The 68,718-nt window shown below is 37.9% G+C and overlaps 2 protein-coding genes across 2 annotated transcripts; one reads left to right on the top strand and one right to left on the bottom strand.

Moving 5' to 3' along the window:
* Window positions 1–15,134: 15,134 nt before the first annotated feature.
* SERP1 (stress associated endoplasmic reticulum protein 1) lies at window positions 15,135–19,649 on the bottom strand. Its single transcript, XM_081235283.1, has 3 exons — window positions 19,201–19,649; window positions 18,833–18,908; window positions 15,135–17,662 (listed from the first exon to the last, which is right to left on the bottom strand). The coding sequence occupies exons 1-3, from the start codon at window positions 19,282–19,284 to the stop codon at window positions 17,622–17,624; spliced, it is 201 nt and encodes a 66-aa protein (XP_081091409.1). The 5' UTR covers window positions 19,285–19,649; the 3' UTR covers window positions 15,135–17,621.
* Window positions 19,650–19,891: 242 nt separating this feature from the next.
* EIF2A (eukaryotic translation initiation factor 2A) lies at window positions 19,892–57,988 on the top strand. Its single transcript, XM_081235278.1, has 14 exons — window positions 19,892–20,018; window positions 29,546–29,615; window positions 34,527–34,601; window positions 37,646–37,764; window positions 38,901–39,000; window positions 39,358–39,440; window positions 42,371–42,444; window positions 42,588–42,732; window positions 42,935–43,051; window positions 46,006–46,577; window positions 50,348–50,461; window positions 55,969–56,097; window positions 56,898–56,963; window positions 57,586–57,988. The coding sequence occupies exons 1-14, from the start codon at window positions 19,967–19,969 to the stop codon at window positions 57,649–57,651; spliced, it is 1,782 nt and encodes a 593-aa protein (XP_081091404.1). The 5' UTR covers window positions 19,892–19,966; the 3' UTR covers window positions 57,652–57,988.
* The last annotated feature ends 10,730 nt before the right edge of the window (window positions 57,989–68,718 follow it).

The following is a 68,718-nucleotide window of genomic DNA, read 5'->3' as shown; positions in this document are numbered from 1 at the left end:
TCTGAATAATAAATTTTATGCCCTGTAATTATTATGGATTATGTGTAAATCCCTAGTTTTGACTAGTCTGTGAACTGATCAGAGGCTTCTTGTATTCTCCAGCTACTGTGATGTCCTCTCACAGTTTTGCTAAAATTCAAGGGAGGCAGGGACTTCCCTGGTGGTCCAGTGTCTAAGACGCGGAGCTTCCAATGCAGGGGGCCAGGGTTCAATCCCTGGTCTGGGAACTAGATCCCATATAACTCAACTAAGACCTGGTGCAGCCAAATAAATAAATAAATATATATATATATATTTAAAAGTTCAAGGGAGGCAGAAATCTGCATTTGATATCACAATGCATGGCTCTTTTTCTCATATTTAATAGATTTTTTAAACTAATTTTGATCACATACATTATTTTTATAGTCTTATGTTGCCAGCATAAAGAAATCAACAAAAAGTTATTTCCAAATACAGTTGGGTTTAAATTTGTAAGATTAGCAGTTGCAGAAATTGAACACTGGGTGGCACCGAATCATCATCAAAAATTTTAATGTATTCACTTTTTTTACTTAATATGAATGGAAATTTTCACACAAAAAGAAACTTTCTTTTAAATATTTTGATAAATATAGTTTAAATTTTTTTCTTTATATTTAGAGTTCTCCAAACATAGTTTTAAATATTTTTTCTTTAAAATAATTTCAAAGTTATAAAACGTTGCAAATATAAAAATAGTACCAAATCAGTCATATACCCTTTACCCTGATTTACCTAATATGAACATTTTATATCATTCGCTTTTATCATTCTCTCTCTCTTTCTTTCCAATAACTCTTTCTGTCTGTAATTATTTTCCTGAACCATTTGCAGAAAAGTTACATACATAAGGAGTCTTCACCCCTAAATATTTTAGTGTATATTTCCTGATAATAGGGATATTCAAAAGAGTCTCTCTGGGGGCTTCCCTGGGGGCTTCCCTGGGGGCTTCCCTGGGGGCGCAATGGTTGAGAGTCCGCCTGCCAATGCAGGGGACACGGGTTCGTGCCCTGGTCCGGGAAGACCCCACATGCCGCGGAGCGGCTGGGCCCGTGAGCCATGGCCACTGGGCCTGCGCGTCCGGGGCCTGTGCTCCGCAGCGGGAGGAGCCACAACAGTGAGAGGCCCGCGTACCGGAAAAAAAAAAAAAAAAAGGCATATTGAGTGAACTGATGAAGATGATTATAATTTTTGTGACTTTCTGTTTGAATAAAAAAAAAAGATATTGATTCATACTACAAAATAAATGAACCCTGAATACATTGTGCAAGTGAAAGTAGTCAGTCACAAAAGGCCATATATTATATTATTCCATTGATATGAAAAGTCCAGAATAGGCAAATCCAGAGAGAAAGAAAGTAGATTAGTGTTTGCCAGAGTTAGGGGGAAGGGAAAATGGGGAGTGACTGCTAACTGGTATAGGATTTCTTTTGGGGAAGATAAAATATTCTGAAATTAGATAGTGATGATAGTTGTCAACTTTGTAAATATACTAAAAACCACTGGCTTGTACAGTTTAAAGGGTGAATGTTATCATGTATTAATTATATCTAATATTTTTAAATGTTTTAATCTTATCAGTAGGAAGAGGCAACAGAGTAGAAAGGGTAGGAATAGACACTGGGTTTCTCTGAATGTACATTGTTTAATAGATTTGACTTTAGAATCATGTAAATGTGCCACATAGTTACAAAATCAAACTAAAAAATTAGAAAGCAACCCCCAGGGGTCTATTTCTGGCATGGTAATGTGAGGATCTTCATGGTCCACTCCACAGTAAAACTGGTGAAAATCACTTTAAAATATTCAATTCTCTAGAGATGGTCTTTAGGCCGTGTAGCAAATGCAAAAACATTTATTCAGGAAAATTTACTAAAATCTGGTAAGAGCAATGAGAATCTGTGGCCTCGGAACCCGCTCCCACCCTTCTCCCAACTCAGGGTGATGGAATCTTCACTCCAGATGGATGGTGCCAAGACATAAGGCTCCCATCTTCCACCCACCTCCCACTCATGGGACAGAGGCCCTACCTTGGGTCTGGCACACTGAGAACACTAAGGTCTGATTCCCCTTGCTCCAGCTCATTCATAAAGCAAAGGTTCCATGCTCAGACAAGCAAGCCAAAAATACCAGTGGCTATACAGCAGAAATTAAAGGAGTAGAAAATAGAAAAACAATAGCAAAAATAAATAAACTTGAAAGTTGGGGACTTCCCTGAAGGCGAAGTGGTTAAGAATCCGCCTGCCAATACAGGGGACATGGGTTTGATCCCTGGTCCAGGAAGATCCCACATGCTGCAGAGCAAATAAGCCTGTGGGCCACAACTACTGAGCCTGCGCTCTAGAGTCCGCAAGCCACAACTACTGAGTCTGCGTGCCACAACTACTGAAGCCCACGCACCTAGAGCCCATGCTCCGCAGCAAGAGAAGCAATGAAGACCCAACACAGCCAAAAAAAATAAATTATTTTTTAAAAAAGTTGCTTCTTTGAAAAGAACAATAAAGTTGACCAACCTTTAGCTAGATTGATCAAGAAAAAGAGAGAAGGCTCAAATGTAAGAGGGACATTACTACTCATCTTACAGAAATAAAAAGGATTGTGAAAGAATATTGTGAACAATTGTATGCCAATAAATTAGGTAACTTAGATAAAATGGACAAATTTCTTAAAAGACATAAACTGAGTCAAAAAGACAGAAAAGCTAACAAGTAAATAGATAGAATTTGTAATTAAAAAAAACTATCAATAAAGAAAAATCCAGACCCAGATGGCCTCACTGGTGAATTCTTTTCTCCCTGCAGCTTTTAAAAATTAATTAATTAATTAATTAATTAATTAATTTTGGCTGCGTTGGGTCCTTTCGTGCGGGCTTTCTCTCATTGCGGCAGCAGGGGCTACTCTTTGTTGTGGTGTGCAGGCTCTTCATTGTGGTGGCTTTTCTTGTTGTGGAGCACAGGCTCTAGGTGCTCGGGCTTCAGTAGTTGTGGCATGCTGGCTTAGTAGTTGTGGCGCACGGGCTTGGTTGCTCTGTGGCATGTGGGATCTTCCCGGACCAGGGCTCGAACCCATGTCCCCTGCATTGGCAGGCGGGTTCTTAACCACTGCACCACCAGGGATGTCCCTTCCCTGTAGCTTTATTGAGATGTAATTGACATATAACATTGTGTAAGTTTAAGGTGTACAATGTAATGATTTCATATATGTATAAATTGCAAAAGGATTACCATTCACTGGTGAATTCTACCAAACATTTAAAGAATTAACACCAGTTCTTCATAAACTCTTCCAGGAAATAGAAGAGGAAGGAACTCTTCCCATTTCATTCTATGAAGCTAGTATTATCCTATCCTGGTTATACCAAAACCAGACAAATACATCTCAAGAAATGAAAACTCCACCCAGATCTCTTATGAATTTGGATGCAGAAATCCTCAGCAAATGCATTACAAAAGCCCACAGCTGGGGCTTCCCTGGTGGAGCAGTGGTTGAGAGTCCGCCTGCCGATGTAGGGGACACGGGTTCGTGCCCCAGTCTGGGAAGATCCCACATGCTGCGGAGCAGCTGGGCCCGTGAGCCATGGCCGCTGAGCCTGCGCGTCCGGAGCCTGTGCTCCGCGACAGGAGAGGCCACAACAGTGAGAGGCTCGCGTACCGCAAAAAAAAAAAAAAAAAAAAAAAAAGAGAGAGAAGTAAAAACCCACAGCTAACATCATACTTAATGGTAAAAGGCTGAATGCCTTTCTTCTAAAATCAGGAACAAGATAATGATGTCCACTGTTGCCACTTCTAGTCAATACTGTACTGGAGGTTCTAACCAGAGTAATTAGACAAAAAAAGAAAAGACATTCAGATTGGAAAGGAAAGAACTAAGATTATTTTTATTTGCAGAAAACAATCTTGTACGTGGAAAATCCTAAGGAATCCCCCCCCCAAAAACTGTTAGAATTAATAAATGATCATAGGAAGTTTGCAGGACACAAGGCAATATACAGAAACAAATCATTTTTCTATATAGTAGCACTGAGCAAACAAAAAATGAAATTAAGGAAACAATTTTGGGAATTCCCTGGCAATCCAGTGATTAGAACTCTGCACTTTCACTGCCAAGGGTGCAGGTTCAATCCCTGGTCGGGGAACTAAGATCCCACAAGCCCTGGGGTGTGGCCAAAAAAAAAAAAAAGGACAAAAGAAAACAATTTCATTTATAATGGAATCATAAAGAATAAAGTGCTTAGGAATAAATTTAACATAAGTGCAAAACATATACTTTGAAAACTACAAAACATTGTTGAAAGAAATGAAAGAAAACCTAATAAAGGAAAAGATATCTCATGTTCATGGATTGGAAGAATTAATATTGTTAAAATGGCAATGCTTCCCAAGCTACAGGTTCAACACTATCCCTACTAGAATGCCAGCTGACTTCTTTGTAGAAATTAACAACCCGATTCTAAAATTCATATAAAAACTCAAGGAACACAGAATAGCCAAAATAATCTTGAAAAAGAACAAGGTTAAATGACTCACACCTCCTGATTTCAAAACTTACTGCATAACAAGAGTAATCAAGACATTCTGGGACTGGTGTAAAGCTAGTCGTATAGATCAATGGAATAGGACTGCAAGTTCAGAAATAAACATATATATATAAACCACCTGAGGGACTTCCCTGGCAGTCCAGTGGTTAACCCTAACCCTAACCCAATGCAGGGAACACGGGTTCGATCCCTGGTCAGGAACCAAGATCCCTCATGCCCACGGTGTGGCCAAAAAAATAATCAATTAATCAATCAATTAATCACCCGAAATTCCTCTCTGTGATTATGCCACTAATTTGTTACACAGTTAGGTTCATTTGTTCCATTTGATTTTGATTTTCAGGCTTTTCTTTCTTTCTTTCTTTCTTTTTTTCCTAACAGCTTAATTGAGATATAATTCACATACCATACAATTCACCCATTTTATTAAAGTGAAAAATTAAGCAGTTTTTAAGATATTCAGAGCTGTACAACCATCACCACAATCACAAGATTTTTATCACCTCAAAAAGAAATCTAGTACCCTTTGGCAATTACCACTCAATTATCCCCCCTGACTTTATAGCCTAAAGCAATCACTAATATACTTTCTGTTTCTATATATTTGCCTATTGTAGACATTGCATATAAATGGAATCATTTGATATGTGATATTTTATGACTGGCTTCATCCATGTTGTGGCATTTATAAACACTTCATTCCTTCTTACAGCTGAACAATATTCCATTATGTGGATATATCATATTTTGTGAATCCACTCATGAACTGATGGAGATTTGGGTTGTTTCTACCTTTGACTATTGTGGATAATGCTGCTATAAACATTTGTGTACAAGTTTTTGAGTGGATGTACGCTTCCATTTCTCTTGGATATATACCTAGGAGTAGAATTGCTTGGTCAAATTGTTAAGTCTTTGTTTAACTCTTTTGAGGACTGCCAGATTGCTTTCCAAAGCAGCTTTACATCCCCACCAGTGTATGAGGGTTCCAATTTCTCTAAATCCTTGTCAACATTTGTTATTATTGTCTTTTTGATTCCAGCCATCCTAGTGGGTGTGAAGCGGTATCTCACTGTGGTTTAAGTTTGCATTTCCCTGATGGCGAATGATTTTCATGTGCTTATTGGCTGAGTGTGTATCTACTTTGGTGAAATATCTATGCAGATCCTGTGCTTATTTTTATTTTATTTTATTTTAGTAAGAACATTTTAAAAATTGAGGTATAATTGACATACAACGCTATATTAGTTCAGGTGTGCAACATAATGATTCAATATTTGTATATATGCTGCAAAATGATCACCACAATAATTCTAGTTAACATCCATCCCCATACATAGTTACAGATTTTTTTTTCTTTGCGATGGGAACTTTTAAGATTTACTTTCTTAGCAACTTTCAAATATGTAATACAGTATTATTAATTATAGTGGCCATGCTCTGCATTACATCCCCATGACTAATTTATTTTATAACTGGAAGTTCGTACCTTTTGACTCTGTTCACCCATTTCACGCACCCCACCCACCACTCCTTGCCTCCGGTAACCATCAGTCAAAGAACATTTAATATGAGATCTCTTTTTGCCCATTTAAAAAAATATTTATTTCTTATTATTGATTTGTAAGAGATCTTGATATAATTCTAGATACAAGTCCTTTATCAGATATATGATTTGCAAATATTTTCTCCCAGTCTATGAATTATGTTTTTAACTTTCTTGATAGTGCCTTTTGAAGCACAAAAGTTTTAAATTTAGATGAAGTACAATTAATCTACTTCTTTTGTTGCTTGTGCTTTTGGTGTCATATCTAAGAATTCATTGCCAAATCTAAGGTCATGAAGATTTATGCCCATGTTTTCTTCTAAGGGGTTTATAGTTTTGACTCTTGTATTTAGGTCTTTATCAATTTTGAGTTTATTTTTATATATGATATAAGGCAAGAGTCCAATTTTTTTTTTTTTTGTGGTACACGGGCCTCTCACTGTTGTGGCCTCTCCCATTGCGGAGCACAGGCTCGGGATGTGCAGGCTCAGCGGCCATGGCTTACTAGGCCCAGCTGCTCCACGGCACGTGGGATCCTCCCGGACCGGGGCTTGAACCCGTGTCCCCTACATCGGCAGGCGGACTCTCAACCACTGCGCCACCAGGGAAGCCCCTGGCAAGGGTCCAATTTTATCCCTTTGTTTGTGGCTATTGTTGTCCCAGCACCATTTGTTGAAAAGACTATTATTTTCCTATTGAATTTGCCTTGGTGTCCTTGTTGAAAACCCAATTGACTCTATCTCCCTCATGAAATATTGCCCAAGGACAAAAAGAACTGCAAAGAAATTTTTTATTCTTTTTGTTTGTTTGTTTTGTTTTTTCTTTTTAAAATTTTTTTTGGCAAAGAAATTTTTTAAAACACTGCTTTCAGTAATCATAGTGTTAATAAAATTATTACCACATTTTGAAGCTAGTGTAGATTTAGTAGGATAAAGTAACTAAATAATTACATTAATGTTCTCAGGAGCCAAGGTTTTCAATTTAAGAAAAAAAGGATACAAATATAAAATTTAAGAAATATGTGCGCAAAAAAAAAAAAAAAAGGGGTCTTCCCTCATGACACAGTGGTTGAGAGTCCGCCTGCCGATGCAGGGTACATGGGTTCGTGCCCCGGTCCGGGAGGATCCCACATGCCGCGGAGCGGCTGGGCCCGTGAGCCTGCGCGTCTGGAGCCTGTGCTCCGCAACGGGAGAGGCTACGGCGGTGAGAGGACCGCATACCGCAAAAAAAAAAAGAAATATGTGAAAGCCTGTAATCTTAAATTTTAGTTGGAATAAATTCATGTTGTATTTTCTCTTTTGTTTTCTATCTTTTGTTATCTTCGTTTTATCATATTTTCTATCTTTGTTCACTAAAAGTCTTAGAAGCAATGAAAACCCAGGGGCAATGAGCATCCATAGACTTTAGGTTGTGATCTCTAAATACCGTATCCTGGTACAAAGAACTCTTTGAGAAAATGGCCAATTCCATATCTAGGGCAGGAAATATCTCAGGTGAATCTTGGGCATCTTGTTATGCCAGTCTCTTTTCTATGTGCTTTACATGTGTTGGGCTGTACCCCTCAGGCCTAGAGCCTGGAGTCAGCAGCAGAGACATCAATGGTTTAATGGATAAGGGGGAGCTTACATGTCTGAAGCAAAGTCGTGGAGCGACATCCCACCATGTGTGGCAGACAGTGAGCAGGACATGGTGGCAGTCTTCGCTGGGTTGGGGGTGGGGGCAAAATTACCAGTTACAGGGGAATTGACGTCAGGTAGGCTCATTAGTTACCAGGGAGATGCGCAGAGGAGCGTGCCCTTCATCACACCTTTGATCAACTGTCACTGGGAATTCCCTGGAGGTCCAGTGGTTAGGACTCTGATAAGCTTTCACTAGCTGGGGCCAGGGGCAACTACTAGGAAGGTCAGTCATATGTGTAGGGCAGAGGTGAAGCAGGCGCTGGTTGGGCAGGGGATGTACAGAGAGCAAGAGAATGTCCATCTTGAGTGGCCTGATCATGCAACATGCATTAGCTCATTTAATTTCATTTTATAGTTGCGAAAATGGGACTTTAAATAGATTGCCCAAGGTTACACAGATACAAAGTGATAAAAAACAGATACAAACCCAGGCTTCAGAGCCAGCATTTGAAAAGTTGCTCAGCCTTGCTAGGAATTAGAGAAATGCATATTACAACAACACTGAGACTATTTTCTTATTAGAAGGGCGAAAGTTAATGTCAGATAAAATGACATTTTAGGGAGCACTTGAGGATATAGGAACTCTTACACATTGCTGGTGTAAATTTAATTTTTTAGAACCTATTTTGGATAATGATTTCACCATACTTAATACATTTGAAGATGTACATACCTCATACCCAGAAGTTCCACTTCTAGACTGGAGAAATTCTGTATACATCTGTACAAGGAAACAATGTGTAAACATCCACGTTCTTTACAGCCCTACAAATTTTGAGAAAAAGAAAGCTGGTGACTTCCTGCCACGTTAAATATGGAGGCTGCCTTCTTTTTGTTTTCGATGAGGAAGGCCCCTTACCCTATCAGAGATCTCTTTGTTTTTGCGGTTGACAAAGAAGGGGAATGTTATTTGCATAGAGTATTTTTAACTTTTCAAACTGCTTTAACAGTTGCGTGTGACAAGAGGGTAAGTGTTTCCTTTTCCTTAGGCCAAGAAACTTAGGGGATTTAAGCCCATAGATCGAGAACTCAGAGCCCTCTTCAAAACTTCTCAAAGTTTAATTTTCATACACATCAGCTGGCGGTCCTGTGAAAATGCAAATTATCTTTCAGTGGGCCTTGGGTGAGGCCCGAGATTCTGCATTCCTAACAGGTTTCCAGGTTACTGTGGGTCCCCTGGCCACGCTCTTGAGTAGTGGAAGATTAGACCATTGACACAGGCTGGATATTAAACTCCACTGGTCCACTTTCCCTGTCTGTCCTTCGCAGTGCAGATGGATTTTAACGTACTGTTTAGCAAAAGAAAGGGATCTCACCTTGAAAAAATCCTGATGTTGTTCTCAAGCAAGCAGAAATGACTTTAAGATTTCATGTTTTCATTCTCTCTGGCACCTTTCTTCTTTGTGTAATTCATTTGTAATTAATAGGTGGGCCATGCACGGGTAACCAAGACTGGAGCTAGGCAGAAACATGCTTGGGTACTTCCAGTGTTTATTTGTCATTATGATTCAGGCTTTGTCAGAAATTATAGTCTGTCTCAGTCCTGGATGCCTTTCCACCTTAGAATCTGCAATTGTTTATTAACTGATGCTCAGTGTGTCAAACAGAAAACAAACCTGCAGCAACTTCGTGGTTCACCCGGGTTCCCCAGCACTCCTGGGTGACAGGAACTAAGTGCTCTTCTGGAGCCCTGAGTGGGAACACGACTGGCATTTACCCAGAGGGGCCCTGTGAGTCTCCTCTGCCCAGAGTATGAGATCTGATTTGGTAACCACACCACACCCTAAATGCTTAACAATGTGGTACGGCCCTGCTGTAGGGAATTCCTCTGTGAAGAGAAGCAGCTATTCTCCCAGGGACTGGATCTGGTTTGGGGGTACAGAGCCATTCTGGGTTCCCAGTCTGGTGTGGAGAAGGGTGTCCCAGTGTGGCATCCTTGCCCCTTCCTGTGCCCTAGAATGGGGCTGGGGACAGAGGGCAGCTGACAGCCCATAGGCACCTGTCCTAAACAGCAAGTGTGGTGGTTTGACTCTTTCCTTATAACTGGAAAGACTGGTATAGTGAGGTATCAGCTTTCTTTGTGAAGCATTTTTTGGTTTTCTCAATTACAATTATTATGAATGGTTATTATTATGAATGGTTCTCAGACGTGACTAAAGGACAAATACGGCTATTGATATATTTCCAACTATCAAGCTTCTCTTGGGAGAGTTTGTTTCTAAGGTAGTCTGAATTCTAATGCTGAGGCCAGCCATTAAGCAGAGGTTGCCACGATTGGAAGTATCTGGGATGCATGTTATTCTGGGGTTAGATGATCTTACAAGACACGTTCTTACTTTAAAGATGATTCTGATATAATAGCGTTCTCATCGTTCTCCTTCACTTTATCACTTAACTCAAATGTTGGTCTCAGGACTTCCCCGGTGGTCCAGTGGTTAAGGATCCACCTTCCAATGCAGGGGAGGCAGGTTCGATCCCTGGTCTGGGAACTAAGATCCCACATGCCGCCGGGCAACTAAGCCCAAGTGACACAACTACTGAGCCCGCCTGCTCTGAAGCCCATGCGCCACAGCTAGAGAGAGGCTCCTGTGCCTCATCAAAAATCCCTCGTGCCGCAACTAAGAATCAATGCAGCCAAAGATAAATAAATATTTTAAAATAAATAAATAAAATGTTGAGCTCCCCCTATGTATGTAAAGTTTCACACTAGCCTTTGTGGTGGTGAGAGTAAATGAAAAAGAATGAAAAAGAAAGATATGGCATTTGTTCTTTTTTTTTAAAATACATTTTTAAATTTATTTTAGGCTGCATTGGGTCTTTGTTGCTGTGCACGGGCTCGCAGGCTCTAGAGCACAGGCTCAGTAGTTGTGGAGCACGGGCTTGGTTGCTCCACAGCATATGGGATCTTCCCAGGCCAGGGCTCAAACCCATGTCCCCTGTATTGGCAGGCGGATTCTTAACCACTGCACCACCAGGGAAGCCCCTGGCATTTGTTCTTAAGGACTGCATACACTAGCTGAGAAACTAAGAAACAAAACTAAGAATTATGGGAACATAATAAACACTAACTGGTCCAGAGTCATCAGTTCCAAAGAGAGTGTTTCTGACTCCCATAGCAAGGAAAAACTTCACAGAGGAGGTAAAATTTAAGCTAGACTTTGAAGGCTGTATAGCATTGTAATGTAGGAAAAATGAGCAAAAACACTTAAAAGTGCAGGTTATCTAGAGAACAAATAGGTGATTGCCAGACGGGAAGGGACTAGGGGGAGGAGAGAAGTAGGTGACAGGTGAGGTGGTACAAAATTCCAGCTTCATAATAAATGAGTCACAGAGGTGAAATGGGAAAATAGTCAATGGTTATGTAATGTCTTTGTATGGTGAGAGATCATAACTAGACTTATCATGATGATCATTTTGAAGTGTATAGAAATACTGAATCACTATGTTGGGTACCAGGAACTGACATAGTGTTGTAGGTCAACTATACTTCAAAAACAAATCAACTAACTAACTCAGAGAAAAAGAGATCAGATTTGAGGCAGTGGTGGAGCTGGGGGGGGGGGGAATTGGATGAAGGCAATCAAAAGGTACAACTTCCAGTTATAAGAAAAATAAGTATTAGATGTAATGTACAACCTGATAAATATAATGAACACTGCTGTATGTTATGTATGAAAGTTGTTAAGAGAGGAAATCCTAAGAGTTCTCATCACAAGGAAAATTTTTTTTCTATTTCTTTAATTTTGTATCTATATGAGATGATGGATATCACTAAACTTATTGTGGTCATCATTTCATGAAGTATGTAGGTTAAATCACTATGCTCTAAATCTTAAACTTACACAGTGCTATATGTCAATTATATCTTAAGGAAACTAGAAAAAAACACTCAGTAAAGTGAACAAATGCTGTTGGAAAAATGGTGCTTATAGTTGACACTGGGTTGCTGCAACCTTTAATTTGTAAAAAATGCAGTATCTGTGAAGCACAATAAAGTAAGATCTGCCTAAGCAGACATTGCTTTCTTTTTTTAAAAAATTTATTTATTTATTTATTTATTTTTGGCTGCATTGGGTCTTCGTTGCTGCGTGTGGGCTTTCTCTAGTTGTGCAAGCGGGGCTTACTCTTCGTTGCGGTGCATGGGCTTCTCAATGTGGTGGCTTCTCTTGTTGCAGAGCACAGGCTCTAGGCGCGTGGGCTTCAGTAGTGGCACACGGGCTCAGTAGTTGTGGCTCGTGGGCTCTAGAGCACAGGCTCAGCAGTTGTGGCACACGGGCTTAGTTGCTCCGTGGCATGTGGGATCTTCCCAGACCAGGGCTCAAACTCGTGTCCCCTGTATTGGCAGGTGGATTCTTAACCACTGCACCACTAGGGAAGTCCGCTCTTTTTTTTTTTAAGACAGATTGAGTTTTTGTGGCAACCCTGCATTGTTAGATGATTGTTATCATTTTTTTAAAAATTTATTTATTTTGCTGCGCCAGGTGTTAGTTGCAGCACATGGGATCTTTAGTTGTGGCATGCGAACTCTTAGTTGAGGCATGTGGGATCTAGTTCCCTGACCAGGGATTGAACCCAGGCCACCTGCATTGGGAGCTCAGAGTCTTAGCCACTGCACCACCAGGGAAGTCCCAATAAAGTATTTTTTAATTAAGGTATATTCATTTTTTAAAGACCTAATGTTATTGCACACTTTAAATAGACTACAGTGTAGTGTAAACATAACTTTTATATGCACTGGGAAATCAGACAATTCCTGTGACTCGCTTTATTGTGATATTCACTTTATTGTGGTCGTCTGGAACTGAACCCGTATTATCTCTGAGGTTTGCCTGTATATGGGGATCAGTTTTCTCTTGAAGTTCATTCTTCCTTCTAGAGGAAAAAAAAATGATTTTAATGCTAACCAATTCCACTAGTCAAAATAAAAGTAATGCAATAGAGCTCATGTACATTGAACCTGGATAATATGAGCCTTTCACGTATTTGTGATTTTAACAGAACCCCAGGGAGAAGACAGTATTCAAAATGGTAAAATTTTGAGCCCAAAACCAAGAGTTAAAGAATACTTTTTAGTTGTTTTCACTTTTATAACCTCCCTCAAGTCAGAGTGTGTAGGAAAGTCGCCATTTTATGTCTCTATTTAAGATCAATTCTGTGTTTGTTCTTTTTCCACATAAATGAAAAGAATTAGTTACCATGTCTGGAATGCTGAATCTGAAAAAATTGAGGTACAAGAACCTTATTGTGAATTATACAAATAAAGGAAGTAAGCATTAAAAAAAAAAAAGCACAAGGCATCTGAAAAATGAAAGTAGAGTCTTTGGGCTAGAGTGAGTTTATGACAGGAAGATGTTGGGACAAGGCTAGGTTGGGCCATGTTGTGAAGTGTCCTAAAAATCAAAGCTAGAGTTAATGCATCCCCATGGCAGTAGGAAGCCATTGAAATTTAGTTAATCCTCAGATTTTACCTTTATCAAACACTCAAGGGGGTTCATGAGATTAATATATCATCTTCTAAGGTAAGAGGAAACATTCCTAAAGAATTATAATTCTTGGCACTCAACATACTAAAGAGCCAGTTTGGTCATCCCAAATCCAGTTTTCTAATCCTTGCTCTGCTACTGGTTCACTGATGATGGGAAAGATAACTTCTCTAGGCCATAATTTCCTCAAGTGTAAGTCAAGATCATTTGAAAAGTTCCTTTTAGCTCCAAACTCAATTATTCTCATTCTCCTGTTTGACTTTCTCCATAACAGTGAGAAAATAAGAAAAACCTGTTACTAACCCATTTAATGATATTGAAATCATGGTTTTAATTTTGTACACTGGAAGTCACAAATGCATTATTCACTGAAACTTGTATCTGTGGAGAGCACATATGTGTATTTTTTTGACTACTGGGCTATCAAAAATTATTTTTCAACATCACAGATAAAAAAGAAATTGAACAAAAAAAACTTTAGCCAAACTACTTTTAAAAATATGCTCTGGAATATGTGAAAGTGAATAACATTACTGATTTGATCTTTGTTAATTTTGTGCTGTACAGGAAATAGTAAATTTGTCACAAATTCATTTTTTAAAAAAAGTTGCATCCATAAAAGGACAAACTTTTTTTCTTTCTTCTTTAAATTGGCAACATGAAAAAAAATTTTAGCTTTCTAAAAGCAGAAGCAAAAAGCTCATGAAAACAGAAGTGTCCTGTGTGGGTATTTTGCAGTCACTCTTATGGTTTCTAGATGGTTAAGTGAGTCAGGAAATCTTGGCTCTAGTTTCTACTCTACCTCAACTAGTTCTGTGAGGCCAAATCCACCATTTATCTGGTTTTACTTTTCCTTTGAAAGACTTATCACAATTATGGTCATTTTCATCGTATTGTCTTTTTCCTCACTACTGGACTGAAAGATACCTGAGTGCTGAGATTCTGTATTCACATATCTGTCTCCAGATCTGGCACGTAAGTTACTCAATATTCACTGAATAAATGAATTTTTTACTTATCTGTAAATGGAGGCAGTTGTACTAAATTTCCCATCATTTAAAAAATATAATAAATTTTTATTTATTTTTGGCTGCTTTTGGTTCTTCATTGCTGTGCGCGGCTTTCTCTAGTTGCAGCGAGTGGGGGCCACTCTTCGGTGCAGTGCACGGGCTTCTCATTGCAGTGGCTTCTATAGTTGCGGAGCACGGGCTCTAGGTACGTGGGCTTCAGTAGTTGTGGTACGTGGGCTCAGCAGTTGTGGCACATGGGCTTAGCCGCTCTGCAGCATGTGGGATCTTCCCTGGCCAGGGCTCAAACCCGTGTCCCCTGCATTGGCAGGCGTATTCTTAACCACTGCACCACCAGGGAAGCCCTCTATGTCATTTCTATCTTTGATTCTTTGATATGAATTTACTTTGAATTATTTAAGTCCAGACAGTTGAATTTTTCCCTTCAGCTTGATTTCTAGCATTTTATTGCTCATTAGCACTCTTTCCAGATTTGGACATTTTTGTTCTAACTTGAAGATAAAGTGGTACAAGCAGCTAGAGTGGGACTGTGTTTAGACAGGAAAGGGTTCTCTGAGGGAGTGTCATAGAATTTGCTATTGAACCCAACTCCTACCTCTTAACGTTGTGGTTTGCATCTAAAATGACAAGTTAAAAAAAACAGTACGTAGGTAAATGTAAATCAAACTTAAGAACAATTTCTAAGTGGAAAATCTGATGATGTCCTAAATTTTACAGATGCTAAAAGCATAATAAAATTTTGTTGCTGAACCTCCCAAGAATATAATCCAGCACTACATGGTAGTCCTTTGTGCCAACAAAACTCCAGGAACCTCAGTGACAATAGCCATGGCCTCGCAGTTGAGTATATACATTTCTTTAATGTAAATCAAAGCCTATTACAATGCATTCCGTTACAATGAAAATCTTCACTTATTTTGGAAGCCCACTCAGTCATTTTGAGCAACATTATATACAACCCAACAGATACAATGATATCACTGACAACTCCTTGAAACGTTATAGCTAAATTACAAAGAGTAATTGGATAATGTAGACAACCCCGATAAAGTATTTATTCTCACATTGTGCTCAACATTAGATGACATATAAAATTCAACTGGGAAAGGGAAATCAAAAAAAGAAAAAAAATTGTGCTTTTTCCTTGAACCAGACTCAAATAATGAGATGAGGGTAAACCCCAGTTGGGAAAGTATTTAGTTCATTGTGCTTTTATATATTTTTCTTGCTACCTATTCCCAGTTAAAACCTTAAATTTGTGCTTCTGGGTACTATTTCTTTTAACTCAAGTACAACATACCAGGCATTCCTTAAAATCATTTTCTATTAAGTATAAAAAGTATACTCAGATAAGAACACTATAAAATCATTTCCTTTTAGAAGGCATCAAATATTCAGGGATCTTTATTTTTAAAGGGTAAATGAAATGACATAGCTTTCATTGACCCAAACATGCATAATCCATCCTTAAAAATGCACCCAATTGGTAATGACACGATATACAAAGGGAATGCAACTTTACATATGTAAAATGATTGCCCACTATGGCAATTTGACAGTCAAATTAACAGACATTGTACATTTAAAAAAAAAAAAAAACAACAAGCCCTCAATGTCTTAAAGCCAGTTATCTATAGGAAACCAAGGGAAATTCTGATATGGAATAGTTTGACTCAAAGCAAAGAATAAGGCACCTGCTATGAATTTAGAACAGTAACTTTCATTTTTTAAGTTACAACAAAATAGAATTAGTTAACCAAGACACTTGTTTCCAAGAGGGAGACAAGTACAGGGGTTGACTTCCTGGGTGAGAAAGGCAGGTAACAATGCAGATAAAAACCTGCTGGCCCAAGGTCAGCAGATTCCTTTCCTATTGTAGTCAAGTTCCTAAACGTCCTTAACCACTCCTCTCCTTCATTCTCCCCATACTTAGGGGTATCAGAAGCTCTGAGGTTCACACTGTATATAGACTAGGTAGTAGATTTCCCTTCTGTTCCTCTTAAAACAGCTTATTTTCAAGAGGTATCCTGAGGCAATTAACACAGCAAACAAGCAGCTTTCTTTCCAATTCATTAACACATAGACACCTCTCGGGCTTTTTTCATCATTATGGCTAAGAATTTAAATAGCCAATACTTGAAATTTTCAACAGTACCAGAAAACTCAAAACCTGCCTTATCACTCACCCTTACCATTAGTAAAAAGAAAGTTTGATCAATCATAACCTATAAAATCATACAACAAAGGGAAGACTAAAGACTGATCCTTATCAGTAAATCCATTTAATTTCACATGACACTTTAGTCTGATGTATCTAGTACCCTAACAGAATTTTAATCATAAATCAAGAAAAAGCATTTCCAAACTAATTTGCAGTTGATGTGCCTTTTTGGTATTAAAAGTGCTATTAACATGCTGTCTTACGGCACACTGGACTCAACAGTATGTCCTGATGAGGCATCCATTTTTAGTACTGTTTTTCCCTAAAATGTTGTAATAGACCCCTTTGATATATTAAAGTAATTCTGGTGAAATCAATGGTGATATAAAAAACCTTCCCTGACTTTACTCCACCATGGCTGCTTTTAGTGAAACCGAAGTGACTAAGTTATAAAATGCTCAACCAAGTTGTTTTCTTATGGCCTCTTACGTTAGTATATTCACTCATGCAAAATCCAAGGTAGTGTAATAGAAATAATATTGTTAAAATAGACGTTGTGGCTATAAGCATCTCCCTTTATATTAGGCATGTAGAAGCTTTTTAAAATTTTTAGGTGCTAAAGATTTCGGGAAAACTAGGCTAACTGTGTAGTTGTTCCATTTATAAGCACCTTATTACAGGACGGTTACATGACCCTCTATGGGAGTGTGCTTTCAAGAAATAGTAATAAAGTGCCTAGCTATATAAAAACCGTAGGATTCCAAATTTTAAATTAAGCTAATTGCATTTATACATTAGGGCTAACAAAATCTAGACCCTGTCTACACAGATTCAATCTAATTACCTATATTGTATACTGTTCTAATAACCACATTAAAAAAAAAAAAACCTTACTCTTTACTGACTGAATAAGTAGGGTCCACTACTGTAGCTTAACAAATTTTATTGCTTTATTCATGTGGTGCTTTTGCAAGGCACTGTGGTATGGACTAGAAAACTTGGAATGACTTGTGAAGAAACCTTGGAATGACACATGAAGGATGATATGAAAAGTCATTCTGAGGCAGGATGCTTTACTTAATTGTTTTTAACCAGGGTATCAAACATCAGGAATGAGTTCAAGTTAAAATTCACAGGAGAATGGAAACATCTTAAGGTCAGTCACTTCACATGCCCATCCTGATACTTTGAATAATCTGGAAAATTGCTGTAAAGAGAAAGAGCAAGTATTAAAACATGCTTGGAATAAAACAGGCCTGGCAACTGACAAATATTAAGGTAGTTCAAGAATCCAAGAATACCCTTACAGTTACCTGCAAATACTATGTAACTTCATAGTAATATGAACACAGGCCTACCGTAATAATACAATTTTTTTATGCCTCAGCTTCCTTGAAGTTTATGCCAAAATGTCTAGAGAGTTACCAAATAAGCAGTGATTTTTAGAAAGAAATTAAAGCACCAAAGCAAAAAGGTTTTCTAGCATACAATTATTTGGGTTTAACCCTAAACATTAGGTGTACTTGGCCTGTAACATATGCACATTTCCTCATTCTCCCAAGACTGAAATTCAATCATCTTTAGGTTACATAAATTGCTTGGCTCTTGGCCATTTATCAGGAAAGCTTCCAATTGGTATGTTTAGGAGACAGGCACAGTGAAATGTTTAAGAGAAACCTCAGTAACTTTAAAATGTCAGAACGTGTAAAACAGAAACAAGTATTTCCATATTAACAGCTTGCATATTAAGATGAAGAGAAGAAGGCATTCTGTAATCCATCTCCACGGGCAAGAGTCTACTACTCTAACAGCAGTCTGCCCTGATAACTATTTTTTCCTACCATATGTCAAACATTTCTTTTATTAAACTAAAAACATTTGTCTCGCACGTTAAATTGCCAATCAGGTACAAGTTCCTCTACAATTCTCTGCACTAGCTTTACTTTATAAAATATATCCAATTTTGACATAAAGACATTAGATTTTGGAACATGTTAAATTAAGTTCGAACATCCGCATGTACATGATGTTCATAAGCTTCTCTTTCGCAAAGGCTGCAAAATATTCTACATTCTCATTCTGGGAGGTGTTTCTGTTTTTTGTTTTGGTCTAATATTTGTCAACTCGATCATTACTAAGGACCTGACCTCCTTTTCTGCTCTCTGTGAGCTCAAATCAAACGGGGAGAAGTTTCTAGAGCACCACCCTCTGTGCATATGTGGGACAAGTAATTGGGTTCAGATAAAACAGAATTATGTGGAGCTCCTGGCAGGTGGATTGAGAACTATGCGGGCAGGATTCACCACTGATGGATCACCACGTCATCCCCAACCCGTCATCCAACACCCTACCCGATGGTCGCCCCCAAAACACTTACCAGAACCACAAACAACAAAAATGAAGAGAGCCAATAACCAGGGTCCTACAGACGCCTTCTCTTCGGGAGCATTTCTCTGCAAAAAGGAAAATCCACGGTCTCCAATACAAAAAAACCACTCTGACCCCGGGCTCTTACCCTGCACCCCGGGTCACGTCGCCGGGTCCCTGCACCTCACTGGTCTCCCCTGCGTTCCCGAGCCGCCCGGCTCCGGCACCCACCTCCCTGAGCTCCCAACTTAAAGAGTCCGGCTCGCGGCCTCGGGCCCTTGAGTCGCCCGGGTCTGGGGAAGAGAGCTCGGCGCGGCCCCGGGGCCCGGGCCTCATACCCGGCTGCGGAACCGAGAGGGGCGCCCGCTCTTCCCTTACCGAGGTCTTGGCGACGTTGCCGCGCTGGGTGATGTTCTTGCTGTGCTTCTCGTTGGCCATACGGATCCGCTGCTTGGCGACCATCTTCGCGGCGCAACCACCTGCCCCGGCCACCCCTGGGCCTCGCTCGCTCACTTCTCCTCGGGCCGCTGCGACCGACGTTCCGCTCCCGGTGCCCGCGCCGCCAGAGCGAGGAGGCTCTCAGGTGGGGCGCTAGCTCCGGCCGCTGGGCCTGGGCGCGGGGGCTGAGTCCTTAGCTGGGCGCGGGCCGCCGGCTGACTGACGACGCCGGACCGTCCGGCCGAGCGAGAGGGGCGCGCGGGAGGAGGAAAGCAGGCCGCCGGGATATTCTCGCGTTGCCGCTGTGGCCTCCGCCGGGAGCGTGGAGTGAGAGAGAAAGGGAACGCAACGCTACACAACGCAACGACCGAACGGTGCAACCCGTCGCCTCGAACTACTTCGGGTTCGGCTGCCAACGTCAGCATTGGGCCGACTCCGCCCCGCGGAAGTGCACGCTCCGCCTGCTGAGGAAGAGGGAGAGGGAGGGCGAAGGCCGGCACTCCAGCCTTAGCCCCGCCCCTCCACGCTCCGTAAAGTGTTGCACCAGAGCTGCGCGTGCGCGTTCGGGCCCCTTTTTCGCGTCTCTCTCCGACCGGAAGTGAATTGCCCCCGAGGCTGGCGGCCCCGGAAACACCAGTTCGCCGTCTCGCGCCGGAGGAGACGTGTTGGGGCCGGGTTCGGCTCTCTTGACCTCTGACCCAAGCATATGAGTTTCTCTTTCCGGGACAAGATGGCGCCGCCCTCGCCGCTCCTTACAGGTGAGCTCTGAACGAGCAAGGGATTATTTCTTTAGAGCAATAATTTTTGTGTCTGTAATCTTGGGCACCACCCGAGAAGCCTTGGAGTCCGATCCGCCTTTTCTTGTGGATTGTAGGAGAGCCGGAGGGCCTTTTGGATTCCTTGGTGTAGCGTGGCAGTCGGAAATTAGGCTCTAGCCTCGGGGCTCCAGCATTCCCCTTCCCTTTTGCTCGTCCATCATTCTTTCCTGACACTTCAAGTTCTACAGGAAGAGAGGAAGGGGCATAAAAACGAAGAGTGCTAGTGGGATTTGTTACTCTGGATCTGCAGTACTGGTGTTACACTAGCGCTTACTTGGTGACAGGCCCCGTTGACAGGGTGAAGTCATTTAGCTCTGTAATAAGAAAAAAACGTAAACGTGTGACTCGGTCTACTAGAATAACCACGCACATTAAATACACCTGAATTTAAGTGATACCAAATCCTGCACTCCTTGCTTTAATGAAATTTGTGGGACTGCGTAGGGCGAGTGGAGCTGCGGTAGTGTAGGTTTTAAGGGGATGAGAGTGTGGTCTGGGGTGGTAGCATATAATGAACATTATAAAGATAAAGTAGCAACGTTAGAACATTACAGGATTCCTCAGGTTTCGAAGCTAAGGCAGAGTTTATAATGTTGGAGAAGGTAATAAACTTAGTCTTAGACAATGTCGGCGGTGACTGGATTAGAGTAATGGCTGGAGTCTCATATATGAGCATCAAGTAAGGAGAGGGGAGTTGGGAGGGAAAAGAAGGATGTAAGTTACCAATAACTTAATAACATATTAAGGAAAAAGAAGCCATTGAGAGAAAGGTTGTCTCCTTTTGAGGAAAGGGATCATTTCCCTCTGAGACTTGGAAGGAACCTTAAAAAGCTTTTGCACTTTTCACCATTCTACATTTTGAGATCTTTGTTATTAAGCACCCTGCCCATTCATATTCAGTCTGGCTACCACAGTTCATTCACCACACATTTATCAAAAACTGGCTAATTTGATAGATAACATGCCAGGCGCATACTGCTTAAAAAGTAACTAAATGAATTTATTTCTGTAGCTTCATAAAGGTAGCTTGTATGTTACTTATAATTTTGGAATACTAAATGCTTTTTTTGAACTTTAATTTAAAAACTGGTACATTTTAAAATTTGATCATTTTTTTTCCCTTTTAAAATCCTTACAGTGACTGCTTGCAGGGTAAATTCCGTCCTGTTTAGCAGAGCATATGGAACCCTTTATAATCCTTGAATAGCTCTTGTCATTCATTTTACTCCTTGCCATCCTATCCTATTTTGTTCTCCATCAATACTGAACTGCTCATAAAACCCTTGAACAACCTATTTCCTCAGTCTAACACTACCCTCTTCCTCTTGATTTGACTAACGTCTTTTTATCTTTTAAATTTCCTTTTAGACATCATTACTTTGTGAGGTCTTTCCTTACTCTTCCCAGATAGTTTTTCCCCAGCCTGTTTTGGTACCTCATATATACTTGAGGTTTTTTTTTTTTCCCCACTTATCACATAAGATAATTATCTAGTAGTTTAGATGCTTTTCTCCCCTGCTGGACTGTGAATTCCTTAATGGCAGGGGCAGAGCCTTATTCATCCCTGTCTTCTCAGTACCAAGTACAATGCCTGGTAAACAATAGACACTAAGTGTTTAATGGAAGAATAAATTAATGAATGATAACCACTTTATTTGTAGTCAGATTAACCAAGAGTGACAGTTTTCTTACAGTTCTTAAGATCAAGGACTTCGTAGGAGCTTAAGGGTTATCTAGTCCGTGTGCTCCAAATAGTCTCATATTTATAGCAGCTCAGAGAAATTCACATTGCAAATTGGCAGAGTCAGGATTATATTCAATCATTCAACTCCATGGCCCATTTTTCTTTCACTAGAACACACTGATTAATCTTTTAAACATTCTTAGTATAGGTATTTCAGTCAATAATAGATTCTTTTACTTCCAAAACCTTTTTTTTAAATATAGACTTATGGGACTTTGGAGTTGTGTATAATTTAAAGATTATCCAGTAAATTTTATTAGTTATGACTTTTAATTGGAAATGACAAAAAGCTAAAGCAGGTAAAAAGGGGATTTTTAAAAAATTAGTTTATTTACTTTTGGCTGCGTTGGGTCTTCGTTGCTGCGCGTGGGCTTTCTCAGGTTGTGCGAGCGGGGCTTACTCCTCGTTGCAGTGCGCAGGCTTCTCATTGTAGTGGCTTCTGTCGTTGCGGAGCCCGGGCTCTAGGCGTGTGGGCTTCAGTAGTTGTTGCACGCAGGCTCAGTAGTTGTCGTTTGTAGGCTCTAGAGCGCAGGCTCAGTAGTTGTGGCTCACGGGTTTAGTTGCTCCGTGGCATGTGGGATCTTCACGGACCAGGGCTTTGAATCCATGTTCCCTGCATTGGCAGGTGGATTCTTAACCACTGCACCACCAGAGGAGCCCCGAAAAGGGCATTTAAAAAAAAAAAAAAAAAACACCTCATGTAACCTTAAAGCTTCTAGTGTTACATCCAGGTATTCACATGACTCCAAAAATCTGTTTTTCTTCCTCCTTCAGCTCTTGCTTTCTTTCCGATTAAACTTATTGTCAGGCTGATGTTCTAATCGGGAGCTCCAGGTTTACAGTCAACCCGCTCAACAGCCCCAGAGGCAAGTGCACATCTGTGCCAGTCTCAAGGCTTGCTGTCTTTGGCTTGCCTCATGCTCATCTTTGAATCAGTCAATTTTTAATCAGATCACCAGGACCAAATTATATTCTCACCCCTGAATATTTCCCAAAGGAAAACTAAAGTCTCCTAAAAGGGGGGCCTGGATGCTAGGCATGTAAAACAACAATAGCCCTTACATGAAGCTCATATTGTCCAATCAGCTTGCCTAGTTGAAGCCATTGAGATAATCAAGACTGAGTCATTTTCTTAAATTGATATATACTTCAGTGGGTGTAAGCATTGGAAAAAGTACCATACTATAATGATCACCATATCCCTGGCATAGGACCCTTGTTTGTTGAAGTCCAGTAGTTTTCTCATATTAACTCAGGCTTCGAGCAATAAATAGTATGTGAGTATATAGAAAGGCTCGTAAGTTTTTAAAAGATACTATGTAGGTACAGTATTTAATGTAATTGTTGTTTTTAAACAGTTATTCTGTGTGAAACTCTGGCATTTATTTGTTGCTTTAATGAAAAGAACTGTTAGCATTCCAGATTTTTCTTTCCAATAGAACATATTGCTGATCCTTTTTGATTAAAGGGGAAAATCACTAAAAATAAGGAATCATATCAAGTGTCAGTACACTATGTTAAGCTATCCCCACATTTTACTCACTGTTTTACATTTAGTCACTTCTAATTAAAATGAATTCCTCATTAGAAATTCATATGTAGAAAAAAAATTGTTTCAGTTATTGAAAAGAGTTTGAGTCCATATTTATTTTTGCTTTTATTAACTTATAATGCAGTTTATGTTCTGTTATGAACCTGATTTTGTGTTTCTTCTGATAAACTTTGTATATTCATGTATTCAAGTTTGTATAAGAAGTTGCTCAAACTAATAAATCCAGTATAGTATCTTAGTGGTTCCAAAATGTCTTACAGCACTTTCTCATAGTTATGCTTCTATGTAGGGAAGTGTGAAAGAAAATATTTGTTTTAAATAGTGGTTTACATGTATGAACAAAACTGTAATGACTCAATATGACTTTTATGATGAATTTAATTGATAATTAGTTCACATATAACAGACATCTATTGTAAAGCATCATGTACAAAGGTTGTCTAATTTAATGGGAACCAACAGTATCATCAGTGTATGAAGTAGCTTTGATATGTACTTTTGTCTTGCAGAATATGTTTTTATCTTAGTACAAAAATCTTGGTCTATTCGATTTTTAATTTTAATTTAACACCTCTGTCCTGTATTCCCAGGCAAATCAGTTCTTGAGAAATGTTGACAGACTTTTGATTGGTTTTATTTCTTGCCGTATTGTGAACAAAGTATTACCAAAAAGGGATGGGCTTTGAAAAAGCCTTTTTATTTTGATATAAATTAAGACTTGAAAGAAGTTGCAGAGAGAATAAAGAAAGTTCCTGCATATCCTTTATCTAGCTTTCCCCAATGATAATATCTTATAGTATATTAGCCAAACCAGGAGATTGACACTGGTACTGCTCTCCTTATTTGGATTTTACTAGTTTGTGCATGTCTGTATTTTATCATGTATAGATTCATGTAGCCACCACTATCAGAATATAGAACTGCTTTATCACCACAGAGATGTTACCCATTTATCATTGGACCCTCCTTCGAACTCTAACCTTTGGCAACCACTGATCTGTCCTGTATCATGATAATTTTGTCATTTCATGAGTTTTATATATCCTGGTGAAAAGCCAACCATTTTTTTTGAGTAAGTTTTTATAGCATGGCTGAACATAATGATTTGTGATAAATATTGAATAGCAACCTTAGTATAATACAAAATTATTGAGACTACCTAGTGAAATTATCTTGATTATTATTCAAGGGACAATTGAAATGTACTTCTAAATTTCAAACAACAACAGTTTGCCTTTTTTTCTCCATCTCTATGCAAAATACAAATGTATTTTCCTTAAAAAAAAAGAGTGTTATATAAATGGAATCATAGACTATGTAACCTTTTAATTTTTGTTTTCAAAATGTTCTTTATTTAGAATGTGAATATATGCATGTTGAAAAGCAGTTGATTAATTTGACTCAAGATTTTGCTTCTCCAGAAACATACTAAAACCAGTCATTGAGAGCCACATGAGACTGAATGCTACTTGAGCAAGAAAGACATGGCACTTTTCACACTGACTTTTCTGTCGGTGTTGCCTTCTGAGGTTTTGGGGTAATAATCTGCATTATTAAGTTAAGTGGGAGTTTTACTCCCCTACTCCTGTCTTAGTCCATTCTGGCTCCTGTAACAAAAATATCATAGACTGGGTGGTAAACAACAGAAATGTATTTCTTACAGTTCCGGAAGCTGGCAAATCCAAGATCAGGGCACTGGCAGATTCAGTGTCTGGTGATCACCTGCTTCCTGGCTCATAGACAGCCATTCTGCACTGTGTCCTCACATGGTGGAAGAGACAAGGGACCTCTTTGGGGCCTCTTTCATGAGGGCACTAATCCCATTCATAAGGGTTCTTCCTTCATGATCTAATTACCTCCCCAAAGCCATCCTAAATACCATTAGGGATTAAGTTTCAACATACGAATTTGGCGTAGGGGTACGTAAACATTCAGTCTTAGCAACTCTTTTGGGATCTTCTACATGTCTTAGTTTGGGATGTAAGTATGAAATAGAAATTTTGGAAAAGGAAAACCTTGTACCCATACTGGTTGCCCTGAATACCCTGAAAGTTCCCACTGCTGTGGCCAGAAGGCTACCTTCATGGGTTCTGAGGTACAGCTGCCACTTTAATATAACGTACGAAAACTTTGAATTATCACCAAGTAAACATTGTGGTCGGTAATAACAGCAAAGTCAACAAATACAGAGGACCGAGGTCACTAGGTACAAGTGTCATGAGAACACAAGAAGCTGAGATGAGCTAGGGAAAGCTTTTTTTCTTTTTTGCCAGTCACTTCAGGCATTTGTTAAGGCAATAGAGCATGGCTTGATTGCATCATCATATGGCACATTTTAAAAGTATTGCGGCTTCATTGGGTATACACTGATAATGTACCGTTTTGTTTTCCTAGGTAAGTATGAGAATTTTGAAAGAGCGATTAGTGAGTTAAATTGTCACTGCAGCTTGTGGGGGGGACCTCATTAGGCTAACAGAATTATATGCAACCTAGCAATAACGTGTAACCTGACAACTACAAACCCCCTAGTTTGGGAAATTCATTTTTTATTAATCCCTCAAATAAATGTTTATTAAAACCTTAACTGTAGTATTAAGAAAAGAATGGCTTGTTTTCTTCTAAATCATAATGTATTATACATTATATTGCAGCAGACGATTGATTTGGTGACAAGAAACAGCACAGCTTTGCCTGTGTAGTAAGAGAATTTTGATGCAATACTTGATTTTAGCCAGAACGCCAAGAAGCAGTTGAGAATTTCTGATGCTGAAGAATTAAACTTCATAGTTTTCAAGTCTTCTAGGAAAACATTTCCTGGCACAAAATGTTTACTAAATGTATTAGAGATTTTTAGAGTAGATATCGTCAGTGTTTCATTCAAGGTGTAGCAGTAGACTGAGCTCCTTTTGAAATCATCATTTTGAGTGTAGTGACGGACTCATTTTTTAAGATCCCTAATGCCTAGCACCTGGAGCTGTGCAGGGGCCAGGTATAGAGCCTTGTAGGCAGTAGTGTGAGGAGTTTAGATTTTGATATATGTAGAACACTTTGCTAGACTCCATTCTATTCAAGGGCAAACTACCCACAGCAGTTTGGTGACTCAGTTTAGTATATGAGGAAACATGGTATCCAGTTGTATACTTGTGGATATCTGACCAGAAACTCATTATTCAATTACATGTTTACTCCCTTATTTTTCATCATTTCCACTAGAATGGAAGCTCCATGAGTACATAGATTTTTATCTTGTTTGTCAATGGTTCTTTTACTTTCATTCTAACTTAAAACTAGAAAATTTATTTATTTATTTATTCATTCATTCATTTTGGCTGTGCCAGGTCTTAGTTGCGGCATGCGGGATCTTAGTTGTGGCGTGCGAACTCAGTTGCGGCATGCATGCAGGATCTAGTTCCCTGACCAGGGACTGAACCCGGGCCCCTTGCATTGGGAGTGTGGAGTCGTATCCACTGGACCACCAGGGAATTCCCTCAGTCTAACTTTAACTTATTTACTTTGGGAAGTTAGATTATATTACTTTCAATATCTGAAGATTGAGCTAGTTAATTTACAGGTAGAAAATTGATGTTATGAGAACTGTCCCTTGAGAAGGGATAGGAAATAGGGATCAGAGTTGGAGCCAAGAGTGGCCCCTAGCTACCAACTTTGCTGCTGAAGAGTGGGAGATTTGTGAATAGCTGGCAGAAAAGGAAGGAAGTGAAATTGTAGCCATGGACTTCAGTAAAACTTTTTCCTTTCTTCAACTCTTACCCTGTTGCTGCTAGCAAGAGTTCTGGCTGATAAAATAGTTACAAATCACCAAGTCCTGTCAGTTTTCTCTCTTGAATATTGAACACTTATTCTCCACTGTCCATTTCCACTGCCCTACCCTAGTCCAAGTTTTGTATTGTTTTGTTTTTTTGTGGCCGTGCTGCTCGGCTTGCAGGATCTTAGTTCCCTCCACCAGGGATGGATCCCGGGCCCCTGGCAGTGGAAGCTTGGAGTCCTAACCACTGGACCACCAGGGAATTCCCGAAGTTTCTATTATCTCTTCTGTGGGACTACTGCAGACCATCCTGAGTAGTTTCTTCACATCTTACTGCCTTCTGGCTCACTGTCTGCACTGTACCAAGTTGAGCTTTTCAAATTGCAAGTCTGGTTTTAAAAATCTGCCTAAAACTTTTTTGAAGCTTCCCAACATTCTTAGGCTGCAGTCCGACGTTGCCTAACTTAAGCCACAGGATCCTGCTTGGTCTGAGCCCTATTTTCTCCTCCAGATCCACCTCCTTCCAGCCACGCAGGCCTCCTTTCCATCCCTGTGACACTGTCATCTCTCTTGTCACGGAGTTTCTGCGACTGTTACTGTTCTCCTTGCTTGTTAACTGCTATTCGCTATTCATCTTTCAGATCTCAGCACACAAATCACTTACTCAGGGATGCTTTCCCTAACCTTCCATTCTTTTTTTTTTTTTTTTTTTTTTTGCGGTACGCGGGTCTCTCACTCTTGTGGCCTCTCCCGTTGCGGAGCACAGGCTCCGGATGCGCAGGCCCAGCGGCCATGGCTCACGGGCCCAGCCGCTCCGCGGCATATGGGATCCTCCCAGACCGGGGCACGAACCCGTGTGCCCTGCATCGGCAGGCGGACTCTCAACCACTGTGCCACCAGGGAGGCCCCTTAACCTTCCATTTTTAGATTAAAACTCCATATTATTCACTCTAGTAGCCTCATATCTTTCCTTCGTAGCACCAAATGCAGTTAGAGATTTCCATATATTTGACTAATTATCTGATTAGTGAGGTCAGGGACAGGCTGATTTTCCTCCCTATTGTATCTGCAGTACTCAACATAAGGTTTTGGCGGTAGTTTTTTTTCCTCCAGTAAGCATTTGCTGAATGAATGAATCATTTTATTTGGTTCAGCTTTAGAAGCTTCTAATTCAGCCATTTTAAAAACGTATAATCTAGTTCTGTACATGTTTCTGCTTATTTAATCTTGAACTTTGTTCCCACTTAATTGTTTAGAATATTACTATCATTGGGAGCTTAGTAAATGAATGTGTCTCATCCTGCTTGTTCTCTTAGCTTGCTTGAGAAATTGTAAATATATTAATAATGTCATATTTTTAAGAACTTTGAATGAATTTATACTATATTTTTATGTTATTATTTTACATAAAGCACACAGTATTTTAAAGTTTATATTTTGCTGATTGGGCACAGATTCAGAGGTGGTGATGCATCTAAGTTTCCACAGTCAGATAGGAACTGAGGTCTACCTTTGAGTTCATGTCCTTTCTACTATAGTACAACTGCCTTTCACTGGTGACAGTTACAATTTTGAGTTTTTAATTATAAAAGTTACTTGAGAGAATAAGCTGATACAAAGAAGATTTAACTTAGACTCAGCTTCTAATTCTGTTTCCAACATCCATACATTTTGAAAATGAGATTAGAAAATAATGTGAAAACAATACTAAGATCACTTTTTTCCATTTGAATGAAGGAATATAAGTATGAATTCTGTATCTCAATGCAAATGCATAGATTTCTTGTAAGATAGATAAAAGTGGATTTATTGAAGTAGTCTCCTTAGAGACTAAATGAATATGCTCTGTAGGAAAAGAAGTAAGAGGAATATTACCTGTCTCAGTCAGTTCAGGCTGCTATAACAAAGTACCACATACTGGGTAGCTTAGAAACAACAGAAATTTATTTCTTACAGTTCTAGAGGCTGGAAGTCTGAGACCAGGGTGCCAGCATGGTCAGGTCTGGTGAGGACCCTCTTGTTTGTTGACTGCCAACTTATTGTATCCTCTGTGTTTTTCTTGTAAAGGTACTAATCCCATTCATGAGGACTCCACCTTTGTGATCTAATAACCCCCCAAAAGGCTCCACCTTCCAATCCCATCACATTGGGATTAGGGTTTCAACCTGAGGATTTTTGTGGCGACACATTCAGTCCATTGCATTACCTATTTATTTCTCAGCGGTTATATGATTTTATGCAAAAGAGGAAGAAAAGTGTGCCCTTTTAATGCTGATGTTTGATAGTTCTATGAAATGTTTAATGATTTCATTAGTATTTTGACTGAAAGCTTTTTTAAAAAAAACATTTGTGATAACTGAGTATTTATTAACAAAGTAATGGTGGTTCTTTCCCTCTTTTTTCTTTAGTCCAAGGGTCAGAAGGACTATACATGGTGAATGGACCACCACATTTTACAGAAAGCACAGTGTTTCCAAGGTATGGTTTATTTTGTCAAGTAATGTTATAGAGAACTATACAGTGCATTCTAAAGTATTTTTGTTGTTATATTCTGAACAAAAAAGAAAAAGAACAGATAAGCTAGTTTCTTGGGACATATTATATAATATTAACAGAAGATGGAAAGAATGAAAGAATGCATATTCTCTATCAAGAAAAATGATCTTTAGATTTGAAAATAATAGCTTAAGCATGTTTAAAAGAAAAGGTGTAGGCAATAGTGTAATTCAGTTCATGCCTCTAGCTTAGAAGAATTTTATCTTGGAGACTGAGGAAAAACCTGCAAATGTGATAGCCAAACCACTGCCTATAATCTTCGATAAATTATGGAATGAGAAAGATATAAGAAATGAAGAAATATACAAAAAATATATACATATAAATATATAGCTAGATAAATAGAGAGACATTTTTCCCAAAAAGAAATAATGGAAAGGTAAACCAAAAACTAACAAAAGTGATTATCTATAGGAGGAGAGAGAATTGCAAGATCCAGGGGACATGTCTGTAAATGAACTTTTGGTATATATAGTTTGGACTTTGGACCAAGTAATTGTTTTAAATTAAAAAAAAAAATTTTAATGGAAAACGGGAACAAGTGAACCTAGCTTTATATTAAGCTGGTGACATAACCATATGATGATGTACAATATTCTTAAATGCATTCAATAGTTTTATTATTAATAGAAAATTGATGTTGTCCTTTTAAACCTATTGTAGGGTAAAACAAATACATAATTATATTAACGTCATTAGGAACCAAAGTTTCAGCGTAAGAGTGAAGTGGGGAGATAGACTTGCGTGTATCAATATGAATTCCTGATTTCTTTTCACAAAAACATTTGTATTTCCTAGTTCTGTCCACTCTAAAGGTCTAGAGCCAGTGATAACCTGGTAGCAATAAATACCTCACAGATTATGATCTCTAAATGCCATTCTTCACTAAAAGGAACCAGTTCCTTGGAGGAGTGGTCAATTCCAGGTATAGGACAAAAAATGTATGAGTTGAGCCATACATATCTTGTGCCAGAAAGCGAGGAAGTTATAAAAGGCTAATGGGGTTTTGCTAAACTGTCACAGGAGTCAACCTGAAGGGGTTTATACCAACCTTAGATGGGACAATTTGAGCATTAAGAAGAATAATGACTCTAAGAATTAAGACATGTTAAGTATATAAGTAGTCTCTAAAAAAGTCCTCCTCCCTCCAAATCTTACTGGTCAGCATTAGAAATCAATGGGATCCTTGTTCATTACTTTGAAAATTGATAATGAAAGAAAAAATCAAGCATTTATGTTGCCTTTCCTGTACAGACTGTTTTTCAGTAACCAAGCTGTTGATGAGGAAAACTTCTTCATAGAACAGTAATAAATTTTAAAAGAATAATGGGATTAGATAATCACCGTTTCGTTATCCTAAAGAAGTCATGTATCAGTGGTTCTCAAACTTTTGCATGCATCACAATCATCTGAAGAGCTTGTTAAAACACAGGATACTGTTCCCTCTTCAGATTTTCTGATTCATTAGATCTGGGGCAGGGGCCCAAGAATTAGAATTTTTAACAAGTTCCTAGGTAATGCTGACACTGCAAGTCTAGGGACCACACTTTTGAGAACGACTGATCTACACAAATGATCATTAAAAGATGCTGTTAGCTGAACTGTTGATAGGGAACTTTATAATCAGGCTGGCATCATCTGACTCTATTGACCTTTTTTTTTTTTTACTAGACTCAGTTCTCTAGAACCTTGTTACAGGAAATATGGGCCCAAGATCAGCCATACCGGCATCACCTTGAGCCAGTGCAGAAATCAAACATCAGAACATCTCAGGCCCTACGCAGCTTACTGAATCAAAATCTGTATTTTAACCAGCTCCTCAGTGACTTGTATACGCATTAATATTTGAAAAGCACCACTTTAGAAAATAAGAGTCTGTGTTAAAGCTTTTGTGCTACACTTCATTGGGGTGTGCAATCCCAAGGCAGCAGGATTGAGGGGGAAAGGGAAATGAGACAAGGAAGAAGTGAAAGCAAATATAGAGTGAGTTGCACTGAACTGACCACAGATTCACAAAATCCATCCAAGTTGCTTGGTCATGCAGAATTTCTCCGGAGAGGTTGTATAGAACCACTGTGCCTTAGAACAATCTGTTTTGAAGAGGATGGGTACGAAATTGGTCTGCAGCCAGAATCTTCTTTTGATCTGTTCGGGTTGAATCTGAGTGCCAGTGCTTCTCTTCCTGCTACTGCAATAGGCATAATGGAAGCCGTGCTGAAATGTGGCCTTCATTCTTGGAGAGTCTGAGACAACCAGTGGTGTTAGGAGATGAGGTGGCCAGGTGTCTTCGTTGAATAGCTGGTGCCTGGGAGCAGGAAGGATTAGGTGAGTCTGAGGAGGCGCATAGTGAGTCCAGTACAATCTCAGTATCACTAAGAGCAGAACAAGGAGACATTATGTGTCTCCTGGTAAGTTTCAATAGGAACTATGCGGTACTTAACCTTCTATGAAGATTTTTAAAAATCTGCTTCTAATCAGGCTTTTAGATGAATGGTCCTTAAATTTGGCTGCACATTAGGATGACTGGGGGGCTTTTAAAAAACCGGATATCCAAATACTGGCTATTAAATGATAGTAAGGAATTATTGTTAATTTCATGAGTTAAAGTGGCATGGTGGGGGTTCTGTTTTTTAAAAATGCCCTCGTCAGTTAGAGATGCATACTGAAGTATAGAGTAAAATGATATGACATCTGGTTTTGCTTTAAAATATTCTGGCATTAAATATGAAAGTAGGGAGTAGATTAAAGAAAATTGACCATGAGTTAATAATTATTTAAGCTTGCTGATAAGTGTGTAGGGGGGTTATCATACTTTTTCTCTATTTTTGTGTATATATGAAATTTTTCATTTAAAAGATTGTTCCAGAAGGAAATAGACAAAATTTTCCAATTGCCAAAATTAAGAAAAGAATTGAAGTCTGGATACTATAGTCTAGGAAGCTTGCCTTCATTCTTAAACATAATTCTAGAATGAGTTATTAAAAAGACAATTTATAATCATTACAATAAGGAGGTAATTATTGGAGTCAAAATGAGCTTGCTAAGAATAAATTGTTTCACGTTTATCTCATTTCCTTTCTGAGTAGAATTTCCAGACACATCAGAATAGAACTATAAACATGATTTTAGCAAAATATGTGAGAAATGAGAGAGTCTTTTGGTTGAATGATGTTAGTGACAGAGTTGTCATTGGTTAAGAGCTGTGAAGTCAGCTGACTAATTAGTTGATTTAGTTTGAGGGAAGGACTGTTGGTGAGCCACAGGAGCTTGTTCAAAGGTCATCCAATATTCTCATAATTAATTTAGATGATAGCTTAGAATGATGTTTTATAATTTATATTTTACTTAAATCTGTTGAAGAATGACTAATGCTTTTAAAAGAGAAAATGAAGATATAAGTAGATATCAGTAGGCTGGAATAATAGACCAAAAGTTGGGTAGGATTTAAAAAGAAAATTGTAAAATTCTGCCTTAAGGTTCAGAAATGACTTGCACAAGTATAGAATGGAGGACATCTTGGTCATAGCTATTTATGTAAGGGAATGAGAAAAAAAATGTTTTAGTAACTACACAGAGGATAAGCTACCATTATTGTATGATTGCAGAAACACAAATGTCATCTTCAGATGAATTAATGCAATGACAGTGTCCAGGGCTTCCCTGGTGGGGCAGTGGTTAAGAATCCACCTGCCAATGCAGGGAACATGGGTTCGAGCCCTGGTCCAGGAAGGTCCCACATGCCACTGAGCAACTAAGCCCGTGCGCCACACCTACTGAGCCTGCACTCTACAGCCCGCGAGCCACAACTACTGAAGCCCGTGTGCCTAGAGCCTGTGCTCCGCAGTAAGAGAAGCCACTGCCATGAGAAGCCTGCGCACCGTAACCAAGAGTAGCCCCTACTTGCGGCAACTAGAGAAAGCCCGCACACATCAACAAAGACCCAACGCGGCCAAAAATAAAAAAATAAATAAAATAAATAAATTTATTGAAAACAACAACAACAGAAACAAAGACATTGTCCAGTTTAGAAGGGGTGTACTAGTCAGTTCTCTGTGTGTTGTTATTGGACAATTCAAATATTTGTTAGCCACAAAGTTCTGATCTAATGTTGTGACTACACATATGGACATCTACTGTACATACACGCACACATTTCTGTTTGGGTCTTCATTATCACTGGGAGGTGTACTCACAGTAGCCATCTCCAATTGAGAGATACGGTACTTAAAGTTTTGATCGTTTGATAGAAGGTTGCCAAGAAGTTCAAGTTCCACAGGTTAGATTTTGTACAGAATCCTGCATCCATAGTTTTTTAATGTGAAGATCCTCTTATTGTTGTTATACTTTCTGTCTCTGCACATGAGAAATTGATGGGAGGTCTTTGTCCTTGAAATCCAGGGTCACTTCTTGGCCACTTGAGGATATTTTGTCCACCATTGTTTTGTTATGCAGGTAGTTTGGGAAATTCTTCACAAAACCTCCGTGTTGAAATCCTTCAGCTCTCTCGAGATAAGGGCTGACAGCTGGTAGCTTCCACATACACCTACATTTTGGGGTTTTCATACCAACTAGTTATTTACCCAAAAGGGCTCTGTTTCTTACTTAACATTGGTCTGTTGGTATAAAATCAATTTCCAGCTTTACAGTGGTAGTTGGCACTGCATTTTAAGCGAGAAAGTATTTTTGGTAGACTAAAGCATTTTGGAATTATTTTCTAAAATTTATGTAAGTTCTTATTCATTAAATTTGTGGTAAGATTGTGGATTTTTAATCAGATTTTTTTAAAAAATATTAATGCTTATTAATTTAAGCTTTTTTTCTTGTTATTTTCAGAGAATCTGGGAAAAATTGCAAAACCTGTACCTTTAGTAAGGATGGGACCTTGTTTGCCTGGGGCAACGGAGAAAAGTTAGTGTTCATTTATATAACATTTTGTGTGTGTGTTGTGAATATAAAACATAATTGTTTTGTGTGAATAACATGTATTTGGATGTCATTTATAAAGTCCATCTTTTAATGTGTTGGTGCTGTTAGGTATTATCTCCAATATAACATCCATAGAACATCTCCAAAGTTGTTAGTTTCTATTTATGTGCCAGGATTTCTTTGAGTTCTCTAGTTACTTAGAATTAAAAAGTAACATATGAAAAACGGCAATTAATTTAATGCAAAAGAAGCTGAGAGGTTGTTTTAAATAGTGCTCTAAGTGATTGGTTAGGGTTTCTTAAGTTCTGCACTAACATTTAGAGAATAACTCTCTTTGCTTGTTTATGGTAGATACCTTATATCTTTGCTGTTAACTTACTAACAACTGTCTATATTTATTACTGTTAGTTTTATTGTGTATAACAGCATGTCATCTAAGTATAAGTTATTCAAAAGTATGTTTGGTATAGTCTGTATTACATAAAATAATCAGATTACAAAATTGGTCTTGCAAAAAAAAAAAGTATTTTGGTTCAGTTCATAATTTCACTTAGAAAACCAATTCTTTTCTATTTTCCATAGTCACTGTATTTCAGTTCACAGCAGGAAAATGCCTGAATATTTGTTGCTTGGTTTAAAATTATTTTTGTTGTTTTTAGCCAGATATAATATCTTAGGTTTTTTAGAGGGGGAAAAATGATTGCATCCTTTTGAAAAGTATATTTTAAATGTTTCTTACACAGTGGTACTATATTCTGAGGTCTTTCAGCTATCAGGTCAGATTGAATTAACACATGATTTTTAAAAACGCTAAAATGATTGCGTTGAGTTAGTTGATTCACTTCTATGACTATAAGTAGCTGGCAGAATTAGCTTTTATAATTAAAAATGTTCATCAGTATTTTATTTTTTTTTTTAAGTTATTGAATCCAACCAACAAACTACTACTCTCAAATTATTAAGAATATAATTATATTGGGTCTTATTCACAGTGTTAACAGACAGTCTTACTCTCAGCCTCAAAGAAAGGACGTACTCTCAACTTTTCTTATTTCTTTAGGTGTAACCTATTGTGGGTATTAGGGTTTTTTTTTCAATCCATATTTTATTATTTTTCTAATATTTATCTATCTATATATTTATTTATTTTTATTTGGTTGTGCTGAGTCTTAGTTGTGGCATGGGAACTCTTAGTTGCGGCATGCATGTGGGATCTAGTTCCCCGACCTGGGATCGAACCCAGGCCCCCTGCATTGGAGTGCAGTCTTAACCACTGCGCCAGGGAAGTCCCTAAATCCATATTTTAGTTTACACTATTTGAGTAATGAGTTGATAGAAATTTACTATCTGATGGGATGTATCATACATCTTTTCATTGCCTATTATCTTTTTGAGGTATCCCTTATTCAACTAGCTTACAGTTTATTGAGTAAGTCTATTTTCACTTTGCAATTATTATTAATTTTTTATATGTCATATCTCCACTTTGTTTTCTGTTGGATTCAACTCAGTCCTCTTAGTATGTCCCCACATGTTGTGTCCATCTTTTTAATAGATTTTTTTATACCTGGTTCTAGCATTTATTTCCTTAAGTTGCTGCAGCCACAACAATACATATTGTTCCTGGGGCAAGAGAAACAGATATAGTGTATTGATTGTGTTCTTTGCTGGGTTCAGGGTTAACTAAGTCCGAAGCTATAACTGATTTTTCCTTAAATTTGTGCTTATTTAAATTAAAATAAACACCCTTCATTAAACTAAGAATAACTTTAAAGTTTATTAACATCAGCAAAAAAGAAAGCTTCATGTAATTCTAAAATATGTAATTTACAGTAAGTTGTAAAGAATCTACAGTCATAAGTGTGTGTGTTTGTGTGTATGTTTCTGTGTGTTTAAACAATATATGGTAATTGCTTATTCTTACCAGTTGCTGCTTATCCTAACCCAGTGTCCTCAAACTTGAGTTGAACAAAGTAACTTTAAGGAATTTCTGCAATGAGATGGAGTATCTTTTTTTCTTTCTTTCTTTCTTTCTTTCACCACAAGCACTACGTAAGAGCAAGTCAGGCCAAACACGTTTCAAAGCATTGCTCTGGCATTTATTAGTAGTATGCTCTTGGGCAAATCATCAAATCATTTCATTTTTCTAACCTTCAGTTTTACCATTTGTAAAATGGAGATGATAATACCTGTTTTATGAGATTGTTGTGAGGATTAAATGAGAAAATGTCCATAAAGTGGTTAAACCAGAACATGGTTCATAGAAAGTGTCCCCAAAAGTGGAAACTGCTTTTTTTTTTTTTTTACAATCATTGTCTTTTTTGTCATTGTACCACGATAATTCTTACAGTAATATCTTTTGTAGACTGCTTCTGAGATTTTTATAGACATCAAAAGTATCCTTGCTGGGACTTCCCTGATGGCGCAGTGGTTGAGGGTCTGCCTGCTGATGCGGGGGACATGGGTTCGTGCCCCGGTCCAGGAGGATCCCACATGCCACGGAGCGGCTGGGCCCGTGAGCCATGGCCGCTGAGCCTGCGTGTCCGGAGCCTGTGCTCTGCAATGGGAGAGGCCACAACAGTGAGAGGCCCGTGTACCACAAAAAAAAAAAAAGTATCCTTGCTGATTTCCCTAGCTGCTGCAGTTTCCATTTACTCAAATTAAAAAATATATACTTTTCATTTTCTCTTGGATATGAAATTCATCAGCTTGTCTGTAGATTTGTTCTGTGTTCACTTAAAGGCCTGTTTTTTCCTTTTTGGTTGAAGGTGGTATCTATTGTATCTTCCTGCAAATTCTATATTATTTCCCAACACCAGCCTTAAATAGGGGCCTTTTGGTAAAATGTACACTTTTTTACGTTAAAGTGTTTATTGGATATTTTCTAGAACTGACTGAAAATTGATTTTTATGAGGAATGAACACTTTAGAGTGATCTGTATTTAAAAAGAAGTATGAATGTTTTGGATAGTGCTGGGTATTGTGAAACAGTATTTCATTGCTGAAGTAATTTCTTTTGAAACCAGAATAAATGTTATCAATGTCACTAACAAGGGACGACTGCACTCCTTCGACCTTCCAAAGGCAGTTTGCCTTGAGTTCTCGCCAAAAAACACTGTCCTGGCAACATGGCAGCCTTATACTAGTAAGTATTTTCCAATTGTAAAAATATTCTGACAGGACCAACTCAACTCAGTGGGGAAAAAAAAGGAGAAGGTTTATAACCTTATAGGAAAGTAATTAATATTTATGATAGTAAATAGTGTTTGAGAATATTTTTAATCGACAGTAAATCTTGTATTCCCCAAATAGAATGTACTTTAAGTAATTTCAAGGTATAGTAAGTTAGTGAGAAGATCCATCATGAAATGGGGAAAAGAAAAAAGCTCAAGGGAAAATTTATAAAGTAAATAACCAATGGATAGAGAAGATCGCAAAAATTAAGAAGAATAATGACCTTTAAAATAAAAAAACATTTTATATAATTATAAATGAAAGAGGAAGTACAGTAGACACAACATCTAAGAAATGTGTATGGTATGACAAAGAGTAGGAAATGATGTGTCATTTTCTAACGCATTTAAAGATCTAATATACATTATATGAACATTTTATTGGCTTGGCCAACAGTTCATTTGGGTTTTTCCATAACATCTTAGAGAAAAATCCAAACGAACTTTTTAGCCAACCCAACATATAGCTGTGCTTCATAGATCAGTGATAAAATATTGGGTCCCGGTATAGGGCTTATTTTAAGAAGCATTTTGTAATAATGTGGATATTGTTGAATAAATATATGATAGTAGTTCATTGTTGGGTTATGAACTTCCTGAGTTCATTCTTCCAAGAGGCATGGAGTCTAATGAATATTATTTTTCCAAGTAAGTAAAAGGGAAATTGAGAATCAGTTGAGGACTGTGAGTGGTTTTATATAACTTTTTTTCACGTGTGTGACTTATAGACACAGCTTTCATGGTAAGACAGTTTAATCTGTTTAACAGCAAACTATGTCACACTTAATAAACAAGAAATCTCTTAAGTATTCTTAAAAACTGTAGTAATTAACTCATTTCAGAAATACAAAATTCTGCTCAAAAAGCCATCATATTGTCATGGCTTTAGGAATGGATGATTAAATCTATAATTAAAGCTAGAGGGGAAAGTTGATTTAAAGCAACTCTTACCCGATCTTTATAATCTTGTTCAAATTTTTTCTAAGAATGATATCTTTTTACTAGTGTTAGGAGACAATTACTGCAAAAAATTTTGTTTTTATGGCAGCTTCTAAAGATGATACAGCTGGGATACCTAACCTACAACTTTATGATGTGAAAACTGGGACGTGTTTGAAGTCTTTCATCCAGAAAAAAATGCAAAATTGGTAAATAAATGCTTTAAAATACTAATTATTTTTAAATATTTGAAATTTCTTTGTTGTATATTATTTGTTTCTCTGATATTGATTTAGTAAATAACTTGTCAGATCAAAATCTAGATCTTTAAGGATTTTGTATATGAGAATGTAATAGAGTAAAAACTTGATCTTTTATTTAGTATTTGAATCAAAAGGAATAATATTTTTCTATTATATATGCTGACTAAAACTGTTAGTAACTGACAACATCATATTTATAAGTATTTTTCCTTAAATAGTAAACAATATCGTAAACTTTAACATGTTAACATATGATGTTACATTCTATTTAAATTTTTTTAATATTCTTTCTTTTCAATGTAGGTGTCCATCCTGGTCAGAAGATGAAACTCTTTGTGCCCGAAATGTTAATAATGAAGTTCACTTCTTTGAAAACAACAATTTTAGTATGGAAAGATTTATGAAATAATTTTATTATTTGCTATAAATATGTACAGTTTTTATTGCCTTATATGGTATCATAGGGTTCTCCTAAATACTGTTAATATATTAACAATTGCTGTTATAGTAATTCATTTGAATAACTCCAAGTATAATTGCTAGTAAAATTTTATAACACAAACATTCTTTTATAGTAAACTTTTCCTATCTAATAATTACTATTAAGACATTTGAGTACATCTTTCTGAGATTAGTTGCTATTGAAATTCTGTGATACAAGTTTTTAAAATATTTTGTTGTGGAGAATTTCAAATACAAAAGTAGACACCTAGTCCCATAGCCATCAGCCCATTGCCAAACCTTCTTCATCCATGCATCTGTCCACCTACCATCTCTTTTACTCTGCTAAAGCAAATTGTAGACATCATATAATTTTACCTATAACTATTTCAGTATGTATCTCTGAAGATTAGGGCTCTTAATATTTTTTTAAAACTTAGTTATAATACCATTATCACAGATTATAGAATATCTGGTCAGTGTTCAAATTTCTAATAATTGAAAATGGGATAATTTTTTAAAAACTCAGGATCCAAATAAGGTCCTTCACATTGCAATTGATTTATATATCTTTTAAGTTTCTTTAAGCTATAAGTTCACTCTCCATTCTTTTTTCCCCCTTGCAATTTATTATTTAAGAAGCAAAGTTACTTGTCTTATATATACTCCCATATTTGAGTTTTGCTCTTGTATCCCATTCTGTAATTTAACATGTTCATCTGTTTCCTGTAAATAACTATTTGGACCTAGAGTTGGTCAGCTTCAAGTGCTTTTTTGGGGAGCTGAGGGCAAGACTACATCATAAAGCACTGTTCAATTCTTTTATCAAGAAGCACATAATGTCTCATTGTCTTTAATTTTGTATGGTTAGTTGGCGTTAATGTTCAATACCTCGATCCATTATTTCATGTGTGGTTAAAAATTGGTGATACTATAGTTTCCCTCCTTCCCCTATCATTTATTAGCTGTACTACCTCTATAAGGAGAAATTCCCCTTTCTACTATTTGGTTACCTAGTGGACCATTTATATGGGAAAGGCAAAATAAATATTCTTCTCCTTTATCACTTTTAATAAAATGAGTTCTTTCTTTAGCAATCTCCATTGCAACCAATTAGTCCCCACCCCCAACCTAATGAACTATGGATTTAAACATGATGTGTTTCAATCCATTTTAATTACTATTCTTATTGATTCTCAAATTGTCCCATCATTGGTCAATTAGTCTTTAATGACTTTTTTGCTATATGGTAGGACAAATCATTCTAGGATTATCTTGTATATTTCTTGCTATACATCCAGAATCAGCCAATTCTCCAATACACTCTGCTCCCTTTTAGTGGAAAATGGTATTTAGAGACCACAGTCTGGGTGTGGAGGATTCTCATTGCTACTGTGTTGATTGATCATTGTTTCTAGGCCTTTTTTATTTTTTTTATTTTATATCGGTATTACCTTTTGCCAACACCAAGAATGTGGTTCTCTAGGATAACAGGGGTGATAGTTTGAGAATATCACATCCACATAATGATTCATTTGCTTTATTCTTCATTGTCCACATAGCATTCTTAGAATAGCAATACCAACAGTAACACCTATAACATGATTACTGAAAAATGACTTAAAGAAGAAAGTTTTGCAGTTCCTTTTGTCCTTAGAATATTCCATTGGTGACTGAACACTTTTTAGTACAGTCACCGACTAAAAATAGTTTGAGTTAAGATTTTTCAATGATGGTGTGAAAGTGGTATGTATTCCGTAGAAATTGTACTTTGAATTTCAGTCTCTTCCTGGGCTAGCACCATGTGGAATGGTACCCTCTGTGATGCTGGGCAGCAACAGTGAGCCACAGCTCCCTGTCAGCCACATGATCACAAGGGTCAACAACTGATACACTTATAACTCTTTTGGACCTGTACAACCATTATGTTTTTCACTTTCAGTTGAGTATTCAATAGATTACATGAGATATTCAACACTTTATTATAAAATAGGCTTTGTGTTTAATGATTTTGCTCAACTGTAGACTAATATTAAGTGTTCTGAGCACTTAATATTTAAGGTAGTCTAAGTTAAGCTATGATGTTCAGTACATAAGGTTTATTAAATGCATTTTCAACTTATGATATTTTCAACTTACCATGGGTTTATCAGGACATAACCCCATCATAAATCGAGAAAGTAGAATGGGAATCCTTTCCCCACTAATTCGGGGTTAGCTTGCTCGCTTATCTTACTTGCCTCTTTATGAGCATGCCAAAAGAAGGGGGCTGCCCGTTTAGCAGTTTGGTATGCTACTTTTGAATAGCTGTTGATCTCTATATTTGAACAAAGAAAGAATAATAGCTCTTGATCCCGTTAACTAGGAGAGCGTAGTGTTCATAACGTGGTTTCTTACTGCCTGGCACAGAGTAAGCACTCAACAAATATCGGCCATTGTTATAGTTACTGTTGTTGATTATCATTGTTGTGGATCTGTTTATTACATTAGTTACAGAATTTTCATTTCCACGTTCTACAGTAGCAAGTGAGGGTCATCTGTCCCGTCAAATGGGCTCTAAGACTACTTTAGTTCAGAGATTTAAGAGAAGAGAACTGATATTTATTTAATACCTACTATGTGCCTGGCCCTGTACACTAGGAATTAGGTATGTAATCCCACTACTTGCCCAAGGTCACACAGTAGTGACTAGGAATTCAAGCACAGGTCTGTCTCCCTCACCCATGCTTTTTCCACTATGTTACCCTGCCTCACCGACATGAGGCTACAGTGAGCCGTTTTGTGTATAGTTACGTTAACCTTTTATAATGCATTCAGAATTTGAGATATTTCTATTAGCTTCTCTCATTAATCTAATACCATTGACTTTTTTTAGATACATTTGCAAATAAATTGCATTTGAAAAAAATTAATGATTTTGTGTTATCGCCTGGACCCCAGCCGTACAAGGTAACTGCTAATGTTTTTGTTTGTTCATGTGGAATATTATGAGGTTAAACCTTTTCCTAGTTTTTAGTGATTTTAAAAACATGTCCATTTTCGTTTATATGCTTCAAAAAATTTAAGTCATTATTTATGTCTGTGTCTCTTAGGTGGCTGTCTATGTTCCAGGAAGTAAGGGTGCACCTTCATTTGTTAGATTATATCAGTACCCCAACTTTGATGGACCTCATGCAGCTTTAGCCAATAAAAGTTTCTTTAAGGCTGATAAGGTTACAATGCTATGGAATAAAAAAGGTATGATAAATATATTTTATCTCCCATTTTGTTTATCAAGCATTAATTTAGACTTATAATCCTACGTATATAGAAAAAGAAAAGAGTATCAGTGCTTATTCAATGAAAATTTACATGTGCTTTGTTACACTTTTTAATATTTTTCTAATCACCATTAGTTTAATTTGTGTTTTAAATCTAATTAAAGTTTTTACCCTTACAGCTACTGCTGTGTTGGTAATAGCTAGTACTGATGTTGACAAGACAGGAGCTTCCTACTATGGGGAACAGACGCTGCATTACATTGCCACAAATGGAGAAAGTGCTGTGGTGCAATTACGTGAGTGTTCAGCAGTCTTCCTTTAATAGAATAAATGATAGTAAAAAATACAGTGCCATAAAGATGATGCCATCTAAGTTCTTGATCAAGTGATAGAACTCACATATTTTCATAACCTTTAAGATAAAATTCCTCTTATCATCCCCAAACATACCTTATTTTGACAGAATCCAGTTAGTTAATTTAGTTATGCCAGCAGTTTAGTAGGGAACTTGCTGAGTGAGATAATTCCATTGTAATAGCTCTTTGGGGGCTTGTTTAATTAATTATGACAGCAAGTTGGTGCAGTGTGTTTAGCATCATCTTCAGAACTGAAGAGTTTTAACCACTTCATATTTTGTTTTGATGAGTTAACTGTGAAAAACTAGTTTTAAAATTCTGGCAACTCCCTAATCTTTTTTATTTTGAATTGAACATGTAAGGGTAAGGTAACCTTTCTTTTAAAAACTGTGTGTATTCCCATTCAAATCAGGAACAAAACAAGGATGACCCACCCCCCTTCCATTTATTATTTAACATTCTGAAAGACCTAGTCAGTGTACCTGATCAAAAGAATAAGTATACAGTTTTGAAAGGTGAAAATCGAATCATCTCTGCTCATCAGATGAAGTCACAGCATAAACAACAGCCTCTTAAAAAGCAAGATGGAAGGAACGATTCCATATACAGCAACAAAAAAGAAATACATAGGGCTGATGGGAAGAAAACTTTAAAACTTCTGAGGGGCGAACTATAACCTTTAATAACTTTACAGAGATGTCATTTCTCTCCAAATTGATCTAAAAATTAAACTAAAATGCCAGAAGATTTTCTTTTGTACAACTAGATAAGCTGGTTCTAAAGTTGATATTGAAAAATAAACATGCAAGAATGTTTTGAAAACTTTGCAAAAAAGAGTAGTGAAGGAGGGATTCTGATACTATTAGATATTAAAATGTAGAGCAATTGTAATTAAGACAATTTGGTTCTGGCTTATGGATAAGCAGATAAATCAGTGGAACACAATAGGATCCACAAATAGATCCATACTTCCAAAGCCATTGACATATAATAAAGTCAGCATTTGAATCAATGCAGGAAAATACCATTTAATATATGGTTTGGGGACAGTTGGCTAGCTATTTGGAACAAAAAGTTACTATTGCTAATTCTTTACCAAAATAAGTTCCACTTGGGCCAAAAAATTGTATCTAAAACTACAGAACTAGAAGAAAATGTGGGAGAATTTTTTTCTAATTTTTTTTTTAATTTTTACTGGAGTATAGTTGCTTTACAATGTTGTTAGTTTCTACTGTACAGCTGCAGCAAAGTGAATCAGCTATACGTATATTTTTCTAATCTTAAAGTAGAAAAAGACTTTAAACAAGGTAGAAGTCGTATGGGGAAAGTGATAAATTTTAGTATATGAAATTACAGATTTCTACACTGGGGGAAGAAAAGAGTATAAATTAAGCAAAACAAACAAAAAATTAGGGAAAAAATTTTTAGACAATGGATAAATATGAGAAAAGGTGAATTTTGTTAATATCTCAAGTGTAACAATAAACAACCAATAACAGGAGAGAAAAATAGGTATAGGACAGTAAGAAATAGTCCACATAAAAGAAATAAAATTATGTATAAGTATACTAAAAGGTGCTTCATTTATACTAAACGAAAACAAGATATAATTTTTCACTTAATAGGTTGGCAAAGATAAAAATATGAAACAGTATGTGTGAGAGTGAGGGGAAAATCTTTGCTATCAAAAACTACTGGTAGGGCTTCCCGGGTGGCGCAGTGGTGGGGAATCCGCCTGTCAATTCAGGGGACACGGGTTTGAGCCCTGGTCCAGGAAGATCCCACATACCGCGAGGCAGCTAAGCCCGTGCGTCACAACTACTGAGCCTGCTCTCTACAGCCTGTGCTCCGCAACAAGAAAAGCCATCGCAACGAAGAGCGGCCCCCGCTTGCCGCAACTAGAGAAAGCCTGTGCATGCACAGCAACAAAGATCCAACGCAGCCAAAAATAAACACATTAAATAAATTAAAAAAAAAAAACTGGTAGTGTAAATTGGTACAAGTTCTTTGAAGGGCATTTCGGTGGTACATTATGAAGTAAATGTATGTGCCCTTTGACCAGGCAGTTTCTCTCCTACAGATGTATTTGTGTACATTTACAGTGGAGTATAAACAGCAAGATGTGTAAGGGAATACAGTGCAGCCGAATGAAGCAGAGCTCAATGTGCTTATTACACGGAAAAATTTCCTAGAGCATTAAATGAAAACAAAGGTTTAGAACTTTTTGTGTGTGTGTAAGTACGTAAGAGAGAGATGCTTAATTTCAACAAAAATATTCTTAAAGGATATGCAAGAAGTATAACAGAGGGCTGCCTTTGCGTAGAGGGACTTATTTTTGTGGCATGTCTTTTTATATAGTTTGTATCTTTATTACTGTATGCGTATATTACCTCTTGCAAGAAAAACTAGTTTATTAATAGTAATAATAACCTATGCTTCTATGAGCCCACATTGCCAGAACGTTTACAAGAAATTAAGGGACTTCCCTGGTGGTCCAGTGGTTAAGACTCCGTGCTTCCACTTCAGGGGAGCACGGGTTTGATCCCTGGTCAGGGAACTAAGATCCCATATGCTACACGGCATGGCCAAAAAAAAAAAATTTAAATAAAAGTACTGAAGACAAATAATAATATACAAAATTGCAAAACAATTATAAGAAAATAAAAGAAATTAAGATTCATTAGGGGTTCTTAAATAAATTTATAATCATACATTAATCCCCATAGTATGTCATATAAAAATATTTTAATTTTAAAATACCATGAAATTTTTGGATTTTTTTTTAGTGTTTGATGTGTTTATGAGTGTTATATAATTGTAATTTGTGCTATTAAATATTATAATCCTATACATATTCCTTTATCACTAACTTGGATTTTATATTCTTTTTCTAGCAAAAAATGGCCCCATTTATGATGTAGTTTGGAATTCTAGTTCTACTGAGTTTTGTGCTGTTTATGGTTTCATGCCTGCCAAAGCAACAATTTTCAACTTGAAGTGTGATCCTGTGTTTGACTTTGGAACTGGCCCTCGTAATGCAGCCTACTACAGCCCTCATGGACATATATTAGTACTAGCTGGATTTGGAAATCTGAGGGGGCAAATGGAAGTGTGGGATGTTAAAAACTACAAACTTATTTCTAAACCGGTGGCCTCTGATTCTACATACTTTGCGTGGTGCCCAGATGGTGAGCATATTTTAACAGCCACGTGTGCTCCCAGGTTACGTGTTAATAATGGGTACAAGATTTGGCATTATACCGGCTCTGTCTTGCACAAGTATGATGTACCATCAAATGCAGAATTATGGCAGGTTTCTTGGCAGCCATTCTTAGATGGAATATTTCCAGAAAAAGCGATAACTTACCAAACAGTTCCAAGTGATGTACCTAGTGAAGAACCTAAAGTTGCAACAGCTTATAGACCCCCAGCTTTAAGAAATAAACCAGTCACCAATTCCAAACTGGTAAGTAAAGTTTTACTACTTTAGTAGGAAAAGGTTTTTCAGTGTGTAGAGTTCCCTAGATCCTTTTCTTATGCATGTTCTTGTGTTACTTAGTATCTGATTAGAAGATATAAACTCTAGGATAGAAATTGTGGAGGACCTGCTGCTGAAGATGGTGAATGGTTGTTTTGGGTTTTGTTTTTTTGTTTGTTTGTTTGTTTTGGCCATGCCATTGCGGCTTACGGGATTAGTTCCCTGACCAGGGATTGAACCTGGGCCCCCTGTAGTGGAAGTGAGGAGTCCTAACCACTGTACTGACACGGAAGTCCCGGTGAATTATTGTTAAGTTGACAAAGTAATTAATGTAAAATCTCTGGGAAAGATAACTGGGTGTGACTTACTGGGTGTAGATTGTGGGCTCAAATTCAAACGCCTGTCAGGCTAGGCTGGTAGTGTAAGACAATGGTGAGTGGGAGAGGATGGTGAAAGGGAGAGAGCATGCCCTCTTTCAAGGCCATAGCAACTACACAGCAGTAGCCCGTTGTTTCCACAGGAGATTTTAGGCCCAGTTTGCCAAAAGTTTGACTTTTCAAGACAAGTCTGGATGCTTGTATGAAATTTCTCAATATTTAAAACACTGCTGTTCAAACAAAACACACATTGTCCTTAGGCCATCAGTTCCAGACCTCTGTTGTAAAGTTATGACTGGAGTATTGGTCACATTCTGATCTGCTTTAAAATGTTAGCATTTCAGAGCTCAGGGGAAAGCATTTATTAATATCCTGAGTTTCTGTGAAGGAATAAAGTTGCTCTATAAGAATGAGCAATATTATTCATATTAATAGAATGATGACCATACAATAGGTGTAAACTGGGACTGTTCCAAGTAAATGGGAATATATAGTCACTTAGTTATTAAGGCACTCAGGGAAGTAGATACTTTTTCAAAGGATAAATATTTCTGTGCCTACATTGTGCTCCTAACCCTCTGAAAAACAAAAACAAAGGAACAAGCCTTCTTCCTCCACAAAATGTAGCATTTTGACTTCAATGAAATGTTGAAACATTTTTGTTGCATTAAGTTATTTAGTAAAAATATATAGAAACATAACAAATTAAGCCCTGTTTATTATTTTTGTATTTAGATTTTTTAAAAAAGGGTATAATAGTCTTAGAATTTGTTCTGTCTCTTTATTGAAATTTTCCTTACCTGAGATAAAAAAAAGAAGTGACCTTAACACATCCTGCTTTCTAAATCTGTATAAGATAGCACAAGAGGAAGAACTTCTGAATTAGTGTATATTTTTATTCTCTGACTCATAAAACGAATTTGTTTTGGTTGGTGGAGGGAGAAAAATTAATATAGAAAGAATATATTTTGAAAATAGTGGAAAAAAAACTAGGTAAGAACTTCTTAAAACCAAACTTTTTTTTTTTTACACTTTTTTTTTTGGCTGTGCCGGGTCTTAGTAGCGGCACGCAGGATCTTTGTTGCAGCATGTGGGGTCTTTCATTGTGTCATGCAGGCTTCTCTCTAGTTGTGGCGCTCGGGCTCAGTAGTTGCGGCACGCAGGCTTAGTTGTCCCGCAGCATATGGGATCTTTGTTCCCCGACCAGGGATCGAACGTGCGTCCCCTGCATTGGAAGGCAGATTCTTAGCCACTGGACCAGCAGGGAAGTCCCGAAACCAAACTTTTCTGACATTTAAGGTTTCTACTAAATTCTCGCTTTTGTATATAACCTGGTGACTATGTGACCCTATCACATCATTTTATTTGAAGGAACTATGTGCCTGTGCATGAGAAATTATTGCTTGTATCTAATTCCAGAAAACTAAATGGCACAGAAAACATTGTCAAGAAATTACTAGAAACAAAGATAGTCTGGTCAATAACTTCACAAAGGAAGAAGGCTACATAGCAGAGGGGAAAAAAGGTGTTTGGATTCTTCCCCCTGAAGGAAAAAATTACTTTTTTTATAAGTGAAAATTCATCTATAAATTATACTTAAAGAAGCATTTCTTGGCTTTCAAAAAAACCCTTCACTTTTATAATGTGTTCATCAAGACAATCTTATAATTGATGTAATTGAAGAAACAAACTTTATTAATGAGGATGAAATTGTGTACAGTAGACACATAGTGCTAAAGCCAGAGAAGCTCATGATCCATAGTAGCTGTGTGGATTTTTTTCATCTAAAAGGAAAGTCTGTCAGGGGACTTCCCTGGTGGTGCGGTAGTTAAGAATCCGCCTGCCGGTGCAGGGGACATGGTTTCCATCCCTGATCCGGGAAGATCCCACGTGTTGCAGAGCAACTAAGCCCACACACCGCACACCTAGAGCCTGTGCTCCGCAACAAGAGAAGCCACCGCAGTGAGAAGCCCACGTGCAGCAACAAAGACCCAACACAGCTAAAAATAAATAAATAAAATGAAACTCTGTCAGTGGCTACATGATGCTCATAGTGTGGAACAGACTTGTAACTCATCCTTTCTTCTTGCATCGTTCTTAATTGCTTTCTCTTTGTTTTTAAACTTCTCATGAGTAGAAACTTTTTCAGCCAAAGCAAGATACTATAGAAGAACTCACTACTGAAAGAATATAAAACAAATGTTCAAGGATTAGTATATCTTAACTAACATTTTGTGCAGTGGGGATCAAAAAAGTGCAAGAGGCTTGCCATGCAAATTTGTCTGTTTTGCAAATGTGGGTTCTCAGATATTCAGTTGCTTCAAGTAGGGTATGTTCACACACAGAACTTCGATGCCTGCAACAGTTAATGCAGCTGCTAAGATAAAAATCACTTTATGGTTTTTTACTTATTCCTCTATATCTTAAATGTTTGAGCCCTGCGCATTTGATTATAGCACTTATAAATACAATACAGCTCTGAGATCTAGTACTCAAGAAACTTCAAAAGTGTACATCATGGTGATTTAATACACATTGTGAAAGGTTTCCCCTCATCTGGTTAATTAACATATCCATCACCTCACATATTTATCTTCTTTTTTTTCTTTTTTTGGTGAGAACATTTGAATTCTACCCTCAGGAAATTTCAGTTATGCAATTCTACAATACAGTGCTATCGAGTATATAGTCACTGTGTTTTACATTAGATCCTTCTTGATCCTGTATGTAATTCTGTTGTTGTTGAGTGTGGTTGATAGTTATATAAATATCTGATGATGAAAATGATTGCCTGTTTTCACAGTATAGTCTGACAAGTCATTTAGTGTTTTAAAACCTCTTCATTATGTTAATTCTGGATTTATAACTATATAGTTACCCCCTTCTTATTTATTTTTTATTGTCTGTTTTAGTTTTTCCATTTGCTTTTATTTTTAATCTTCTAATCTCTGATTTTGCAAGATCTAGCAAGTGACTCTTTGTGCAAAGACAACAAATGAGGCAACTGTTTTCTGTTGGCAGTAGTCAAATCCAAAAGGACCCCAGAAGAAGCGATTGTTAGTATCTAATTTCATAAAAATCATGTGTCAGTGGTAGTACTAAGAAAAATTCCATTGTTTAAACAAAAACAAAGTGAATTTTGCTGGCTCTTAAATAACTGAAAGATATCATATATCAACTAGTAGGAAGAGCCTCATTAAGTCCATCTTGACCGTTGAAGTGTGCCTACAACAAGAGTTTTGAAATATTCTTTGCCAGTGAATTTATGATAAATTTGGTAAAGTAAGTTTGTCCTGTACTAGCCAAATTGTCTAATTTGTTGTATATGTTTGTAAATACATGGACTCCATTTCAAAATCATTTATTTTACATTTTCTATAGCATGAGGAGGAACCACCTCAGAATATGAAACCACAACCAGGAAATGAGAAGCCGTTATCAAAAACAGCTCTTAAAAATCAAAGGAAGCATGAGGCTAAGAAAGCTGCAAAGCAGGTACTTGGGGCACTTATCTTTTCAAACAAAACAAACAAATAAAACCAGTTAAATTAGCTGTATGCCTTAAAGTTTAAAGAATTGTAGTCCTAAAAACTTGACAGGTTATAAAATGTAGTTGGAGTTAGACTGAAGTAGCCAGAATGTCTCTTTTGTGTTTGCCTATGAATTTCTCAGTAGTCCTTTATATATAATGTGGGACCTAGGAAACTGGAACTGACCTTAAAACCTGAAACCCTCATGGGATTATGTAGTGTGTTACTTGCAACAGACCCTTTTGGAGGAGCCTGTGTGAAGTGGTATAGTTTGCTTTCTTGAAAGCATATGTTTAAGAGAAACCAGAAATTACATGGCTATAAGGCCACTTTGTCACTCAGTATATTACTATAGGAAATTGTTCAGCTGGGAATCTAAACACTAGAGTACCCAAACAATGGAATTGTTCTAAAATAATTTTTTACATGATTTGGTAGTTGAAAAACCACACCAGCATAATAATTGACAAGTAAATTGTGGTGATGTGTGGCTTACGGTGATAGTGAGATCTGCTGGGCTGGAAATTTGTGGTTAGTAAAGTTGTGGTAATCACATTTTTGAGATTGAGACAATTCCATCTTGCCTATGAATGCTTGAATTTTGACAGTTCTAGGTTACTTGTGTGTTTTGGCAGGCAGTTACTATTTTAAGGTATAGAATTTCATTATGCAGCATATATTCTGCTAAAATCTGGGCCTAAAAAAATTGGTGTGCTCTTTTGTAGTTAATATATTTCATCTCCAGAAATGTCTTTAAATAACTCAGGCTTAGGTCATTCCAAGTAAAATGATCTAGTCCATGTATTAGACTTGTGTGAAAAGGAGGACTTGGTCTTTCATCAGAGTGGGTAGAGACCTCTGCTGGCCCCAAATATTACAAACTGGTAGCTAAGATTCCTTTTTTGTTGTTGTTGGTTTTCCAGCTAATAATTACAGGTATAATTGACAAATAAAAATTTTAAAGTGTTCAACGTGATGATATAATATAGGTATACATTGTGAAAGGATTCCTACAATCAAGTTAGTTAACACATTCATCACCTTACATATTTACTTCTGGGGGATGGAGCACTTAAATTCTACTTTCTTAGCAAATTTCAATTACTGTATTCAGTACAATACAATATTATCAACTACAGTCACCATGTTATACATGAGAGCCTCAGACCTTATTCATCTTATAACTGGTGGTTTGTACCCTTTTACCAACCTCTCGCCATTTCTCCCACCACCCCCCAGCTCCTGGCAACCACCATTCTACTCTCTGTTTCTATGAGTTTGACTTTTCTTTTTTTTTAGATTCCGCATATAAGTGGTACCATGCAGTATTTCTCTTTCTCTTTCTGGCTTATTTCACTTAGCATAATGCCCTCCAGGTTCATGCGCGTTGTTGCAGATGGTAGGATTTCCTTTTTTTATGACTGGATAATGTTCTACTCTGTGTAAATATGTAGGTATGTTTATATATCACATTTTCTATATCCATTCTTTCGTTGAAGGATACATAGATTGTTTCCATACCTTGGCTATTATAAATAATGTTGCAGTGAACATGGGAGTACAGCTGTCTCTTTGGGATAATGAGTTTTGTTTCCTTTGGATATATACCCAGAAGTGAGATTGCTGGCTCACATATTTTTAATTTCTTGAGGAACCGCCATACTGTTTTTTATAATGACTGTATAAGATTCCTTCTAACTGAGCCTTCAGAAACCCCTTCAACGTAGAATCCTACTTTTATAAATGATGTTTCTTCCTCTTTATCAGAAGATTTTTTTATTTTATTTATTTATTTTTTTTGCGGTACGCGGGCCTCTCACTGTTGTGGTCTCTCCCGTTGTGGAGCACAGGCTCTGGACGCGCAGGCTCAGTGGCCATGGCTCACGGGCCCAGCCACTCCGCGGCATGTGGGATCTTCCCAGACCGGGACACGAACCCGTGTCCCCTGCTTCGGCAGGTGGACTCTCAACCACTGCGCCACCAGGGAAGCCCTATCAGAAGATGTTTTTAATATGACCATTGCTGGTACTGAGCTAAGGTTCCTTTGTAATAAAATATTAGTTGTTTATTTTATTTTATTTTATTTTGCGGTATGTGGGTCTCGCGCTGTTGTGGCCTCTCCCGTTGCGGAGCACAGGCTCTGGACGTGCAGGCTCAACGGCCATGGCTCATGGGCCCAGCCGCTCCGCGGCATGTGGGATCTTCCCGGACCGGGGCATGAACCCGTGTCCCCTGCATCGGCAGGCGGGCTCTCAACCACTGCGCCACCAGGGAAGCCCTAGTTGTTTATTTTTTAAAAATATTTATTTACTATTTATTTTGGCTGCGCTGGGTCTTAGTTGAGGCACGTGGACTCTTAGTTGTGGCATGCAGACTTCTTAGTTGTGGCATGCATGTGAGATCTAGTTCCCGACCAGGGATCGAACCCAGGCCCCCTGAATTGGGAGCATGGAGTCTTACCCACTGGACCACCAGGGAAGTCCCATTAGTTGTTTATTTTTGTGTGTTTTTCTGGTATTTGAGCACATAAAATTTGAGGAGGCGGGTCATAGAATCAGTATGTCTTATTTAGAAAAATTAATATTAAAATAGTCTGACTGCTTTTTCTTTTTGCCTACACTGCACGGCATGTGGGATCTTAGTTCCCCAACCAGGGAGCCCACACCCTCTGCCATGGAAGTGCGGAGTCCTAACCACTGGATCACCAGAGAAGTCCCAATGTGACTTTCTTAAAGATAACTCTGTGGTTCTTTTGAAAAAACAATCAGTGCTATTAATGTAAAACATAATAATTACAAAAACAACCCCCCCGACACACCCCACCTCATACGACCATATAATCACCCACACATGTTATTTACTAAAGATGATACTACTAATCCGTCATTTTGGAGTTATTCTGCATATTTTCTCAGTGATGACAAAGAGTTTTCTAGTTGCGAGATAATCCTTTCAGTATGTATTTTTGAGACAACTGGCTGGAGTTAGTAAAAGTTATGACTGTGTGATAGGACAAAGGTAAATGATCTATGACAGGATCTCATCCCTGACTGAATTAAGGAACCAAAGATAAAGGAGTCAGATGTACATAATCTAACCAAGTACTTTTATAAACTGGTGATGACTTTGTAAGCTTATCAGCTTTACCAAAAATAATTGAAACAAAGAATTTAATCTTACCGTGTATGTAACCTTTTTTAGAGAATGACCAGAATTCAAGTATATTAACACAAACATTTTAACTTATTCTTGGTTTTTTAAAATATGGAGGAAAATCGTCATTTCACTTAACTTTACTTATTTATTTTAAATTTATTTTAATTTTTATTTTTTTGGCTGCATTGGGTCTTTGTTGCTGTGCGCGGGCTTTCTCTAGTTGTGGCGAGCAGGGGCTACTCTTCGTTGTGGTGCACAGGCTTCTCATTGCCGTGGCTTCTCTTGTCGCGGAGCACGGGATCTAGGCACGCAGGCTTCAGTAGTTGTGGCGCACGGGCTTGTTCCACAGCACGTGGGATCTTCCCAGACCAGGGATCGAACGTGTGTCCCCTGCGTTGGCAGGTGGATTCTTAACCACTGCGCCACCAGGGAAGTCCCTCACTTAACTTTAATAGTTTTTCATATTTATGACATTTATCTTACTAGAAAATTAATATTCTCAGCTGATTACAAACAACGAAATTAAAAATTTTTTAATCTGATGTCAAAAGTGAATTTTGATAGGCAAAGTGTGTCTCTTCTCCTTTTATCCACTCTTCTCCTTTAATTTTATATTATGAAAAATACCAAACTGTATATTATCAGAACTTATAGGCTCCTGAAGAGTGGAAACTAAATAATTTCTTTCTGAATACTCTGTTAAAGTGCTCAGTAATGTTCTCACATAGAAGGTTAGGAATTAATGTTGGTTGATTGTAATGTACAAAATACAACCAACATGACTCTAAAGAGAAAAAAATACTCCAATTCTGCACTCTCTAAAAACTCTCAGGCAGACATTTTTAGATTTGGAGATCTAGGAGTGATAGCCTGTCCCATGTTCCCCTGGGATGCTTTGGTAGTTCAGAGTATCCCATCCAGAACTCTTAAGAGGTTTTAGAGTCTTGCAGGGTCTGTGTGTTCCACTGGGAACTCTGTAAGGAAGAAGTAGAAACCCTACCTTTGGTCCAATAAAGAAAGACTTTCATAACTTTTCCCTCCTCTTGTCAAAACGTATATCTTGTCATAATTACAGAGGAGAGTCGGTCTTTTGCTCTTTCATTTATTTAGCATGTACAGTTGAGCTCACATTATGCTGAGGGCACAAGTGAACAAAGAAACCTCAAGTACAGTCTCGTGGGGGATAGTACAGTGCAGTTACAGTAAGGAAACATACCATGTGTTGTGCAACTAATCTGGTCTCTTGGGGGGTGGGGGAATTTTCCAGAGGCCTAAAGGATAAGTAGGGTTAGCCAGGTGACCTGAAGGTGTTCTAGGCGCAAGGAACAGTACACATGAAGGCCAGGAAATAAGAATATATGGCACCTTAGGGAAATAAAAGTGGTTCAGAATCAGTGGTTACTCGGTGAGAAGGGATGAAGCTAGAAAGGTCATCATCAGAGATCTGATCACATTGGGAGCAATATATTGTCCCTTTCAGGGAACAGAGTTTTCCCATGGCACTTCCTTGCAAAGCTGAATTGATCTGATTATAAATAAATCTCTATGGAACTTATCCTATAGCATCATCTATTACATGTACTTGATATACGTGTAATAGTTTTTGAGGATATCCCAAGAGTGAAGCTTCAAACACCTTAATTAGAAAAGCCCTCTCACATTTCCAACCATCCACATAGTGGCACTTCCCAAAATATCCAAAAATTTGGAATGCTTATTTGCTGATACAGAAACCTCCTAGTTTACTCTGCTAAGGTCATTTCATTTATTTCCATTGTTATTATATTACTAATTATATATTTTATATTACTAACATAATATTTTATCATGTTACTAATATAATATTATATTACTAATATACTATTATTTTTTATTTTATTATTATGTTACCTTAATTTTGGGGGGTGGGTGGGCGGCCCACACGTCACAGCATGTGGGATCTTAGTTCCCTGACCAGGGATCAAACCCGTACCCCCTGCATTGGAAGCGCGGAGTCTTAACCATGGGACTGCCGGGGAAGTCCCTAACTTTAAATCCTAGATCTAGCAAAGTGTTCCCTATGACAATTATATAGTGAAAACCTTTTGGGTAGCTCATTATACTGTGACTTTTTTTAACGCTTCATTGTAATTATCTGTTATGGGACAATATAGCATACTTCATGAGACCAGCAATTCAGATGCTTTCTTTATATAAAATGTGCAAAAGATAAAATCATATATTGGTTTCTGAATTTTATGTACCAAGGCTATGTTTGTTGAAATACTTTAATGATTTCATTTTAGAAAATTGAATTTTTGAAAATATTTCCTGTAGGAAGCAAGAAGTGATAAGAGTCCAGATATGGCACCTACCCCTGCCCCACAGAGCACACCACGAAATACTATCTCTCAGTCAACTTCTGGAGACCCTGAGATAGACAAAAAAATCAAGAACCTAAAGAAGGTGGGAGGCTTAAGTGAAAAGCACATGTGTTTATTGAAAGGATACATGAGAATTATACAAAGAAAGTAATGCTTAGATGCCTAAAGACAGGCATCCGAGAGGTTTGTACAGTCCTCATTGTTGCTTTTTCACCATGAAATACTGTAACTTAGGAATGGCACCTATTTTAGTTCTGTTCACAGTTGTCTAAAGGATATTAGTCTTTATTATTGATTTTTGGAGTAATAAGAAATAATGTACATTTGAACACTTTTATACTCACTTTTTCATTAAACACTTATGAGACAGGTAAGAGCAGATATTTATCCCATTTTTAAAGATGAAGAAAGAGAAACAAAAGGAAGTTCATTAAACTGTCAAATTGCAACCAGTTTGTGATGGTGGCCTTAGAGGTAAAATCCAGGTTTCTAGAGCCCTTCCCAGGCTACATTATGGAGTTTCTCTTAAAGCCAAAGACATCGTCCAGGTACAATGAGGTTCTGAAATGTTGAAAATGGTGATATATTTAAATACATATACTTGTACATGTATACACATAGATGTGCATATATGATAATATTAATTAAAATCTTGAAAAATACTTTGCTAAATTCCATGTTCTTAACATACCAAATTTTACATTTAATTTTAAAAAGTAGTTTACCTTAGCATTTTAGCAGTCTGTTCTTGATACAAATGTAAGATAATTGATTTTCCTTATTCAGGTTTCACATTTATATGATTGAATTGTTAATAAGAAAATTTGCATTCTAAAATTACTTATTCTTCCTTTTGACTCATAATATATTTGATGTTTGCAGAAACTGAAAGCAATTGAACAACTGAAAGAACAAGCAGCAACTGGAAAACAGCTAGAAAAAAATCAGGTCTTTTCTGCATTTTTCATTTGGGCTCACAGTCACTACCACCCTTCCCCTTTTTATTATAAGCAATTATTTAATCAGGTAAAAGAGCCATATAGATTTTAAAACTTCTTTTGAAAACCATATGCCATTTTTTTTTTTAACATTTTTAGTCTTAAATAGGCAAGGATAGGGGAAGACATGATGTGGATCGTGGTGAATGAGGGAGTCCCTGTTTCCTCTGAGGCATACCAATGTCATTGCTGCTGAAAATAAAGGCAGTTTATATTATGTTAGACAAATAGAAGATTCTCTTCTTTCCTGTGTCTCAGGTCGCACTGTCCCGTTTGCCCCTTCCCCTCCTCCTTTCCTCAACACTTTGAAGCCCCAAGTGTAGAATGGAAGACTTATTAGACCTAAAGATGCATGCAGTAAGACAGCTCTGTTTTTTGCCCCCTTAATTCATACCAAATAATAAATTAGAACTTGTTTCTAATCTGTATTTTAAAATCTATGTTTACCAGTAGATCTGGTAAAGTCTCAGAAATATTCTTTCTCTAAATTTTTTCTCTTTTGCTATATGGCTATAGATCCAATAATTATTTTATTTCCTATTTAATAACTTTATTGTTTTAAACTTTTCTAGTTGGAGAAAATTCAGAAAGAGAAAGCCCTTCTCCAGGAGCTGGAAGATTTGGAACTGGGTATTTAAAGATTCAGAGAAAGCAAGTTGCTTACCAGAAATCAGTGCAAACATATTTTCTGTTAAACCCATTGGTGTACATGGAATATTCATGTGCCCACATTTAATGTTCACTTATAATTTTAACCATTTATCCAAGATTCTGCATATGTGTGGAATTATTTAATAATGTCTGTTAAATTGATTTTTACCTCCTGCATCCTATATCATGTCAACACATGATATAGAAAAGAGACATATGATTTTTCTTTTAAGCTAAGCTTGACAGATTGAAAGACCAATGTCATTGTTTTTTAGTAGGGGACAGTATTTACCATATAAATGAATAAAGGCGTTTTAAATTTGATCATTGTTGACTTTGTTATAAGTTCCTCAATTAACGGATCCTTTATTAATTTACAAGGCAAGTTTGGGAAATATTTCCTTTGAATATATAATGTGGCTATCTTGATCCTAAACACTGTATTATCAAACATTAGAGAAACGCCTTAAAATCAGGTTTTCCTGAATATATTAAATTGTTGGGACTTCCCTGGTGACGCAGTGTTTAAGAATCCACCTGCCAATGCAGGGGACACAGATTTGATCCCTGGTCCAGAAGATACTGCATGCTGCGGAGCAACTAAGCCCGTGCACCACAACTACTGAGCCTGCACTCTAGAGCCTGAGCGCCACAACTCCAGAAGCCCACGCACCTAGAGCCCGTGTTCCTCATCAAGAGAAGTGCACCACAACAAAGAGTAGCCCCTGCTCGCTGCAACTAGAGAAAGTCCACGCATAGCAATGAAGACCCAATGCAGCCAAAAATAAATAAATTAATTAATTAAAAAATAATAATAAGATAAATATATTAATTTGTTTATATTATTTGTAGTATTTGAAGTAAAGTTTTTCTGACTAGTTCTAAAAAGTAAATATAGAATAAAAATAGAAAATAGCAAAACATTTTATTTTGATATTTCAAATAATAAACCTGATCATTTAATGATGAGGTAAATATTTTCTAAACATGAACTGTGATCATTTTGCTATAGTCATCTTGATTGTTTTGATTGTTCACTCATATGAAGAATAAAAGATGTACTGATAATCCAAGACACTCAGCTATCAAAACTGATTTCTATTTGGTTTTAGAATCTATTACTGTTAATTGTTTTCACCTGATTTACATTTGAAGTTATTTTTATTTCATTTGCATTGATACAGGTTATCTAGAGCTAGTATTTAAACTAAATAAGAGAAAAAAATCTAGGAATACTTTGAGAGATATACACAAACAGATAACTGAGTTTACTAATGCCCCAAAGCTGCAAAGAAGATTTGGTAAAGACCTAATGCATTAAAATTTGAGTGGTATTTTAAATGTTTTGTGTGTGAAGTGAGTGTGAACATACACACACTCATGTACATATACTTGCTTTCAACATTAATTTATTTCTGTTAATAGAAACTTAAGCTTTTTAAAAGTAATATATTGCTTTTATAATATATTTTAAAATTGTTTTTCTAATGTTAAATAATTCATCCTGAGACAGTATAATGTTTTTTGGCCTGGCAGCCTAATAATTTTTTTTAATTTTAAATTTTTAAAATGAATTACCAGTTTACACAGTTTACAGCAAATATATTAATCATTTTAAAAATGTTAAGGGAATTCCCTGGCGATCTAGTGGTTAGGACTCCACACTTCCACTGCAGAGGCATGGATTGGATCCCTGGTCTGGGAACTAAGATCCCATATGCCGCGTGGCCAAAAAAAATTAAGAAAAATAAAATGTTTATTTTAGAGGTAGTATCATTGAACCTTTTGTTTTAGTCAGATGCTTTTTAATTGCTCCAAGGTGACTGTTCTGACCAAAATTAGATTGCTTGGACTCGTTTTTTAGAATTGTCTTTATTTGTGTAATCATTTAATCCATTTAATTTTTTTCCAAAGAAATGTTTTATTTCTGAGCACATATCAATATAAAAATCACTGACGTGTTCTTTGACTACATATTTTGTTTGGTTTTTATTTTAAATACATTGTCCTCAGGGAGTAAGAGTAAGGTGATAGAAGAGTGTAAGGTGATAAATGTGTGCTTGAAAGTGAAATTTTAAGTACACTGCTGTGTATTCATTATAAAGGAAAATGTATAAATCCTGGAATCTCATAAAAATCTCCTTGCCTTAATCATCTCCGAAATGTATTTGGCATTTACCATAAGCATTTGTGAATACCATTGTAAGCTTGAGGGGAGATACTGCAGTAGACACAAAGGCTTGTGCATGTGTTACACAAGCTTCCCAGTGAGGGAAGAGAAAAAGGGGCAAAACCCAACCTTTGTAGCTGGAAGAAAGGAATTCTCTTAGAAAAGGAATAGAGAGATAATTTATGTCAAAACATACTTACATATGTTGCCAAATAATACAGAATATTTTTAAAAGAATACTATGTTTTTTATGGCTACATTTAAGTATGTAAACTTACAGAAAAAACTTTGGACAGGGTATGCACTAAACTGATAACATTGACTACTAGGATGGGCGGTAATCAAAAGGAACTTTAACCTTATTTGTAATGTTTAACGTTTTTCTATCTATTTATTTATTTTTGGCTGCGTTGGGTCTTTGTCGCTGTGCATGGGCTTTCTGTAGTTGTGGCGAGCAGGAGCTACTCTTCATTGCGGTGCGCGGGCCTCCTCTAGTTCGGGTGCTCGGGCTCCAGCACATGGGCTCTGTAGTTGCAGCATGCGGGCTCTCTAGTTTTGGCATGCGGGTTTAATTGCCCCACAGCATGTGGGATCTTAGTTCCCTGACCAGGGATCGAACCCGAGTCCCCTGCGTTGGAAGGCGGATTCTTAACCACTGGACCACCAGGGAAGTCCTTCCTTCTTTAAAGGTTTATACTTCTACTGGTGAAATTTTCCCATATTCTTATCAAATCTATAAGGCTTTTGAATTTTTACCAAATCGAGGGAAGGGAAATAATAGTTTTTGGTTTTGTTACTTCTTTTTATTAGTAATGGGTTATGTACTTTTCCACATTTGATGGTTGTTTATATTTTTTTAGTGAATTGTTTTTTTCTTTTCCTTGGCCCATTTCTCTATTTGGCTTTCGTCTTACTGATTTGTAAGAATATCGAATATAGTAACACATAAAATCCTCTTTTTTAAAAATTTTAAATAGGAAGTACGTGAACAGGATTTTTTTTTTAATTCAAGCAGTACAAAAGGCACACAGTGAAAAGTACCTCTGTTCTAGATGCAGCAATTTTCACTTCCTTATGTATCTTTCTAAAGATACATTGCATATTTATATTCAAGTATATACACACTTCCGTTAAAAAAAAAGCATACACACTGTTCTTTATTCCTTTTTTTCCTTAACATATTTTGGAAATCATTCCATATCAGTACATAGCTGTTTTAAAATTTATACATATATCTTTATAATGACCACATTGTGTGGAGGTAAGATAATTTAACCAGCTCATACTGATGTACATTTAGGTTATAAAATGTCAGTTAAACACATACACACATGCTTTAAAATAACAGGTATAGATGTTTATCTGTATTCTGAGATTAAGCTGGATGTTTTGAGAAATTAAATTTGTTTTATGGATGCTCAGTATAACTGGTGGTCATTTTTGCAGTATATTTCTTTGAGTTAGATATTAGGACAGCTAGGACTATTAAAAATTTATTTATTTATTTATTTATTTATTTTGCGTTACGCAGGCCTCTCCCGTTGCGGAGCACAGGCTCCGGACGCACAGGCCCAGCGGCCATGGCTCACGGGCCCAGCTGTTCCGTGGCATGTGGGACCTTCCTGGACCGGGGCACGAACCAGTGTCCCCTGCGTCGGCAGGCGGACTCTCAACCACTGCGCCACCAGGGAAGCCCTAAAAATTTTTATTCAAGTGAGGTTTCAAAGCAGTTCTTGGATTCATCCACCTATGTAAATATATTAATGTCCAGAGCAAGGCAAAGTGATATGAATTTATAAGTAGTAAAATGACAGAAATTACAGTGACAGTGTTGCTGTTCCAATCTTGCCAAAGTTAAGTGTTTTCTTTATTCTTGGAAGGAAGGAGGAATAGTGGAATAAGCCATACCAGGTGCCTACTTCTCTGGGTCATCTTTGCCCCCAAGAGCATAAAATCAAACCAGATTGAGGAGGAATAAACTTGGCGCTTTTTAGAGAGCTGCATAGGTCAATTCATCAAGTGTTTACTGTGTAAAGTGCAGGTTACAAAGGAAATACAATGTATTTAGAAATGTTAAGATTGACATTGAAATGAAGTGAAAGACACTTGAAGATTCAAGACCTGGTACCAAACGATGTAGCCAGGTGTCTTAATCCATCAGGGCTGCTGTAACAAAATACCATAGACTGGGTTGCTTATAAATAAGACATTTATTTCTGACAAATCTGCTTCCCGGTTCTGTCTTCTTACTGTCTCCTCACATGGTGGAAGGTGTGAGGGAGCTCTTGGGGCCACTTTTATAAAGGCACTAGTCCCATTTATGAGGGCCCTGCCCTCATGACCTAACCACGTCCCAGAGGCCTCACCTCCAAACACCATCATGCTGGGGATAGGTTCAACGTAGGAATTTAGAAGGGACACACACGTTCAGTCTATAGAGCACCTAGGCAAAAAATACATAAAACAGGCATTCATTGTATATCGATATAAAGAGATGGGAGATACTACTGTGGTTGACCGGTATTTCTTGTTCTCATCTTCGGGTCATGTGGGAGAATTACACTTCCCTGTCTAGAGTTTTTACAGTTCCTAGACCACTGCCTTCTTTCCAGTGTTGCCATGGGTTTCTTGCTGTGCCACTTTACTGTCATTTCTCTAAGATCCTGAGAAAGGAGAGAGGCAAATGCATGTGCTTATTTTGCTATCTTAAAGCGGAAGTCAGAAAAGCATACTTCTAAGGTTTTTAAAAAAATATTTTATAATATCTTTATATTTTAAGTGAATTTGAAAATCAAAAGCATTTTATTCATTTCACCCAAAACACAATTCTTGTTATGTTCACTAGAGGGTTTCAAAGATCAGAGAATTGGGGAATTAAGGAATTAGAATTTATGGAAATATGTTCCGTACTAGAAATATGCAAATGAAAACGTAATAGCATGGGGTGCTGCTCCTTTTTTTTTTTTTGGCCACGCAGCATGTGGTATCTTAGTTCCTCGACCACCAGGGATTGAATCCATGCCTCCTGCGTTAGAGGCATGGAGTCTTAACCACTGGGCCACCAGGGAAGTCCCTGCTCTTTCTTTTTATATTGACAAACTCCTTGAATTAACCCTCTTTAGCCCCTTGCCATCAGGCTTAACTCCTCCCTTTCCCCTGAGTTCTGTCAGTAATCTATTGGCTGCAATTGAATCGTGTCTCAAGAGTTTGCTTGTAGGTCAAATGTTTGCAAATGGAATTTGCATATGTTTTCCCACAGAGGGTAATAATATAAGTGGTTATTGGTGCTGAGGTGAGCCCATGAAAACTTTACATGGAAGAACTGAGTATAGATTCATTAAAACAAAAAAGCTGTTTACAAATTAATTTTTAAAATGTAACGCCAGGGGCTTCCCTGGTGGCGCAGTGGTTGGGAGTCCGCCTACCGATGCAGGGGACACGGGTTCGTGCCCCGGTCCGGGAAGATCCCACATGCCGTGGAGCGGCTGGGCACGTGAGCCATGGCCGCTGAGCCTGCGTGTCCGGAGCCTGTGCTCCGCAACGGGAGAGGCCACGGCAGTGAGAGGGCCGCGTACCGCAAAAAAAAAAAAAAAAAAAAATGTAATGCCAATAAAAGAAAATAGAATGAGAATTCTTTTTGAAAGTTTGAATGCTTACTTTTTTTTTTAAAGCAGATTTAAATGAAGGAAGAAGTAGAAGAAAATAATTTTTAGGAGATTCCTATAGATGCTTTTGGTCATTTTTGTGTGCTTTAGATACTGGTTCTTTGCTACATACATATAAACTTATGTTCTCTTTTCCTTAATTTAAATTTTCACTATTCACAAATTCAGCCACAATTGAGATTTTTCCTAAGATCACTAAGCAAAAAATGGAAGCAGGAAGGAAAGTGAAAAAGACATTACAGAGAAAAAGATATACATGAGATGGACAGAGAAAGACAGAAAGCAAGGGAGAAGCGAAGTGAAGAGACCCTGGAATTGGGTCAGAGCCATCACACCCAGGACACCATCTCTGGTTCTTTTCTGAGCTGGGAGGGATGGTGAGCACCCTTGGAAGAGGAAATAAGTGCTGTGTAACCCAGGAATAGCTGAAAATCAGGAACTATGTGACTTGGGAATAGCTCCACAAATTAAAATTTTAAATCTAGGAATTAAAATTAAATTAAATTTAAATTAAAATTAAATCTAGGAATTAAGCTCCTTTCAAAAGAAAAGTCAAAAAACAAAAGAAAAGTCAGCTGTGTTTTTAAAGTCTTAAAAGACATGGCAAAGCAGAGCTTCTTGCATTCACATCCTTGGGCAAAATTACTTCTGAGCACAGTTTTGTTTATTTGTCTATGTTCAGTTGAAGCTTAACAGGTCAAATCCTAGAATGGTGATATCACCAGAGAGAACCTTTTATTGCGCCCAGCCTGCTTTGCTTTTGTGTCCTCTCCCCCTCTTCTTCCCAGCAAGGGCCCATGGTACCCTCTTAAGGAGTCTAAAGTCCTTGGCTTGTGCCTCCTCTCCCAAGCCCCCAGTCATATAATAGAGACAATTCATGCATACTTATTGATTGAAATAATACATCTGGACCACAGAACGCAAGCAGGCATTTGCATTTAAACACTGGCAATGAAAGACTTGGGAATTTAGATAGTTTGGTAATATTGACCGGAACAGAGAAGTGATCAGCCTTGGGCGTAGAAGTAGCAGGGGCCCAGGGCAAAATGAAAATGTGGAGTTCCTGTTCAAAAACTAAGAACTTCATGGCAGTGACAGCAAAGCATTAAACCAAGTGCAGGGTGTTTTTAAGTCCTGGGCCCTGTGTAACCACACAGGTCGCACAGCCATGAAGCCAACCCCGCACAGAAGCTGTGAGAATCTGAACTCCCTCTGATCTAAATGAAGAGACTTGACTTTGTTTCTGGACATCCCCCTGTTCCCTGGAGGAGAAAGAGGTAGTGGCTGACCCTAGCAAGAGTGCTGCAGAGGAAGGAAAGGTGGTGGGGGTTTTTTCAGACTTTTTTTTGAGATGAGTTTTTAGGTTCTCAGCAAAATTGAGGTGAAGGTACGGAGATTACCCCCTTCTTCCACTCATGCACAGCCTCCCCGCATTATCAACGTCCCCCGCCGGAGTGGGACATTGGTTACAACTGGTGAGCCTATCTTGACGCATCATAATCATCCGAAGTCCATAGTTTACATGAAGTTTCACTCTTGGTGTTGCACATTCTACGGGTTTGGTCTCCTGTGCAATGACATGTATCCACCATTATAGTAGCGTCCAGAGTCATTTCACTGATTGAAAAATCCTCTGTTCTCCACCTACTCATCTCCCTACTCTCTCCCTGTCAACCACTGATCTTACTGTCTCTGTAGTTTTGCCTTTTCCAGAATGTCACGTAGTTGGAATCATACAGCATGCAACCTTTTCAGATTGGCTTCTTACACTTAGTAATAATGCATCTAACGTTTCGCCATGTGTTTTCGTGACTTCATAGCTCGTTTCTTTTCAGAGCTGAATAGTGTTCCATTGTCTGGATGGACCATAGTTTATTTAACCATTCAACCATTCACCTACTGAAGGACATCTTGGTTGCTTCCAGGTTTTGACAATGTGAAGACAACTGCTGTAAACATCCATGTGCAGGTTTTTGGGTGAACATAGTTTTTATTGTACGCCTTAAATCTTAGGCCTCTTGCTCCAGCCCCTTCCTGGTACTGAGGTCTGGCCTTGATTCTGAGCTTGCTGGCCTGAACAGCTTGCTGGGCCAGGGTTATCCCATCTGTGTAATGGCCTCCTAGACACTGATAGTCTACTGTCTGAACTTCTCTAAGTATTGTCTGCCAACAATTCTATGTTTAAGAGTTGGAGATGGGAGTGGCAAGAGTTTAAAAACCGAAACCAGGCTTAAGGAAAGAAAGAGCTTAACATGGCTCTAGTTAGGGTTAGTTTGCAAGCAACAGAAAGGGTCTCTCTCTAACTTAAGAGGAAAAGAGTAGTAACAGAATATGTTATAGCTCACAGATAGAAGTGAAAAGAAAAACAATGAGGCCAGGAGATGACAGGAAGCAGAGTAGTTTGGGGTCTAGAATGCTCCTCAGGGTTCTTCTACCAGAATTAATTGGCTTCAATAGTTTTTGGCTTGGGACAGTGTCACAGCTCTGGCTGGGAAAGCTTTGGGCATCTTTTTTTTTTTTTTTGGGTTTGCAGGCCTCTCACTCTTGTGGCCTCTCCCATTGTGGAGCACAGGCTCCGGACGCGCAGGCTCAGCGGCCATGGCTCACGGGCCCAGCCGCTCCGCGGCATGTGGGATCTTCCCGGACCGGGGCACGAACCCGTGTCCCCTGCATCGGCAGGCGGACTCTCAACCACTGCGCCACCAGGGAAGCCCTGGGCATCTTAATTGACAGTCCCAACAAGATTGTGTGCAATGGGTTCCGGCCAGTCCTCCAAAGAGAAACTGAAGTGCCATTACCAGAAGAGGGGGAGTTAATGCTGGGGAGCCTTTCTACAATATGCACTTTATTAATATTATGAAGAGGCCCCCACGAGGTAACTTGCTGCTCAAATTTTGTACAGCACTCTTTCTTTCTTTCTTACTTTCGATCTTGAAATGGATGCATTTGGTTCAAATAATACTTTTCCATACAGGCTATGTTCTCTAGATACTGTTTTTAAGTTCAATTCTAGGTGATTATATTAATTTACTTTGTATCAAATGCTTTTAATTGAGGCCTCAAAACTATTATGTGTTTACTACACATGGATGTTCTTTTATAATTTTAGCTACCACGTGCACTTAAATTATTCCCAAATACATATGTGTACATTCTGTCTCTTTCTAGTACCATATTACTAGTTATCTCCAGCATAAGTTTACTTGACTATCTAGTCAAAAGTTGAAATTTAACACATTGACAAATTATCTTCTTTTACCACTTGCAAAATTTTCCATTACCATTCACTGCATTAAAAGTTCAAGTAACTTCCATGTTCATAGTAATTTGCTGGGTTCTCTGGAGATTTGAAGACAAATAAGACCTGAGTCTATACCTTAAGAGACCTCAAGTCTAGTACACTAGACTTGGCTTCATAGTCTGAGGAAACTTAAATACATCGGTGCCCAGGCCTCATCCTAGACCAATTAAATCAGAAGAACACTTGAGCTAGAGACATGATTATTGCTTCTTCACTGTCTTAACTCAGGCTGCTCTAATAAAATACCATAGACTGTGTGGCTTGAACAAGAGACATTTATTTTGCACAGGTCTGGGGGCCGGGCAGTGCAATAACAAGGTGCTGGCCAGCTTGGTTCTTGGTGAGGGCCCTCTTCCTGGCTAGAAGACGGCTGCCATCTTGCTGTGTGTTCACATGACTTCTTCTTTGTGAGCATGTGTGGGTCTCACCCTCAAGACCTAATGTAAACCTAATTATCTTCCAAATGCCACACCTACAAATACCTTCACATTGGAAATTAGGGCTTCAATATATGAATTTGGGGGAGAACACAAACATTTGTCCCATAACATTCACTCTCTAGACTGCCCATCAGCAATCACCATATTTCCTCTGGAAAAAATCTCTTAGCCATGTCTCTTCCTTTTTCTTTACATTTATCATACCACGTTCAAAATTCTTAAAACTCTTTTCTTTCTTTGGCCTTGCCGCAAGGCTTGTGGAATCTTAGTTGCCTGACCAGGGATTGAACCCAGGGCCCTGGCAGTGAGAGTGCCAAGTCCTAACCACTGGACTGCCAGGGAATTTCCCCCCATACTACTTTAGACAAGCAATAATAACGGTCACTACCACTTACTGAGGCAGCAGGCTAAACTTTCTACATATTGCATTTTATTTGCTCTAATCCTTGTTAAAACCGTAAGGAAAGTCACAGGTACCCCGCTAGTAAGAGGGAGAGGATTGGACTTCAAAACCAGTGATCATCACTCCTGGTGCTGTACTATCTCCATTCTCTCTTTTTTCCAGTCCACCTGGCATTCAGTCCCGAAAATGATCTTCCTCAGAAACCTGTAGCACTTTTTTCTCTGCCGTTGTCTGCTCAATTCGTTCTTTACTTTTCAGTAAGCCTTTCAAGGTTGTCGATTTTCTGACCCTTCCTTATACTAATTGTCTTAATTGTATTCTCCAAGGAGACTTCTCCAGGCCAGTTCTGCTGATCTTTTTATGGACATAAACTATTTCTGTGTAACCTGAATTTTTGACCAACTACCAGCCTCTGAGAATAAATGGAGTAACGTTAATAATGCCAACTCATAGGCTTCCCTGGTGGCTCAGTGGTTAAGAATCCGCCTGCCAATGCAGGGGACACAGGTTCGAGCCCTGGTCAGGGAAGATCCCACATGCTGCGGAGCAACTAAGCCCGTGAGCCACAACTACTGAGCCTGCGCTCTAGAGTCCATGAGCCACAACTACTGAGCCCGCGTGCTACAACTACTGAAGCCCACGCGCCTAGAGCCCATGCTCCGCAACAAGAGAAGCCACTGCAGTGAGAAGCCTGAGCACCGCAACGAAGAGCAGCCTCCGCTGGCCGCAAGTAGAGAGAGCCCGCACGCAGCAACAAAGACCCAACGCAGTCAAAAATAAATAAATAAAATTTATTAAAAAAAAATAATAATACCAGCTCACATGTCACAGACTCATTGGTCCTCCATGCAAATCCATTTAATGCCTGTCACCCCTGCCCCACTTCCAAGTATGTCTGGGAGGCTCCAGGGGATGTCTGATTTATATTCAGTAAATGAAGTCACTCTTATCAGGTGTTGCCACTGCCCCTAATTGCACCATACGTCTTTCTGATAACTGCTACATCTGCACTGCTGCATACCCCACCCTCTGCTGGCACCTGAAGTTGCTCCACTAGACCCTGGGGTCTCTTTCA

The sequence above is a fragment of the Mesoplodon bidens genome (assembly GCF_964165515.1).
Source record: "Mesoplodon bidens genome assembly, chromosome: 5".
In the NCBI taxonomy this organism is placed as follows: Eukaryota; Metazoa; Chordata; class Mammalia; order Artiodactyla; family Ziphiidae; genus Mesoplodon; species Mesoplodon bidens.
Note: the sequence above shows the minus strand (reverse complement) of the source record. Positions and strands in the feature narration are given on the sequence as shown.

What these genes read in the sequence shown, in the direction of transcription:
- EIF2A (XM_081235278.1), top strand. Translation starts at nt 19,967, where the DNA reads ATGAGTTTCTCTTTCCGGGACAAGATGGCGCCGCCCTCGCCGCTCCTT. An exon ending in GCCTGGGGCAACGGAGAAAA is followed by an intron (nt 34,602 to 37,645) that starts GTTAGTGTTCAT and finishes TTTTGAAACCAG; the next exon opens with AATAAATGTTATCAATGTCA. An exon ending in CTTTGAAAACAACAATTTTA is followed by an intron (nt 39,441 to 42,370) that starts GTATGGAAAGAT and finishes GACTTTTTTTAG; the next exon opens with ATACATTTGCAAATAAATTG.
- SERP1 (XM_081235283.1), bottom strand. Translation starts at nt 19,284, where the DNA reads ATGGTCGCCAAGCAGCGGATCCGTATGGCCAACGAGAAGCACAGCAAG. An exon ending in GCAACGTCGCCAAGACCTCG is followed by an intron (nt 18,909 to 19,200) that starts GTAAGGGAAGAG and finishes TCCTTTTTGCAG; the next exon opens with AGAAATGCTCCCGAAGAGAA. An exon ending in TTTTGTTGTTTGTGGTTCTG is followed by an intron (nt 17,663 to 18,832) that starts GTAAGTGTTTTG and finishes TTCTCTTTACAG; the next exon opens with CAATTTTCCAGATTATTCAA.